This window comes from Callithrix jacchus, chromosome 5 (assembly GCF_049354715.1).
Source record: "Callithrix jacchus isolate 240 chromosome 5, calJac240_pri, whole genome shotgun sequence".
Classification (NCBI taxonomy): domain Eukaryota; kingdom Metazoa; phylum Chordata; class Mammalia; order Primates; family Cebidae; genus Callithrix; species Callithrix jacchus.
The window spans coordinates 124,261,878-124,332,082 of record NC_133506.1 but is presented as its reverse complement, the minus strand read 5'-3'; the positions used below and the strand labels follow the sequence as shown (position 1 = coordinate 124,332,082).

The 70,205-nt window shown below is 41.9% G+C and overlaps 1 protein-coding gene across 4 annotated transcripts; it reads right to left on the bottom strand.

Annotated features, from left to right (window-relative positions):
- Positions 1-16,286: 16,286 nt before the first annotated feature.
- On the bottom strand, positions 16,287-63,897 carry GNA13 (G protein subunit alpha 13). 4 transcript variants are annotated; one of them, XM_078374497.1, is made up of 5 exons: positions 62,937-63,161; positions 61,971-62,083; positions 60,750-60,976; positions 28,171-28,221; positions 16,287-21,917 (listed from the first exon to the last, which is right to left on the bottom strand). In XM_078374497.1, the coding sequence occupies exons 2-5, from the start codon at positions 62,011-62,013 to the stop codon at positions 21,345-21,347; spliced, it is 894 nt and encodes a 297-aa protein (XP_078230623.1). In that variant the 5' UTR covers positions 62,014-62,083; positions 62,937-63,161; the 3' UTR covers positions 16,287-21,344. The 4 variants fall into 4 exon arrangements, with proteins under 4 accessions (XP_078230623.1, XP_002748702.3, XP_035157514.2 ...); XM_002748656.7 differs by lacking the exons at positions 61,971-62,083; positions 62,937-63,161 and adding an exon at positions 63,463-63,897; XM_035301623.3 differs by lacking the exon at positions 61,971-62,083.
- Positions 63,898-70,205: the final 6,308 nt, after the last annotated feature.

Genomic DNA, 70,205 nt, shown 5'->3' with positions numbered 1-70,205 from the left:
TGGGAGGCCAAAGCAGGTAGATCACTTGAACCCAGGCATTCAAGACCAGCCTGGACAACATAGGGAAAACCCCTCTCTACTTAAAAAAAAAAAAAAAAAATTAGCCAGGCGTGGTGGCTCATTCCTGTAGTACCAGCTACTCAGGAGGCTGAGGTGGGAGAATCACTTGAGTCCAGGAGGTCCAGGCTGCAGTGAGCCATGATCGTGCTACTGCACTCCAGCCTGGACAACAAAGTGAGACCCAGTCTCAAAAAAATAAATACATAAACATTAAATTAAACTTAAAAAACAAAAATGTTAAAAATACCGCTGGGTGAAGTGGCTCACGCCTGTAATCCCAGCCAAGGCAGGCGGATCACCTGAGATGGGGAGTTTGAGAACAGCCTGCCCAAGAGGGAGAAGCCTGTCTCTATTAAAAACACAAAAATTAGGCCGGGCGTGGTGGCTCAAGCCTGTAATCCCAGCACTTTGGGAGGCGGAGGCGGGTGGATCACAAGGTCAAGAGATCGAGACCATCCTGGTCAACATGGTGAAACCCCGTCTCTACTAAAAATACAAAAAATTAGCTGGGCATGGTGGCGCATGCCTGTAATTCCAGCTACTCAGGAGGCTGAGGCAAGAGAATTGCTTGAACCCAGGAGGCGGAGGTTGCAGTGAGCTGAGATCTCACCATTGCACTCCAACCTGGGTAACAAGAGCGAAACTCCATTTCAAAATAAATAAATAAATAAATACAAATACAAATACAAAAATTAGCCAGGTGTGACGGCAGGCACCTATAATCCCAACCACTTCAGAGGCTGGGGAGAATCACTTGAATCCAGGAGACAGAGTTTGTGTTGAGCTGAGATAGAGCCATTGCACTCCAGCCTGGGCAACAAGAGAGAAACTCTGTCTAAAAAAAGAAAGAAAGAAAGAAAAAGAAATGTGAATGCCAGGCCAAGGCAGCATAGGCTGGGCCTGTGCCTGGTTCAGCTTGGACTCCTCCGCCACTAGCATATAATAATAGATGCTCAGTAAATGCTTGCCAACAGATGGACTTTGCTTCTGGGTCACTGGGAAACACTGAAGCTATCTCACAGGGATGACCCAAATGAAAGCAGTGAAAGGAATGCTGGAGTGGGCAGAGAGGCTGACTGGAGAAGGTCCACGAGGCTTCTGCAGCCTTCTGAGGAGGGTAGGCGAGAGCAGGACTGAGGAAGGGACGGAAGTATGGAGAGAGCCTCGTCCTCAGGAAGCATTTTGTTGATGGGCTGTCAGGATAGGAGTGGATCCCAGGGGCCTGGCTGTGGTCTCCAGCCTCACCATGAAGTCACCATGTGACCCCAGGCAAGTCATCCCCTCTCTCTAGGGCTCAGCTCCGTGTCTGTGCATCAGAGGAGTCAGATGAGAAGTTTCCCTTTCACTCAGACTGTGGTGCTGAGATTTGGTGACTGATGTAAAGCGTGGGTAGGGTGGCGTCAGGAAAGGGAAGGAGTGTCTAGGGTCAAGATAGTTCTGAGGAGGGTGGGGAGAAGATGACAATGCTGTGGGCAGAAGTAGGAAGTCTCAGGACAGGGAGCTGAACCTGGGCTGGGAAGGTGATGCGTGGGCAGCTAGGGGAGCTTGGAGGAGAAGAGGGCACAATGCCACAGCAAACAGGCAGTGGGGGCAAAAATAACAGCCAGCTGGGAAGTGCCCTCTGCAGCTGGGTGTGAAAGGCTGAAAATGTCTCCGTCCCCAAAATATACCCACATCCTGATCTCCAGAACTTGTGAATACAAGGGTCTTTGCAGATGTGATTAAGTAAGGGTCTTGACATAGAAGATTATTCTGTATTACATGGGTGGGCCCTGAATACCGTTCTCTTGTTTTTATCTTGTAGAGATGGGGGTCTTACTATGTTGCCCAGGATGATCTTGAATTCCTGGCCCCAAGTGATCCTCCCACTTCAGCCTTTCAAAGCACTGGGATTACTGAGCCGCTGCATCTGGCCAGTGCAGGTATCTCTGTAAGAGGGAGGCAGCGGGCCATTAGACACACCGAGGAGAAGGCTGTGTGAAGATGGAGCAGAGAGAGATTTGAAGATGCTGGCCTCAAAGACTGGAGTGATGCAGCCACAAGCCAAGGAATGCTGGTGGCCACCAGAAGCTGGGAGAGTCCAGGAACTGATTCTCCCCTGGAGCCTGCAGCAAGTGCACAGCTGAGCAATATGGAGTTTAGACTTCTGGCCTCCAGAACTGTGAGAGAGTAGATTTCTGTTGTGTTAGGCTACCAAGAGTTTGTGGTAATGCCAGCAGCCATTGGAAATGCATACACTGGGCCATCTCACAAATCCCTGGCTCTGAACTAACAGGCAGGTCCCTCCTCAGGCTCCAGTTTAAGTGCTTTGCTTGTGTTGCCTTTTACTCCTCCAGTGAGCCAGAGCGGGAGGACCTACTAGTATACCCACTTCTTAGAGGAGGAAAATGAGGTATTGAGAAATCAGATCGTCTTCCCAAGGTCACGGAGTGGGTCTGTGATTCTCACTGATGTGGGTGTAATGCCAGGGGGAACACTTTTCACCATTCTGCCACTCCGTCCTCCAGCTATGAACATAGATTTCTAAAAACGTTATATACACCAGGGTTCAAGTTCTGGTAAAGGAATCAGGGCCTCCCTCTCTCAGTGCCCCAAGTCATAAAAGTTATTATGTATAACAACAGCATTTCACAATCCCAACTCAGTCACAAGATGATGGCACATTAGTTTGCGCTCCTCCCTCCTAACCCTGCTGTGCCACAGGGGAGCAAACTGGGACCCTAAGAAGTGGCAGCTTGCTCAAAGTCATGAGGCTCGTCCCCTGATAGTAGAGCCAGAATCAGAAGCCAGTTCAGAATTTCCCCACTCAGCACACAGAGTACATTTTAGGAGTAAATTAGGCAGCTAAAATGTGAAAAGTAATGGGGGCTTAGTCACATGATCCTTGCTATTGAAGACAGTCCCAAGACCACTGCCCAGAATTAAACTATAAAATCAAATGTATTTTCCAAACACATGCAAGATGCCTGCCCTCCTCCAGAGGTGAAAGGTGGCCAGGTAAGCCAGACTGGGCACCTCCTAGGGCACTCAAGATCAGGGGAGGACATGTGCCAGAACAAGTCCATTGGCTGATGGGTGGCCCATGAGGACTTCCTCCAGTGGGGCAAAGTATTGAATCCATCAGACTGGCTTCCTGCAGTGGGCTGGACAATTTGTAGAGGACTGGACAACAGAGAAAGAGACACAGGGCTGGGGTAGGGGGCAGGAGAGAAGACCCTGTCCCCAGAGCAGCCTTGGGTCCTGGCAGCTTTCCCTCCTCACTCTTCATCCTGAAGGAAGCCTCTCTGGATTCTCCATTCTCACCATGGAAGAGTGAGCCTCTCATGTAGCCCTTAGGGCACAAAACAGAGTCAAATGTACACAATAGGCAGGTCTACTCCCAATCCTTTTGCTTGGCGTCTCTGCGTTCAGATTCCTGCATTGTTTATTCCTTTGTGAAGTGATACACTTACCAATGCCTTACTGAATTAACTGTGCTGCCTGTCACTCTAGCAAATCCACTCTGGCCAGTGGGGTTTGCCACAGTTCTCCTTACGGGTCCAGGAGGGCTCCCTGCTGAGCCAGCTTCAGACGGAGACCACAGCGTGTCCTCCTTTTCATTCTCCAAAAGCCAAAAGACAATGGGGTTGAGACCAGCCTGGCCAGCATGGTGAAACCTTGTCTCTACTAAAAATACAAAAAATTAGCAGGGCATGGTGGTGTGTGCCTGTAATTCCAGCTACTCGGAATCTGAGGCAAGAGAACTGCTTCAACCTGGGAGGTGGAAGTTGCAGTGAGCTGAGATCGATCCACTGCACTCCAGCCTGGGTGATAAGAGTGAGACTCCGTCTCAAAAAAAAAGAAGATGGGGTTGGGGCCAGGCAATCTGGGACACCATTTTCTTTCTATTAATCTCGCCTGAATTAGTGTTGAAAGATGAATGTTAAGGCTTGGATGCTGTGGCTCATGCCGTAATCCCAGCACTTTGGGAGGCCAAGGTGGGTGGATCACTTGAGGCCAGGAGTTCGAGACCAGCCTGGCCAACATGGCAAAATCTTCTCTCTACTAAAAAATACAAAAATTAGCTGGGCTTGGTAGCAGGCACCTGTAATCCCAGCTACTCAGGAGGCTGAGGCTTGGACCTGGGAGGCAGAAGTTGCAGTGAGCCGAGATCACATCACTGCACTCCAGCCTGTGCAACAGAGTGAGAATCTCTCAAAAAAGAAGAAAAGAGAGGGGATGGGAGGGGAGGGTTAAAACCGTCATAGTTGAGGAATGTTTATTATCTGCCTGAACACAATGCTATCTTTAAAAAATAGCTATTTCTCTTTACTTGAGTCACAGAGGGAAAAAAAATTGAAAAAAACAGCTATTGTGTGTTTTCCTATAGTAAAAATAGAGGAGAACTGAATTCTGTTGGGCATGGAGTTAATAATAATTTATATCTGTGGTGCTCAGCCAACCATGTGGTTTGGGTGCTTGTGAATCTTACTGACAGATCCTATTAATATAGGGCTGAACTTCATTTCCACCCTCCCTCTTCAATCATCATCAACACAGCTCCTCTCTTGGGGGACTTTTAGCTCAACTATCACTGCAGGGTAGCAAAGGTGATGCTCCAGCTGAGAATTTCACACACTGGTTTCTGGTTTCTTTCTTTTTTGCTTTTTGAGACAGGGTGTCACCCTGTCACCCAGACTGGAGTACAGTGGCTCCATCCTGGCTCATTGCAACCTCCGCCTCCCAAGTTCAAGCAATTCTCTTGCCTCAGCCTCCCTACTAGACAGGATTACAGGTGTACACCTGCTAATCCCAAGTAGCAGGAATTACAGGTCACACAGTTTAGTAAACACAGAAGCCTGGATGAATCCAAGTCCCTCTTATGCTAAAGCCCATGTTCGTGTTTACCAATTATAGAAGCACCCTTTGGGTGATAAGAAAATAATCACCCAAATTTACCAATTAGAGAAGAAAATTTACCAATTATAGAAGCACTCATTCCTTAAGGAATCTTACAAAAAAAAAAAAAAAAAGAAAAGAGAAAAAAAAAAGCAGCACAGCGATTCTCTAGACAATCCATTAGTGGACACAGTGGCTCACCCCTGTAATCCCAGCACTTTGGGAGGCTGAGGTGGGCAGATCACCTGAGTTCAGGAATTTGAGACCAGCCTGGCCAACAGGCAAAGTCCCATCTCTGCTAAAAATACAGAAATTACCAGCCTGGCCAACAAGGTTCAGCCTGGTCAACATAGTGAAACTACATTGATACTAAAAGTACAAAAATTAGCTGGGCATGGTGGCACACCACTGTAATCTCAGTTACTTGGGAGGCTGAGGCAGAAGAATCACTTGAACCCAGAAGTTGCAGTGAGCTGAGATCACACCACTGCACTCCAGCCCTGGTGACAGAGCAAGACTCCATCTCAAAAAAAAAAAAAAAGAAAAAAAAATTAGCCAGCTGTGGTGGCTGGCACTTATAATCCCAGCTACTTGGGAGGCCGAGGCAGGAGGATCACTTGAACCCAAGAGGCAGAGGTTACAGTGAGCTGAGATCCTGCCATTGCACTCCAGCTTGGGCGACAAGAGAGAAACTCTGCCTCAAAGAAAAAAAGAAAAGAAAAAGAAAGTCCATTAATTAGAGTTGAAAGCTTGAGTGAAAAAAATGTAGTGAGTTATATCCTATGCTGGAATCAGCAGTTTGGATCTCTTTTATTGTTGAGCAAAAAGGCTGTTAAAGAAATGGAGCACAGTAAGGCTGGCAGGAAAGCGCTGGCCCGCAGGGCTTCATTATAATGAGGCCACGAGGGGCTTCTGGCTGAGATGAAAGCTCTTGATGTCATGGAGCCGCGTAACTCAGTCCTTCATGCCTTCTGGTGTGGACCCTACTCAAGTCCAGGCTTTGAAACTGACTATGCTTACAACCTTTCTCCAATGAGGGCATGATCTCTTTATTCTTTCTGACTCTTTCATGATGAAAAGCTTCAAACTTACACAAAATTTGAAAGAAGAGAATCATTAACACCTAAGAATAGAATAACGAACAATTAATATCTTGTCACTTGCTTTATCTCTCTGTCTGTCTGTCTTTCTTCCTCGACTTCCTTCTTGGCTTCCTTGATACCCCTCCCTCCCTCTGAGAGCACCTGCCTCTCTGCTGCTCCTACTTGGACAGTTCTCCGTCCTACTCTTGAAGCCAAGGTTTCCTGCTAGCCCACTTCTCTCCTGACTCTAGGCTGTCAGTCCCCTAGGATAGGGATCCCCAACCTCTGGGCCACAGATCAGTATTAGTCCATGGTTTGTTAGGAACCGGGCCACACAGCAGAAGGTGAGCAGTGGATGAGAGAGGGAAGCTTCATCTGAATGTACAGCCACTCCCCATTTCTCACATTACCATGAGCTCCACCTCCTGTCTGATCAGCGGTGGCATTAGATTCTCAGAGCAGTGCAAGCCCTATTATGAACTGTGCATTTGAGGGATCTAGGTTGCGCACTCCTTATTAGAATCTAATGCCAGATGATCTGTTGCTGTCTCCCATCAACCCCAGATGGGACAGAAACCATTGTTGCAGGAAAACAAGCTCAGGGCTTCCACTGATTATACATGATGGCAAGTTATATAATTATTTCATTATATATTACAATGTAATAACAATAGAAATAAAGTGCACAATGAATGTATTGTGCTTTAATCATCCCAAATCCACCACCCCCACTTGGTCCAATATTTCCAAGACATGGAAATATTGTCTTCCATGAAACTGGTTCCTGGTGCCAAAAAGGTTGGGGACCACTGCCCTAGGACAATCTCCCTCCAACCCACGACTTCAGCCACTGTGCATGTGGCTTACATTCTGTGCTTTTATTTATCAAACCTCTCCACTGAGCTTGAGACTTGTAGATCCAGCTGCATCTGGATACCCCAAAAGGACCTCAGACTCAGCATTTCCCTCAGAGTCTACCTGGCCCACCCAAAGCTGTTTCTCCCCCCAGAAGTCATATTTCAGGAATGGCTCCACCCAGTTGCTCCCCCAGAAACCTGGGGAGCCTGCTAGGTTTCATTCCTTCCACCTGCTGCTTCCAAGTGCTCCGTCCAGTTTTTTTTTTTTTTTTTTTTTTTTTTAGGCGGAGTTTCGCTCTTGTTACCCAGGCTGGAGTGCAATGGCGCGACTTCGGCTCACCGCAACCTCCACCTCCTGGGCTCAGGCAATTCTCCTGCCTCAGCCTCCTGAGCAGCTGGGACTACAGGCACGCGCCACTGTGCCCAGCTAATTTTTTGTATTTTCAGTAGAGATGGGGTTTCACCGTGTTGACCAGGATGGTCTCGATCTCTTGACCTCGTGATCCACCCGCCTCGGCCTCCCAAAGTGCTGGGATTACAGGCGTGAGCCACCGCGCCCGGCCCCGTACAGTTTTCTTTCTGAAGTATCCTTTACATTCACCTCCTTCTAATTCCATTGCTAATGTATAAGCTCAGGCATCTTGCTTTTCCTGTATCTCAGCAGCCCTAAATTTGGTTCTTGCCTCCAGCCAGTTGTCACCCTCACTGGGATTACTGTAACATCACTGAGGTCATGTCATTCTGCTTCTTCTCTTTTTTTTGAGATAGCGTCTCCCTGTTACCCAGTCTGGAGTGCAGTGGTGCAATCTCAGCTCATTGCAACCTCTGCTCTGCCTCCCAGGTTCAAATGATTCTCCTGCCTCTGTCTCCCAAGTAGCTGGGATCACAGGAGTGTGCCATGCGTGGCTAATTTTTTTTTTTTAGACAGAGTCTTGCTCTGTCATCCAGGCTGGAGTGCAATGGTGTGATCTCGGCTCACTGCAACCTCCACCTCCCAGGTTCAAGCGATCTTCTCACCTCAGCCTTCCAAGTAGCTGGGATTACAGGCAACCACCATCACACCCGGCTAGTTTTTGTATGTTTCAGCGTGTTGACTAGGCTGGTTTTGAACTTCTGGCCTCAAGTGATCTTCCTGCCTTGGCCTCCCAAAGTGCTGGGATTACAGGCGTGAGCCACTGTGCCCAGCCTCATTCCACTTCTAGCAATGCTTACTGGCTTTTTATGCCCATGGGATAAAAGCCACGGGCATTGATCTGGCACGTGAGGACCTCCATGGCATGTCCCCTGACATTTCCTGGCATTACCTCTTGCTACTCATCCACCACCTTTCTATCTTCCAGCTGATTGGGGTTCTTGCTGCCACCCAACTTGTAAGCCCACACGCCTCAGTGCTTTTGCAAGTGTGATACCCTCTGTCTAGGATTCCCTTCCATACCTGTGTCTGACTCCTCTTGTATCACAGTCTCCCATATTTTTGTTTCCCTTACTAAACCGTGACCTTTTGGCAGGTGGGGATCAGGGGACTGTTTTTCCTCCTTACCCTCATCACCTTACTATTCAGGCCGGGCATGGTGGCTCATGCCTGTAATCCCAGAACTTTGGGAGGTCAAGGCGGGCGGATCACAAGGTTAGACATTCAAGACCAGCCTGGCCAACATGGTGAAACCCCGTCTCTACTAAAAATACAAAAAAATTAGCTGAGCATGGTGGTGTGTGCCTGTAATTCCAGCTACTTGGGAGGCTGAGGCAGGAGACTCACTTGAACCTGGGAGGTGGAGGTTGCCATGAGCCGAGATTGCACCACTGCACTCTAGCCTGGGTGACAGAGTGAGACGCCATCTCAAAAAAAAAAAAAAAAAAAAGAAGAAGAAGAAGGCGATTCAATGAAAGGTGCTTGATCAAAGCTAGATAAATGAAAGAACTCCTAGCTTTCTTACTGACGCAATGTTCCACCATCTGGCATGTAGCCTTTCCTGCGTCTTAGATCTAGGTAAATTTAACACATCTTTAAAGCCCCAGCCCAAACACCTTCTCTTCCACAAAAGTATCTCTGCCAGCCTTGGGAACACAGCAAGACCCTGACTCTCCAAAAAAAAAAGAAGTTGGGTGTGGTGGCATGCACCTAGGGTACCAGCTACTTGGGAGTCTGAGGCAGGAGGATCACTTGAGCCCAGGAGGTTGAGGCTGCAATGAACTGTGATCCCACTTTTGCATTCCACCCTGGGTGACAGAGTGAGACCCTGTCTCAAAAAAGAAAAAAAAAAGGCCAAGTGCAGTGGCTCACACCTGTAATCCTAGCACTTTGGGAGGCCGAGGCTGGAGGACCATCTGACGTCAGGAGTTTGAGACTACCCTGGTCAACATGGCAAAATCCCATCTCTATTAAAAATACAAAAATTAGCCAGATGTGATGGCAGGTACCTGTAATCCCAGCTACTTGGGAGCCTGAGGCAGGAGAATTGCTTGAACCCGGGAGGCGGAGGTTGCAGTGAGCTGAGATCATGCCACTTCATTCCAGCCTGGGAAACAGTGAAACTCCATCTCAAAAAAAAAAAAAAAAAAAAAAGAGGCTGGGTGCGTTGGCTCACGCCTGTAATCCCAGCACTGTGGGAGGCCAAAGTAGGTGGATCATAAGGTCAAGAGATTGAGACCATTGTGGTCAACATGGTGAAACCCCGTCTCTACTAAAAATACAAAACTTAGCTGGGCGTGGTGGCATGCGCCTGTGGTCCCAGCTACTTGGGAGGCTGAGGCAGGAGAATCGTTTGAACCCAGAAGGTGGAGGTTTCGGTGAGCCGAGATCTCAATCATGCCATTGCACTCCAGCCTGGGCAACAAAGAGCGAAACTCCGTCTCAAAAAAAAGAAAAAGAAAAAAAAGCGTCTCTGATTCCACCTAGTTGGGAGAAATTGCCTTTCTCTGAAGGCTGGGAGCATTTTATCTAATCCTCTCAAATGGTATCTTGGCTTAAGTATTTATGCACCTATATTTTCTCCCCGTTGGACTGTAAGCATCTTAATTCAACTCCATATGTGGATTGTTTTCTTATCACCCAAAGTGCCCAGCAGTTGGGTGATGCAGTAGACTGGCAAATTCAGTTAAATTCTGCAGACACTTTTTGAATACTTATATATATCCGTCGAGCTACTAGACTGAGGATTCAGAGGTGAGTGAGACAAATAGAGTGATCTCTGACTTCCGGGAGCTTACAATCTAATCTAGAAGTCAGGCTGGAAAACAGTTACACATGTGATGACTGAAATCAGTGCAGCAGGTGAGCTCCTGTAAAGCCAGCAAGGAGAGGCATACTCTTCTCTGGTCAAACGCAGGGTTAACCTTTGGCTTCTAAATGTTTATTAAGATTTTTCTTCATAGAAAAGTAACCAATGCTCTTTGCAGAAAATTTAGAAAACAGAAAAGTGTAAAGAAGACAAAATACTTTGTGATTCCTATCACTCAGAAAAGCAAACATTTTGCCATATTTACTTTTAGTCTCTTTGCTAACTTTGTGGAGTTACTGAAGTCTCAAATTCTTATATATATATATATATATATTTAGACAGAGTTTCCTCTGTCACCAGGCTGGAATGCAGTGTCGTGATCTCGGCTCACTGCAACCTCCGACTCCCGGGTTCAAGCAATTCTTCTGCCTCAGCCTCCAGAGTAGCTGGGATTACAGGCACACACCATCATGCCCAGATAATTTTTGTATTTTTAGTAGAGACAGGGTTTCACCATGTTGGCCATGCTGGTCTTGATCTCCTGACCTCGTGATCCACCTGCCTCGGCCTCCCAAAGTGCTGGGATTACAGGTGTGAGCCACCGCGCCCGGCCTGAAGTTTCAAATTCTTTTAACAGCCTTATCGAGATATAATTCATATACTATAAAACTGGAGAACCAGACTCCATACTGGTAGGATGGCATTCTCTCCACTCCTCCACAGCCAGCCTCTCTTCACAATTTGATTGGGAATTGAATTAGATGAGTCTGATGGGCCCTCAAAGAGCTTAACAGGAGCATCTGTGTAGCAATGTGGAGTTCACAGCACAGTGGAGCAAAGGAGCTAAGAATCTATGAACAGTAATAGCTTCAAAATAAGGTAGAAAGGCCAGGCGAGGTGGCTCACGCCTATACTCTCAACACTTTGGGAGGCAGAGGTGGGCAGATTGCTTAAGCTCAGGAGTTAGAGACCAGCCTGGGTAATGAAGTAAGATTTCATCGCTCCAAAAAAAAAAAAAAAAAAATCCACCAGGTGTGGTGGTGCATGCCTGTGGTACCAGCTACTTCTTGAGAGGCTGAAGTGGGAGGATCATTTAAACCTGGGAGGTTGAGATGGAAGTGGGTATGATTGCACCACTGCACTCTAGCCTGGGTGGCAGAGTGAGACCCTATCTCAATATATAATAATAATAATGTAGAGTGATTTAAGTGCCCTGAAAAAACAATAACATGGGATAAGCACTCAGCGAAAGAACTGCTTCTAGCCTGGGATGGGTAGCAATTGGGACATCCTTTGAACTCGGCCTTGAAGGATGAGTAGGATTTGCCATGTGGCCGACAGAACCAGAGAGAAGAGGTGTGGGGCAAAGGAGCCATCTAGTTTAGCTGGTGTGGAGGAAGCTGGAGGGGAAGGCTGGTTAGAAAGAGGTTGATGCAGCCAGGCAGGAGAGCTCACCCCTGTAATCCCAGCACTTTTCGAGGCTAAGCAGGTGGGTCAGGGGTCAGGGGTTTGAAACTAGCTTGACCAACATGGTGAAACCCTGTCTCTACTAAAAATACCAAACTTGTCTGGGTGTGGTGGTGAATACCTGTAATTCCAGCTACTGGGGAGGCTGAGGTGAGAGAATCACTTGAACCTGGGAGACGGAGGTTGCAGTGAGCTGAGACCGTGCCACTGTACTCCAGCCTGGGTGACAGAGAAAGGCTCAAAAAAAAAAGAAAGGGAGGGAGGGAGACGAGGGGGTGGGAGTGAGGGAAGGGCAGGAAGGGAGGGAAGGGAGGGAAGAGAGAAAAGGAAGGAAGGGAAAGAAGGGAAAGAAGGAAGGAAGGGAAAGAAAGAAGGAAAGAAAAAAGGGAGGGAGGGAGAGAGGGAGAGAAGAAGGAAGGAAGGAAAAAGAAAGAAAGAGAAAAAAGGAAGGAAAAAGAAAGGAAGGAAGGAGAAAGGAAGGAAGGAAGAAGAAAGAAAGAAGGAAAGAAAGGAAGGAAGGAAGAAAAAAAGGAAGGAAGAAAGGAAGGATGGATGCTGGATTCTGAATGGCATGGATGCCATACAGGGGGTCTGAACACCCTTCTGTCACATGCATTACAGAAAGGAATAATATCCGATATTCCTGTGTTAGATTCATGCTTCTCATTTCCATTAAGTTGGGCATCAGCTCTTCATCTAGATTGTATTCCCCTTTTATATCAATGTATGGCATCCTCCCCCAAACTATAACCTGCTACAAATGCAAGGATTGCCTGCAGAAAATTAGCTTTAATCTGTAATTTCATTAATAGAGCCAAGTTTGCTTTTTCTTTTTCTTTTCTTTTCTTTGAGTTGGAGTCTTACTCTGTTGCCCAGGCTGAAGTGCAATGGTGATCTCGGCTCACTGCAACCTCCGCCTCCCAGGCTCAAGCGATTCTCCTGCCTCAGCTTCCCGAGTAGATGGGACTACAGGCATGTGCCACCATGCCTAATTTTTGTATTTTTAGTAGAGACAGTTCTAATTTTTGTATTTTTAGTAGAGACAGAGTTTCACCATGTTGGCCAGGCTGGTCTTGAACTCCTGACCTCAGGTGATCCACCTGCCTTGGCCTCCCAAAATGCAGGGATTAGAGGTGTGAGCCACCAGCACCCAGCGAGGTTCATTTATTCAGAATAAAGTTTCAGTTAAGTCTGATGGTGAAATCGGCTAGTTAAATCCCACAAAGGTTACAAGAACTGGGGATTTTCCATGTAGAATAATAGGAAAGTAAAATGAAACGACAATTTTTTTCTCTCCAAGGTCAGCAGGCTTGGCCATTTCATGTTCCCGCTCCCCTTCACCAGCTGGCAGGGGCAGAAAATCAAGCGTGTCTAAGCTGCAGTGTAGGCCATTATGGAAGAATAATTGACTTTTAAAAAGACTTGATAGCTTCTGTTTTTCTACCACGAACCTTCATGGGGAAAAGAAAAATCAACATACTCCTCCACTAAGTATAAATGTCAATTCCGGACACAACATCCCTCAGTATTCTTGTGGCAGAGAACCCTAACACAGTCTCATTGAATGGCTAATTTGTATCACATACTTGTTTGAGGCTTTTGTTTCCTTGGTGTACTTCACAGGAAAAGGAACACTTGGAAAATATTCTCGAAGCAGCATTTTCATGGACAGCCCTTACTCCAATCACAGTAACGTATTTCAGAGGCCCCACTAATTTCTGAGGAAAAATTATAGCATGCACTTTGTTTATTTTGAGATGGAGTCTCACTCTGTTGCCCAGGCTGGAGTGCAGAGGCACGATCTTGGCTCACTGCAACTTCCCCCACCTGGGTTCAAACGATTCTCCTGCCTCAGCCTCCTGAGTTGCTGGGACTACAGGTGCATGCCACCACACCTGACTAATTTTTGTATTTTTAGCAGAGACAGGGTTTCACTGTGTTAGCCAAGCTGGTCTTGAACTCCTGATGTCAGGTGATCTGCCTGCCTCGACCTCCCAAAGTGCTGGAATTACAGATGTGAGCCACCATGCCCGGCCTTTATTTTTATTTTTAATTTTTTTCGAGATGGAGTCTTGCTCTGTCGCCCAGGCTGGAGTGAAGTGGTGTGATCTTGGCCTACTGCTTACAACCTCTGCTTCCCAGGTTCAAGCGATTCTCCTGCCTCAGCCTCCCAAGTTGCTGGGATTACAGGTGTCTGCCACAGGTCGGGCTAATTTTTGTATTTTTAGTAGAGATGTGGTTTTACCATGTTGGCTAGGCTGGTCTTGAACTGCTGACCTCAAGTGACCCACCTTACCCTTCCAAAGTGCTGGGATTACAGGTGTGAACCACCATGTGAGGCCTACAGTACGTATTTTAAAATACTGCCCTGGGTCATCCATTGAGGATTTGCCAAATTTTCCAAGTCACCAAAACAGACGTCTGGTTTAACCTGTAGATCTTGAGTTTCCTACATTCTTAGGACCGAAAAGTCTGCCTTTCCTAGAATATTGAGGGAAGCTGTGTCCAGAATTGACATTTATACTGAGTGGAGGAGTATGTTGATTTTTCTTCCCCAGGAAGATTCGTGATAGGAAAATAGAAGCTATCAAGTCTTTTTTAAAGTCGATGGTTCTTCCATAATGACCTACACTGCAGCTTTAGACACGCTTCATTTTCTGCTCCTGCCAGCTGGTGAAGGGGAGAGGAAACATGAACAGAAGGGAGTGAAACAGGTCATTTTGGGAAGGCATCCTGTACCAACGTGACATTCTATGGTGCCAATTAACCAGGATTGTGCCAAAACACTTTGCTACAAATAGTTGTGTTCTGTTTCTTTTTATACAGAGAAATATTCCCTTGTTCCAACAACAGCATAAGAAAGGGTGTTTTTGTTTTTTAAATGACCTCTCAGTTTGGGGATTCAAATACTCAAGTGAGTCTAGTTTCAATTTTTAAAGATCTTAAATCTCTCCCAGAATTTAATGACCATTTTCCAAAGTCACAGATTTTTAGATATTAATATTTAGACTCCAAGTCCAAATTTTCTATCCCAGTTTTTCTTGACATGTTAGAGGTGAGGCCCTGGAAAAGAATTTTGGTTTGCAGGAGAGGTTGGAGCCAAACCAGCCCAGTAGTACAACCATTATCTCCAGACATTTCCCAACGCCTGCTTTGCAATACCAAGAGAAAGCCCTTCGTTCTGTTTAGGGGATGAAAAGTACAAGCACAGCTTTATCTCTGTCTACTTATTTATTTAGAGACAAGGTCTGGATCCACCACCCAGGCTGGAGTGCAGTGGTGCCATCTTGGCTCACTGCAATCTCCACATCCTCCCAAGTAGCTGGGACTACAGGCACACGCCACTACGCCTGCCTAATTTTTGTAAAGACGGGATTTCACCATATTGCCCAGGCTGGTCTCAAACTCATGAGCTCAAGTAACCCGCCGGCCTTGGCCTCCCAAAGTGCTGAGGTACTGCATGCAGCCGTAGGTTTCTATATATGCTAGTTAAGAAAAGGCGTAAACATGCCAAAAGTGATTTGAGACTAGCAGAAAGTGTAAAGGGAAAAGCTGAGTAGTAACCACACAAGGTGCACCTGATATGATTTGATGACAATCATGCTTTATCTCTGTGGTTCCCAAACCCATAATCCAGTCTACCATGAGAAAAACACCAAATTTCAACAGACGGATATTCTACAAAATACCTGACTAATACTCCTCAAAACTGCCAAAGTCCTCAAGCCTGTAATCGCAGCACTTTGGGAGGCCGAGGCAGGCAAATCACTTGAGCTCAGGAGTTTGAGACCAGCCTCGGCAATATGGAGAAACTCCATCTCAACTAAAAATACAAAAGGTAGCCATGTGTGGTGGCATGCGGCTGTAATCCTAGCTACTTGGGTGGCTGAGGCAGGAGAATCACTTGAACCTGGGAGGCAGAGGCTACAGTGAGCCGAGATCGGGCCGCTATACTCTTAGCCTGGGCAAGAGGGGAGACCCTGCCCCCCCAAAACAACAACAACAACAACAAACAAAAAACAAAACACCTGCCAATGTCATCAAAAACAGAAAATCTGAGAGACAGGGAGTCTGTTAATTTACCAAGAGGAGCTGAAGGAGACATGACAAGTAAATGTAATGTAGGGGAAAACTAAGGAAATAGGAACTAAGTATGGGCTTTAGTTAATAACGTTATCAGTATTGGTTCATTAATTATGTCAAATGTACCAAACTAATGCAAGATGTTAATTATGGGAACTATTATAAGGGCTGTGGAGTATAGGGGAACTCTGTACTGTCTGGACATTCTTCTGTAAATAATATAAAATTTTTTTTAAAACGATGAGTGGTAAACATTGGTTTGTCTTCAAACATTAATTACAACAGACATAACAGAATTATTAATACTGTCTCAGCTGGATGAACTGAGCTCAGGTATACCCTAATACAGTTTCAGCGACCTTAAGAGGAAAAGAGAAAAACAAGCGGTTTCTCTTTCCCAATTCCCATGTCAAAATATATTAAGTGTCTGAGAACTTCTTTGGAAGAAGTCCACATCTCCATTTCTAGTAAGAAATTTCTAGACTAATATTTAAGCCAAGTGTTGTTGGGGATTCTGCTGATGTAGATTTCTGTCTTAAGTCAGTCCCTCGATGAAACTTTTGCTTTCAGACTTTCAGCATCTGCTTTACACTTTACAGTTAGCAAACTGTTAGTTTAAATAACATTGTAGTATTGAATCATTTACAAATGTTTATTAAATGTCAGTAAATTTTACAAAGCAAATATTAATAGCAAGAGGCAAATGTTTTGCAAAATATGTACAAAAGGAAAAAGCTGTAATGAACTAGCAACTCATTTTATAAAATCAAACCATTCTTTCCACTTTTAGACCTCCTTTAGAAATAATTTATTGCCCATCCTGAACTAAAGCACTGACAAAATTTACAATTATCAGATAATGTGCTTAGTTCCTGGAAAGTTATAAAAAGATATATGTTAAAAAAAAAAACAAACCCCTAAGCCACAAAAATATTTTATACAGAGCTAATAATACAAATCATGTTTGTTAGGTACAGTATTTATGAGGTTGTTACAAAATATATTTTATAAGGCTTCTTGTGGTAAATGAGCTCTCACCAGAGCGGAGTAGTACAGAAAAGCCATTTCAAACGTTTTGCAATTCTGCCTTAAATAAGAGGTAAAATGTAAATGGCATAGTTTGTTCCACTGTTGCATATACTTTGCAAGAATTAATCTCTACCCTTTTCTTTCCTAGTACCATCAAATAGGCATGATTAAGGACAAATGTATCACTATGGCAAGACATACTATAAACACACTTTCTTAATACAAACCAAAATCACATACCAAGTACTAGATGACTTTCAGTGATACTCACTGATTGAAAATTTGTGCATAGTGAGTTCCAGCATACTCTGATCCATCTGTAAACTTTCATTAACAGATTTGTATAGGTCACAAAAATCTCATCAACCCATGAAATATTGCCATTATCATTCATGCTTTTAAAACAATGTTTCACATAAGCTCTCGCATTTGAAACCAGATGGTTAGACCTGACTGCCACAAGAGTGAACATAACTTAAATGCTAACTATACATTCAAGTACAGACATAAGAATGCTAGTAATACAAACACTGTACTTCAAATAATGTCGTTAATCACCTACCAGCCTAAGGCTAACATCTACTTGATGGAACTTGCAAAAGCCATAATGTCCAACTTGTTTAAAATGTTCAGGCTTAGACTTATACTTCAAGCTCTAGTGTACATTTATTAAGCCCTAATCTCGTACCATCAAAAAATGGGCATGTGCTATATTTGGGACATGCAGACACACCCACACCTACCCATAATCTCTCCCCTCCTGTTTACTAGACTGAAAAGCCACCCTGTATCCTATCATTAAAAAAAAAAAAAAAAAAAAATCAGTGCTTTTAGTCAAGCAGCATAACACAAGGACAGATCATCTGTGACTAACAGAAGTGAACACCTTAAAATGATGGGAGACAGACAGAGTAACTAGATCCTAAGTCAGATTTCCAAGTGAAAAAGACATGAGCAAAACTTCTGGATTTGATTCCTCAAATAAAACTAAAATAAATGAAATGGTAACAGAGTGACTTTCTCTAAATTTATTAGGGAGTTTGTTACAAATGTTTGGGCTTTACAGGCATGATTTCATGGATTCAAACAAGAAATTAACACTGATAGCCTTCTCATGACATACACAGAAATAACATTGCTACAAACTGCAACAGAGAATCTTGCTTCAAATGGCTTGGTTTGGGGTTTTGCCTAAATGTATCATTATATAATGAAAGCACCAATTTGAGGGTTTCTCAAATAGTGATTTGAATTTCAGGACATAACAGCGTAACATGGTAACTTTATTCTTCATATATAAATAAGGCATAACCGGATGTGTATTAATGTGGAAAATACATTTTATCAAAAGCATAAATACAAGTATTTGGGTACACACTGAAAGTTAAGATTTATGTATTTCTTCTTACAAAAAATGATAAGGACATATATCTGTTGAATCTAAATCAGTACTTCTAATCATTTCTAGTATTAAGGTCATATTATTTCCTTCTACTTTAAACCAACTGCCACCAACTTAGTAAGGATTTCCCTAAACAGCCTCAATTTGAGAGATTAACCAGAGGACCTTCTCTATGTAAAGCACATGCCAATACTGCCCTTTCTTTAAAGAAAATAAGACAAAATGAATCATCTCTTTCATTCCACATTGCTTTCTTTGGTTGCAGCGCACGCCAGTGCCCTTTCCAGACAATAAAACTAAAATGAAGATTTCAATTTAGTATTTGGCAGACAGCAACAATGCAGGTTATTAAAAATATTAAAATGGCAGAGGCACACTTTGAATTATTCAGATTTTCAGAAAACATTTGACAAAACCCTTTCTCTATAAAAGTTATAGTCTAAATTTATGTTGTTGTTCTGTAAGGCAACTGTGTAAATGATACATTTCTTCAAGGTCAATGAAGACACTTGTGTGGTATTTCTTCAGAATTAAATGAGAAGGCATTCATATTTAAGAACAGAATGTAATACAGGATTAGGCACATTTTATTCCAAATCATAATCATAAAGATTTAGAAAACCAAATACATCAAAGAACTTTAAATTACTTTTTTAGAGACCGGGGTAAGTTGGCATAGTGAAAATTATGAGCACCTTTTCAATTCTGTTCACTAAATTTCATCTCTCTTCATAAAGTGGTATTTCAAAAGGATTCAGTTTTCATGATACAGTTATAAGACTCCTTTCAAATGGTTTTAAAATACAACACATTAAAAAAAATGTGGACTGAAGCCTTTAGATTGAACTTAAAGTTCTACTGAATGTCAAAACAAGCTTAAGTTGAATGTAAGTAATTCATTGACTCAAAATTGATTCTAAAATTTAAAAGAATGTTGATTCTGAGACATCACATGCAGCAGGGAAGAAAATTGCAAATGCCCAAAATAACACGCTATTTGGTGTTTTAACACTTCCTAGTGGTAAGTCAAAATGGGGAAACTTGGTGATTTCTGCTTTGTCAGGCAATATCTACAGTTCATATCACAGATCTTAACTATTACTTAAATAACATGAAGTGTCCTCTTTCCATAGAGATCTAGCTTGAGTCGTCATTGGAGTTCAATGTTTTTGGCCATTCAGTAAAACTGTTTGCAAAATGTATGGCTAAATTCTCCACCGAATAGGCCAAATGTTACTGTGCACATTCATATATTCATTAGCACTGCCATTACGCTAACTTTGTGAATTTAAACAATATATTCTTTTTGGCAAGAGGCACTAGATCTAAGTAGAACTAATCAAACATGCATGAATGATATCATGAACACCTGCGTCACGGTGCCGGGCTACGTGGCATGAAAACGCTGGAAGTTACATGAATTTAAGGACAGTAGAAGTTCCAACATGAGAAAAGTCAGGTATGTTGGCCAGGCATGGTGGCTCATGCCTGTAATCCCAGCACTTTGGGAGGCTGAGGCAGATGGATGGCTTGAGGTCAAGAGTTCAAGACCAGCCTGGCTAACATGGTGAAACCACGCCTCTACTAAAAAAAATACGAAAAGTCAGGTATGTCAAGAACAATCCCTGGTTAGTTCACAGAAAAGCCCCACTCTTGTATCAGACAGCAAGACAGAACGACAGCCACTGACTTGGAAAGACTGGGTGATCCGCAATGACCAGTCCTTCAAGGACCAATAAAATACCTGAGTGCACAGCCAGCTATACAGCAACATGACAGATATCACAGTCTTAGAATTTTAAGAAAAAGAAGAAAAGCTGTCAGACTTTTCTAACTGTCACCAGCCTTGGACTTTTGTTTCTCTGATTTAATTTTAACACTACATAAAGCCTATAAGATAGTATTTCAGTACTGCAAATCAGCCATTCTGATGAGTTCACTATGAATGCATCTGCAATCACAAAGCTACTTCATGGACACAGTTTAATTTGGTAAGCAGTGGGGGGAGGTCAATGTAATCATCTTTAGGTGCGAACTAAAAAATACTACTACTTATCCTTAGAAGCATCCTTAAAACATTTAAAATATACCTCAGAAAAGCTGGACTTTCATAGAACACAATTATACAAATGTATACATACTGTATCTTTTAGAGACACACCAAGAATGAACAGGAATCTCAAATAATGCCTTCTTGAATAGTCTGACAGAACAATACTGCCCTTGGCAAGCTCCAAACAAACAACAGTCCCATAAATGCCACAGTTTGTAGTTGGTGGGAATGGAGAGGACAGCAAAAGATAGATGTTTGTGATGTTACAACAATGATTTCCTACAGTAAGGACTGGTCTTTACCGACCAACCGAGATAGGGCTTAAAAGTGAAATACACGACATTCTGGAACAGGTTAAGTTTATTTAGAAAGTTCTGTTATCAAGTCGCTTGCAGTTTTTAGTTGCTGCTATGGCCACAATGTTTCACATATGGTACATTAAACTACATGATAATTAAACACGATTAAGGCAAATTCTGTTTCACTCCTTCTGTTTCACCAAAACGCCATAAATAGCATTTGCTTGCCTTTTGCTCTCCCGCCGTACCACCTGTGAACTCTTCATCAGCATCAGACCAAAGATCCTTATGTAAACTTGAAAACACTAAGAGCATTACCTTCAGAAACACAGACATTTAAAAGCAAAACAGCTGCTGTGTATACAAGCAATTAAAATATGAAGGCTAAACCTTCTATAAATCTACAGAATGCCATTTCTTGGATCAAACTTTTTTTCTAACAGCCCTTTCAAAATAGGTCACCATTAAGCTAGGCAGCAAGTGTCACTGCTACGTGTAAGGCAGACAGAAGATATCTTACTTGTTTTGGAACCCAGTATTCCTAACCTCATCCTTACAAGTATTTAAAGACACCTTCTCTACTTGGCACTGCAGGAGAATTCAGTTGGAAAAGCAGAATTTAAAGCTTGAAATATGCCTAGTCTGAGGTCGGCTGGGAAGTTTTAGCTGGACTTGAATAGAAGCCATAGTGAAACAGATCAAAGCCTGCATTACAGCAAATCTTGGCAATGTGTCACTCAACAGCTTTCAGCCACAAACCCAAGGCTGCAGAAAAAGTACTAAGATTTTCAAGAAGTTAAACACAGAATCAAGATTGTTCTAATTCTGGTTGTAAACTGCTATTTAAAAAACAAAACACACAGAAAACAATCAAAAACACAGAAAAATATTAAAACAACAAGTCTTTTGTACATCACTGTAGCATAAGCTGCTTGAGGTTGTCATGCAGAATAGTATCCTTCACGTCACGGAAAACAAGGCGGATGTTCTCTGTGTTGATAGCAGTGGTGAAGTGGTGGTATAGGGGCTTCTGCTGCTGGTCCCGGCGTTTGTTCCGGAAACATTCCACTAGGAATTTTTGGACGTCTCTTAAGCAGTGGGGATCCCCTTCAAACTCTAGGAAATAGTCTTTGATGCTCACAATTTGCACCTTCTCCTCAAGCAAGTCTGTCTTGTTTAAGAACAGAATTATGGAGACATTGCTGAAAACCCGGTTATTGACAATTGTTTCAAAAATGTTCAGAGACTCTGTAAGGCGATTGGTCAGTCGATCTTCCATAAGCACCTGGTCAAATTCACTTGAGGAAACAAGGAAAAGTATTGATGTCACACTGTCGAAACATTCAAACCAACGCTTCCTTTCTGATCTCTGACCACCTACATCAACCATTTTGAAAGGAACATTTTTTATTTCAAAGTCATACTCATGAATGCCTTTGGTGGGTCTTCTGGCAAGCAGAATATCTTGTTGTGATGGAATATAATCCTGGAAAGGAAATAAATGGTTTTATACTTAGTAATTCAGAAGTAATTAGAATTTTCAATGGACTACTAACTGGACTAGTGAATAGATATGCAAACAAAATGATCTTTTAAATTACATTTTCAGATATATTATTCTTATTATAAAATGCCAAGACTGGTCAGACATGGTGCCTCACGCCTATAATCCCAGCACTTTGGGAGGCTGAGGCAGGAGGACTGCTAGAAGCCAGGAGTCTGAGAGTATCCTGGGAAACAGAGCAAGACCCCATTTCTGCTCCCCGCAAAAAAGCCAAGATACATTAAAATGTTAGCAGGACAGGTTCAAAATGTACTACAAATGGCCAGAATCTACTTGTTTTCATTCCTGCAACACTACTCAAAATTTAGGCTGAAATCTTATCAATTGTTCTCACCCACCTTCATTGCTATATATCCACCTGCAATCTTACTTCCCACTATCAGCCGCTCTTTGTTCTAGCCAGAGTGATCTTCCTGTCTGCATATCTACCTTCTCCACACTGCTCCTTGCTCCTCTATTAAAAGCAATGGGATGTGAAGGATCACTTCCCAGTTCCAAGTTCTGCCCACCTCTCTCTAACCTACTCTAAATGTTCTTTTACTGTGCTACCCCACTCATGACTTAGAATGTCTATGTTTTCATTGCTGCTATATTATATGTGTGAAAAACACAGTCTCTACTATAATTATGTTCCAGCTTTCTTCCTTATTGACCCAAAAACTCAAACTAGTCACTTACTGTGAGTGTCAGCATCTCTGTGAAATGGAGGTGATTACATTGGCCTGTCTACCTGAGAGGGAGGGCTGTTGCAAGGATCAAGTGAGCTCTTCTCTGCACTCTTGGTCAGTGAACTACAAGACCCTGAACAAACAGAAGCTCTGGTCGCACAAGTCACTAGCTATTCTATGATGGCACACTTTCTTGTGCAATGCAACTGGTTCTTCCTTCTCAGTCTCGCATTTCTTCCAAAACTACAATACAGTTTCCTGGTAATACATGAACAGAACAGCTAATATAGATCAAGGTAAAAATATCTTAAAAATCAAGGTAGAATTTAAAACTGCTGTTATTCACAATGCTGCATTTTATGCCTTTCTGAATAGTGTAATGATACTGAAATTTCATTACAAGAATACTCATTGTCTCAAAATGGTATAATAGAAGAATACATACGTGTGTGTGTGTGTGTGTGTGTATTGGTGCATGCCACCACACCTGTGTGTACACACACACACACACACACACACAATTTTTGAGATGCAGTCTTGCTCTGTTGCCCAGGCTCAAGTGCAGTGGCACAATCACTTAGGTTCAAGTGATTCTCCTGCCTCAGCATCCCGAGTAGCTAGGACTATGGGAATGCACCACCACACCTGGTTAATTTTTTGTATTTTTAGTAGAGACGGGGTTTTGCCATGTTGGTCAGGCTGGTCTCTGATCTCAAGTGATCCACCTGCCTTGGCTTCCCAAAGTGCTGGGATTACAGGCACGAGCCACTGCACCCAGCTGGAATTAAGAATTTTAAAAAAGTAAGCAGGTTCTTAGTTACTGGCAACCAACAGCCAGTCATTAAATAACTCTAGGGCTCAAGTGTTAGCTTTTTCATGTTTTCTTCTAGCTTTTGTTCACACACATGCCTACTTTACTTATAATCAGCATATGGACACAATATTCAGCCTACCTCTATGTTTTTGCTTAATGTTTTATTGTGAACTGTTCCATATGCTGATACAGTCATGCCTCATTTTAAAAGATAATAAAATATACCCAGTGCATTAATGTGCTATACTTTATATTAACATTCCCCTACTAGCGGTCATTAAAGTTGTTTCCAACTTTTTGCCATTAATTAACTGAAATACTGCAATTAAAATTCTTGTGCACATATTTTTTTTTTCTTTTGGACTATTTCCCAAGATTAAAATAATCAAGGATAAGATTATGAGGTTAAAGGTTACAAACATCTTAATGACTGTGGATACTTAACATCCAACTGCTTTCTAGAAGGCAATACCAATTTACAGCATACACCTATGCCAGCCCCTTTAGAAACATGCCAGCCCTGAGCCTTTAAAAAATGTAATTCCAGGGCTGGGCACAGTGGCTCATGCCTGTAATCCCAGTACTTTGGGAGGCAGAGGTACCAGCCTGGCTGATATGGTGAAACCCCATCTCTACTAAAAACACAAAAATTAGCTGGGTGTGATGGCATGCACCTGTAGTCCCAGCTACTCAGGAGGCTGAAGCAGAAGAATCACTTTAACTCGGGAGGCGGAGACTGCAGTGAGCTGAGATTGTGCCACTGCACTCCAGCCTGGGTGACAGAGCAAGATTCCTTCTCAAAAAAAAAAAAAAAAAGAAAGAAAGAAAGAAAAAAGTAATTTCATAAAAATAAGAAGTTCTCTATCTGTTATTGTCTCTATTAAAGCTAACAATCTAGGTAGGAATCTAAAGCTCTAAAGATTGCTTCACGTGAAGCACAGAGCTTCAGGTAATTAAGTGTTAAATAGTCTCACAGAGTAGAGTATGTTGATGAGGACACACATACTAGCTGGGTGACACTGGGCAAGTCATTTAACCTCTCTGTATTATAATTTCCTCATTTGTAAAGCAGAGATAACATTCATAGGGTTGCTGTGACGACTAAATGAGAAATGTTTAAAAGGCCAGGCACAGTGGCTCATGCCTGTGATCCCAATATTTTGGGAGGCCGAGGTGAGTGGATCACCTGAGCTCAGGAGTTTGAGACCAGCCTAGGCGACATGGTGAAACCCCATCTCTATAAAAAATACAAAAATTAGCCAGGTGCAGTGGCGTCCACTTATAGTCCCAGCTACTCAGGAGGCTGAGACAGGTGAATCACTTGAGCCTGGAAGGCAGAGGTTGCAGTGAGCCAAGACTGTGCCACTGCACTCCAACCTGGGTGAGAGAGCAAGATCTTATCCCAGAAAAAAAAAAGTGTTTGAGTGAAGTACATAAGAGCAGTGTTTGGCACACACACAGGTGATGTGTCAGCTCTTAAGATGTCTACCGTGACCACTGTTGGCCAACACTGCCACTGCCGGGGCGGGGGCGGCAATCAAAAAGGCTAAAACAGCCAGATACACTTCCATTCCAAACTCTCATTCGTAAATGCTCTCCAGTTATTTGCACCTGACAGTCTATTCAAAATCAAACAAAACAAACTCAGTAAGAAAACTCATCTTTTTCCCTACTGGCTCCTCTACTCCAGGTCTCCTAGTGCACGCTCCTTTCTATTTTCTGCACCCAACAGTCCCAGCTTCTTAGTCTCCCTTCACCATGGCCTCTTCTCTACCATCTGTTTTGTACCAAATCCTGTTGCTCTTTCTTTGAATATTTTTGACATGTTCTCTTTCCTCCTATTCCCACTGCTCCCACTTTCTTCTCATCTCAGGCATGGCTGCCATCTCCTCACCAGTTTTCTGACCTTGAATGTCTCACACCTCAAGTCCATGTCTAAGCCACTATATGTTTCTGTAGAACAACCATCCTGCATCAGGACTCCAGAACTCACAGTGGGCTGACACTGTGCCACCACACTCCAGCCTGGTGAGGGGTCCCTCACTGCATCAAGTCCAAACTGCTGACTGGCCTTCAGGGCCCTCCTTACACCTTGTTGTTTGGAATTAGCGGGCTCTGCTTTGTGCTGTTCTAGCTCATCAGAGTGCCTACCAAAATCTGCAGAAAGCTTCACATCTGAACACCATCACATGTTCGTTCATTTGCACAACAGTGCAGATACAATAAACAATGCCTAAGAACCCAAGCTACTGCCTTCTAAAAGTCTGTTTTTACAAGTCAGAGCTAAAAATTTTGCATACCCTTCCATCAGAGAGATGTGCCTCCTAGAACCAAGCACATCCAGCTGTCTCCCATATTGGTGGGCCACATCATGTCTTTATGTATCTAAAAGCAACCCATCCTTCAGGCAGTTCAGGTTCACTTACTCTTACAGCCTAGCTCCAACTTTTTCAGCCAATACATCTCTCTCCAGTCCATAAACTAAGTTTATCTTTGTGATCAGTATCATTTCACTGTCCTCTACTTGTTTTACATATGTTAGTTCTGTCTCTCTGAGTAGATAGGGCTCCTTAAATGTAGAGATCAAAAAACGCTAACATTGAGCATTTACTATATTCCTACACCTTCAGGGTTTATTTTATGTAACTGTCCCATAACACTGGGAGCTCAGTTCTCTTACTCTGCTATTATGCCCAGTTATGAACGAAAACTACAGTTTAGAGATGACTGACGTCATAAAGAGCCAGTCCATGATGGAGCTGGGATGGGAAGCCAGGCAGTCTGGCTGCAGAGCCCATGTCCTTGACCTTTGTGCTGTTCCACCTACCGGAGAGACACAGGGCTCAGCACAGCAGGGTATCGATGGCCCTAGTACTTCAGTAAGAAATAAACCAGCAAGCAGAATTCTGTGACCTGTTCCATATGCACAAAATGGCTGACAAAAATGCAGTGCCGCTCAGGTTTAGTCTCCCTGCTCCTTTACCACTATATGCTGAACACAGCACTTTTTCTTCTTATTCCAGATGTGGCCTCAAAATTGTTCTCAACGTAAGATCCTAAGCAGCTACAACAAATTGAATGGAGTTGGCCCAGAGTCATTCATTCACCTATTTGTTGAGTGCTTACTTCACGCCAGGCATTGTCACTGGGCATCAGGAACCCTCAACTCTTCATAATCCAGAGATGAGGTCCTTGTACTTACGGAAACAGATGGGTGAAAACAAAGATAAAATAATTATCAAAAGCCACGTGCGACAGAGGAGAAAAGCAGGAGCTGATACTGAGGAGCGAAACACTTTGGTGTGTTCAGGAAGGCCTGCCTGAAAGGTAACCTGAGAGGAGCAGGTCAAGTCAGCATTGTCTGAATTAGAAAACAAGAAATAACGCTTATAAAATTAGTTTACTTACTAAGGTGCCTTTCTACTTGACCTATACCTAACTTTTTTAAGGTTTACAATCTGGCCAGATGGAAAAATGTTAGTAAAATAGATCTTAATACAAAGTTTCACTGATGTAGACTGAATTAGTAAAAACAAACTATGGAGATTCTGTCAACATGTGGGGGTCACCTGTCTAGGAAACAGGCAGGATAAATATACTGGATTGAAGGCAGACAAATGCAATTCAGAAAAACACTGGGAAAATGTAAAAATTACTCTGCTAGGGTAAAAAGGAGGCACCTTTTCACGTGTCCTGGATACATTAGGATGGTATTTTCCTACTTGCAACAGGTTCATTTTGTGCTTTCCTTCAGTTATATTTTTAAAGATAAAAACCTCAAAGTACCCATACGGCCTCATTACAATTTGTAACAGAAATTTGCTTTTACATAAGCAGAAAACGAAAGAAAGAAAGAAAGAGAGAAAGAGAGAGAGAGAAGAGAAGAGAAGAGAAGAGAGAAGAGAAGAGAAGAAAAGAAAGAGAAGAAAAAGAAAAGTTTGCCTTATGAGGAGGCAGACAAAGATGCACTACATTTAGAGAGTAACAAACGACTCTAAGGCAGTGGCTTTCAAAATTTTCCTAAGCAGCAGAAACCTTTCTCCCAGTAAACTCTTCTGTGTCCGTCCAATACAGAGGTCAAACAAGCGGAGCTGCTCTGCCTGCAGTGGGCCCCGCTGGCCACAGCGCCAGCTTAGAGCTGCTGGCTCCAAGGAATACCTACAGGAAAATAATAAACTCTCTTTTCAAGGGCAATTCCTTGTAACTCAACACAAAGGGGGCATGAACTCAAAAATGTTGTTTGTCAAAAGATTTGGAAATCAATCAACCCACTGTGTCCTATTTCCGGTTACAAACAAAACCCCCCAAAGACACTAAAGTATAATAGAAAACGCACAATATCATTTTCAAACATAAACTTTCTCTAAACAGTTTTATTTCCAAGAAATAGCAGATAAAACATTCCTTGAGAAAATGGTAAAGATCTGGACAGTTAGAGGGAGAAAAAAAGAAGTGTCATGATTAAACAATAAAAATATTATTTTCTTTTTGAAAAAATAAAAATCATTCAATAAATTTTTAGCTACCAATCACTCTAAATAAAGCAAGAAAGAATCAGAATGACACCACTAAAAAAAAAAAAAAAAAAGAAGCAAATAGCTTAATATATCATTTTTCTCAATTTCCTATTGTTGATATTCTGACTTCTGCTTTTAAATGGCACTAAACATAAACATTCAGTTTAAACACTTACTGGTTCTCCAAGTTTATCCAAGTTATCCAGGAAATATTTTACAGATTCACCCTAAAAACAAGGAGAAAGCGAGTAATTATTAGGGCTCAGAAATGGAAGATCTTGTTACAACAGTTTGTATTATACTGTCTGGTTGTACACTTAACACGAACTTTGTACACTTAACCTAACTTTGTTTAGTCACCAATTTCAGACAGCTAACCTTCCTAAAAACATATAAAACGTCTGCTCTGTCACAATGCTCATCTGCAAAGGAGGTTGATTTCACAAATGCTTTACAGAATCAACATCCCAAGTGCTCATCTATTTGGACTAAAGGATTACATGCGTGCTTTCTGCTATAACTATGCATCCATAGCAAAGACATAATTAGAAGATGAAAACTGTTTTTGAGATAAAACATAAATCTACAACTAAAATTTAAGTGACAGTCTTTTTGCCTACCTTTTCTAGCTTGAGTTAATAGTGATGGTAGTTATCTTCAGAAACAAACCAAACCAGAGATGAGGTGAGACTACTGTACAAAATCCCCCAGTAACAGGCATGAACCTGGACAGACGTGCCTTGCTCAGCAAGATCCTGGACAGTGCCGCAGGCTTCACATCTCCAATAGGTCCTTTCCCAAGTGGCCTATCCTTTCTGAGCTGAGATTTCTCTACTAAACCTCCAAGCAATTTCAAACATCTAAACTGTATGAGAATACATTCCTAAGGTGAAAACGCTTGACCAGAGGACACACAGAAGAGAGGAACTATTTTGGGAAAGAAGGGCTCTGTGTCTGAGTCTTCCAGTCCTCCCTCCCAGTGTTTCACTTTCCCTCGGGATTCCACAGCTGCAGCACTGCTCCTGACTGAAGCTTCTTTCAAGTGTTCCTGAAAGCAGCACCTCATCTAGTATACAAGGGAATCATGTGAAGACGTCCTTACACTGCAGGCTCCAGTTTAGTAGGTCTGGGTGGGACCCTGGTCTCTGCAATTCAAGGAGTGCCTGGGACCACACTTTGAGTCACAAAGCTGGAAAACAGCAGTTCTGTAATTTTTTGGTCTCAAGATCCCTTTATATGTCTTAAGATTCTTGAGGATCCTACCATATGCTCCAGCAATTGCACTGCTAGGTATATGCCCAAAAGAAAGGAAATCAGTACATTAAGGAGAGAGATATCTGCACTCCCATGTTTACTGCAGCACTATTCACAACAGCCAAGATTTGGAAGCAATCCAACTGTCCATCCAAAGATGAATGGATAAAGAAAATGTGGTACATATACACAATGGAGTACTATACAGCTATAAAAAAGAGATTCAATAATTTGCAACAACATGCATGGAACTGTAGGTCATTATGTTAAGTGACGTAAGACAGGCATGGAAAGACAAACATTGCATGTTCCCACTTATTTGTGGGAGCTAAAAATAAAAACAATTGGGCTGGGTGTGGTGGCTTACGCCTGTAATCCCAGCATTTTGGGAGGCCAAGGTGGGTGGATCACCTGAGGTCAAGGGTTAGAGAGTAGAAGGATGGTTACCAAAGGGTGAGAAGGGCAGCAGGGGTTGGGGTGGCAGGAGGTGGGGGCGGCTAATCGGAACAAAAGATAGTTAAAGTGAATGAATATGGCCCAGTATTTGATAGCACAAGAGGGTGACTATAGTCACTAATAATTTAAGTGTACATTGAGAAATAACTAAAAGAGTGTAACTGGATTGTCTGTAACACAAAAGATAAATGCTTGAAGGGACAGATACCCTATCTTCCATGATGTGATTATTAGGTGTTGCAAGCCTGTATCAAAAGAGCTCATGGGTGCCAGAAATATATGAAACTATTATGTATCCGCAAAAATTTAAAATAGAAAATTTTTTTCTTAAATGGAGGACATGAAAACAAATAATGATGGACTCAGTAAACTCAACAGCTTCTGTTCACTTCTTTTTATTGTGTTTTGGGTCCTCATTCAAATTTTATACAAAGCTCAGTACTAGACAACTGGTACTCCTCTTATCTTACCTAACTCTCCTCTTACCTTACAAAAGTGTCTGGTAGATGAAATATGAATTACTGGAAGAAAGTTACTCTTCAATATTTTTTTCCTAAAAATTTCAGAAGTGATCAAAGTCTTTTCTCTTTCTCTTTTTTTTTTTTAAAGACGGAGTCTCATGCTGTCGCCTTGGGCTGGGGTGCAGCAGTGCAACCTCCTGAGTAGCTGGGACTACAAGTGCATGCCACCATGCCCAGCTAATTTTTTGTATTTTTAGTAGAGACAGGGTTTCATCATGTTGGCCAGGCTGGTCTCGAACTCCTGACCTTATGATCTGCCTGCCCCGGCTTCCCAAAGTGCTGGGATTACAGGTGTGAGCGATTGCGCCTTCCCAGTCTTCTTGTTTTCTATTAGTGTTAATGAAAAGATGTGAATTTCAGCCCTTTCTCTAACTAGGAGTGATCTGGCCAAGTCTCTAAATTCCTCCAGGCCTCGATTTCCCCCCGAGTTACATGAAGAAGTTCAGTGGTTCAATGGATAACCAACCACCCAAGTTCTGACCTATGCAACTGTTTTAGTTAGTTCAACTGACTTAAAGTTAACCTCTTCTCTCTTCATATGTCATGTGTCTATCAATCCTAAATCTGCTTTTGTTGTGACTCATTCAAGCTGTGCTGTTTCCACGTTCCTGGCTAGTAAGTAAAGGATTTAATATACTGGGCAAAAATATTAAAGGTTTAAGATACACTTTTTGTTAGTTATAACTTGAGACTCTCATAACTTTTCCCAATTCATTTTACGTTACTAAGGAGGATTTTTTTTTTTTTTTTTTCTTTTGAGACAGGTCTTACTCTGTCACCCAGGCTGGAGTGCCGTGAAGTGATCTCAGCTCATACAATCTCTGCCTCTTGGGTTCAAGAGATTCTCCAGCCTCAGCCTCTGGAATAGCTGGGATTACAGGTGCGCTCTACCACACCTGGCAAATTTTTGTATTTTTAGTAGAGATGGGGTTTCACCATGTTGGCCAGGCGGGTCTCAAACTCCTGACTTCAGGTGATCCACCCACCTTCGCCTCCCAAACTGCTGGGATTACAGGTGTGAGCCACCACGCCTGGCCTGGGAATTTTTTTTTTTTTTGAGATGAAGTCTCACTCTGTCACCCAGGCTGGAGCACAGTGGTGCAATCTCGGCTCACTGCAACCTCCTTCTCCCAGGTTCCAGCGATTCTTCTGCCTCAGCCTCCTGTGTAGCTGGTACTGCAGGTGCATGCCACCACACCCAGCTAATTTTTTTTATTTTTAGTAGAGACAGGTTTTACTGTGTTAGCAGGATTGTCTCAGTCTCTTGACCTTGTGATCCGCCTGCCTTGACCTCTCAAAGGGAATTTTTAAAATAAAATTTCAAAGAAAATTCATTTCACAGTTAATACTTTTAAAACTTAAGATGTTTTATTCAGCCCTTAGATTTTTTTTTTTTTTTTTTTCTGTTTAGAACATTACAGGTAGCTTTATAGGTTATTGTAGTAAAGCTGAAAAGTATTAAGTAGCATGGCACTCTGAAAAGTGTTCCAATATTTCTTTAGCCTTGTGGGTATTTCAGCTCCATTTAAATGGTATAGCAGCCAGTGGACTTGGATTTTAGCCACAAGACAGGCTTTATTATTATCAGTTATTATTATTCCTTGAGATGGAGTCTCATTCTGTCACCAGGTTGGAGTGCAGTGGTGCAATCTAGGCTCACTGCAACCTCCGCTTCCCAAGTTCAAGCAACTCTCCTGCCTCAGCCTCTGGAGTAGCTGGGACTACAGGCACACATACCACCATGCCCATCTACTTTTTGAATTTTTAGTAGAGACAGGGTTTCACCATGTTGGCCGGGATGGTCTCGATCTCTTGACCTTATGATCCGTCTGAGTATTAAAAGTCTATGAGGTTACATGAACCATATTTCATATGAGTTTTACAAAGTGGTGTCTACGCTGAGAATGGCCTCTATGTTGCCTCACTTCACAAGAATAATCTGTTATAAACATTCTTTGCTTGTAAAGACAAAATGGATAAGGAGTCCTAAGCTTAAAGGTAACAGAAAAGCTAAGAACCCAAATTAGAAAATAATTTCTATGGAACAAATTCATAGTCACAGAGAGACTTAGCAGTTTATTTGCCCAGTTACTGAACAAGTGACATTTTTATATTCAATGCTCTCTTCTGCACAACTAAAAGATATAAAGGAAAGGATTTAGAATGCACTTCTTTAAAAGGATATGGAATTTAAGCTGGATAGCCAAAGAATACACAATAAGAACTGATCTGCTGTTTTAGAACATACTCAAAAATACCAGTGGCTTTATATCAGTTAGAAAAGGGCAACTCTGCTTCTAGAAAATAAGTAAAGAGTACAGTTTTTTTTTAACTCAGTCTAATCTGTGCCTGAAGAATATAACACAATATAGATTTTTTTAATAAAAAGAAGGTAAGCATATTCTAGAAAGCAATTTGGCAATATGTATTAAGATCTTTCAAATGATCCTCAACACAGTACCACAGAAAAAGTATACACAACTACAACAGTGCTAGTGAATTACCATTATGGCAAAAGGAAGAGGTGGTTGAGAACAAATGGATTGCTCCCTGTATTTATCCAGATTCTGGCTAAGGGTCTGTCCTCAAACTATAGCTGAAAGGCCAAATCCAGCCCACTGCCTGTTTTTGTATGGCTCATTTTTAACTGGATAGGGAAAAAAATTAAAAGACTATTTCATGACATGTAAAAATGATATGAAATTCAAATTTCAATATCCATAAATAAAAATGTATTGGAACACAGCCATGCTTGCTTTTTACATATCTATGGGAATTCCAGGCTAAAACAGCAGAGGTGAGGAGTGGAGACTGAGGCACTTTGCACCACTGCTTGGTGCACCACAAACTGCAGTGACACAGTTATAACCTGAAAATGTTGCAAGGGTCACCAATATTGCCATACCATGACAATAAGAAAAAAACACCTAGTAAATACACATCCATCCAAATAAAAAGAAGGCCCTGAATATTATACTTTTATGGTAAAGTGGGATGTAAATAATTTTGCTATCAAATTCCATGGTAAAGTATTGTTTATTATGCAAAACACTATAGCTATGCTAAAAGAAGGCAATGCACGCCAACATTTACAGACTAAGCTTTCTTCAGTCTTTCCGCCCACAGAAAAGCAACAGTCAGAAAACAGAAACAAAAAACACAAAATTTTAAAATGGAATAGCTTATCAATGCAGAATTTCTTCACTAAAACAAAAAATGAAACAAGACTGCAACCAAAGTGTTTTCAAAGTAAGTTTTTGTTAGACATGCAAGGAATGCCATTTGCCAAGTGAGTTAATAGCTCATGTTTGATTGTAACAGCTGAAGAAATACGGCCAGAGAAAATAACCTTGTTTAGGACTATGAGCCTTTCAGTGAGAGCAGTTGCTGAGTTGAGGACACTGGGAACAACTATCAACGTCAATTAAGAAACGAGGCAAATTATTTCAGTGGTTCTCCTTGGCTCTTGCTGAGTTTATTACCACAGTGCTCAGTTGTTGTCTACTTGGGGAATCGATGCCAACTTTGAAGTGACTGGAGAACCAACCAGTATGAAGAGTCCATGTGGAAGAGCTACATGTGAGAATTATTTTCAGAGAAGTTGAGAAAACACTAAATGAGTACAACCTAAACTGGAATATGCGAGGGTGTGTTACAACTGATGGTGGTAAAAACGTGCACGGAATAGAAAAGAGGTCAAACATACACAACCTGCCTGTGTAAGGGTTACTCACTGCATTACTCATGAACATGTACCTTGTGGGAAAAACATGAATCCATCGGGTATTCCTGAAAGAGTAGTGTCAATGATGTAACATGCTCCTGTGTACTTGACCATCATCAGGTCATGAATTTTTATCAGAAATAGAAAGTGAAAACTCTGACACAGTTTGATGTCTTAACAGTGCTAAAGTTTTACCAACATTTTTTTGAGCTAGGGATGGAAATGATTTCTTTTCCTAAACAAGAACTACCTTTAACCACTATTGTTGCACGCTGAATGGTTTCAGAAATTAGCCGTAGGACAGACTTGATTTGACTTCTGAATGAATTCAACCTAAAATTACAAGGCAAACCCCAGCATTTTTGGTGAAACTCATACTCTGGTAAAGTCATTTCAACAGCTAGCATCATTTTAACCAAAACAGTGTCAAACTGCTTTATATATTTCCTTTGCTGTCAAAAGTTAAAACAAGTGAGACCTCCATTCCCATACAAATTTCCAGTGGACATATTTGTAAACTCTAATTACAGTTCCAACAGCATCTTTCAGACCCCTATGTAAGTGCAAAGGAAATTTCCATATTTCAAAATCCATTTGCCTGTGCAAATGAAGAGCTTCCACCTAACCTTCAAGTGGTTGATCTGCAAGGTAATGACATGCTAAGAGGCAAACACTGAGAAGAATCTAACATAATTCTTTTTTTTTTTTTTGAGACAGTCTCTCTCTCTCACCAGGCACCAGGCTGGAGTGCAGTGCTGCGATCTCAGCTCACTGCAGCTTCCACCTCCCGGGTTCAAGCAATGCTGCTGCCTCAGCCTCCCAAGTAGCTAGGACTACAGGTGAGCACCACCATGCCTAGCTAATTTTTGTATTTTTAGTAGAGATGGGGTTTCACCATGTTGGCCAGGATGGTCTTGATATCTTGACCTCGTGATCCGCCTGCCTTGGCCTTCCAAAGTGCTGGGATTACAGGTGTGAGCCACCACGCCCAGCCTTTTTTTTTTTTTTTTAAATATGTTTGTTTGTTTGTTTATTTATTTATTTTGAGATGGAATCTTGCTCTGTCACCCAGGCTGGAGTGCAGTGGCTTGATCTTGGCTCTGTCTCCCAGTTTCAAGTGATTCTCCTGCTTCAGCCTCCTGAGTAGCTGGGACTACAGGTGCCCGACACCAGGCCCAACACCAGGCCCAACACCAGGCCCGGCTAAATTTCATATTTTTAGTAGAGACGGGATTTCACCATGTTGGCCTGGCTGGTCTCAAACTCCTAGCCTCAGGTGATCCGCCCGCCTTGGCCTCCCAGAGTGTTGCGATTACAGGCATGAGCCACAGAATTCTATAAGCATCTCTCAAGCAATGACTATATGTCAATAAAAATCATATGCTATGACTGGGCACAGTGGCTCACACCTGTAATCCCAGCTCATTGAGAGGAGGCCAAGGTGGGAGGATTGTTTGAGTCCAGGAGTTTGAAACCCACCTAGGCAACACGCTGAGACCTCATCTCTACAAAAAGTTAAAAAATTAGCTGGGTATGGTGGCATGTGCCATCACGGTCTCAGCTACTAGGGAGGCTGAGGTAGGAGGATCACCTGAGCCCAGGGAATTGAGGCTGCAATGAGCTGCGATCATTCCACTGTACTCCAGCCTGGGTGACAGAGCAAGACCTTCTCAAAAAAAATAAACAACAAAAAAAAAAATATGCTTATTTGGTAGTATTTGTGTGAAAAGGTATTTTCAAGGATGAAATGTGCAAAATCTCATTACAGATCAGAATTAATGGAGGAATAAATGTAACTGATTTTGACCAAAAAAGAAAAACACTAAAATGTTGAATCCCAATAAGCAAAATGTTATCCCTGCAAAAAATTCAATTTTTTCTCATTTGTAGCAACAAAAACCTGTACACAAGTTTATGATATTTTAAATTTCATCAATAAAAATTTTGTGGAAATTTGTGTTCTCTCTTTATATATATATATATATACACACACACACACACACACACACACACACCTACATAATGCCCTTGATTACCTCTCTCGGCATGCAATGCCTGAAGTATTATACTATCTGACCCTTTACACAGTTTTCTGACTGCTATTTCTAGACCAGTGATTCTTAATCCTGATAGTATATCAGAATAATCTAAAGTACTTATTAAAAATACAGATTACCAGGTCTACAAACAAATCTACCCAATCAAAATCTTAGTAAGCTCCAAAAGAAGTTATTCTGATATAGCCAGCCCTAGCATTACTTCAAATCTGGATATATACTTTACTCAAAACTGGATTCTATAATTTCACCTTTTAGGATCAATTACACAAAATCTGTTTTTAGAGTCTTCTAAAAATGCCAAAATATTAGGTAGATAAGAAATGTAATTTAGTTTTATCTTATTGTAAAAGTGGGTTTTGTTTTTTTTTTGAGACAGGGTCTCACTCTGGTTGTCCAGGTTGAAGTACAGTGGCACAATCTCTGCTCAATATAGCCTCAATCTCTTGGGCTCAGGTGATTCTGCCACCTCAGCCTCCAGCATAGCTAGGATTACAGGCAAGCACTACCATGCCTGGCTAGTTGTTTGTAATTTTAGTAGAGACAAGACTTCACTATGTTGCCCAGGCTGGTCTCGAATTCCTGGATTTGGGCATTGGATCGGCCTCCCGGAGTGCTGGGATTACAGGCATGAGCCACCACACCCAGCCATGGAAGTGGATCTCAAGCAGTATTTGCATTCCTCATAATTCAGAAAGTCTCACAAGAACAACATCAGGCTTCCTTTGGGATATCTGAATCATAAACAATAAAATTAAGTCTACATATAGCTTCCTCTTTTAAAAAGCTTATTTGACAACTCTGAGAAACTTTATTTCCTACTTTGCTACAGTCTAACTGCCTACCTCTCTATACTCCTAGAGCCTATTTACAAATGTTCACCATAGTTGATAGCTTTCAAGCCAACTCAGATTTTGTGGTTAAAAATTAATGAACCTGATACTCCAGATGTAACATTACTGTTAACCTGCTAAAAAGCATGAGAAAAGTTCTAAGTGCTAATTATATTTTAGCAATAGGACCCTAAGGAACGGCAGGTGTGGTGAGTGACAGGGGCTGTAGTCTCAGCTACTTGGGAGGCTGAAGCAGGAGAATTGCTTGAACCCCTGAAGCAGAGGTTGCAGTGAGTTGAGATCACACCACTGCACTCCAGCCTGGGCGACCCAAAAAAGAAAAAAAAAAAAAAAAAAGAAAGAAGACCACATACCATATAAGGAAGAAAAGTGGGAAAAAAAACCCCACTTCACAGGTGATTCTTAAGGTTGCTCATCATCTGTTTGCAAAAACCACTGTAATTATAATTTTCCTAAATTGTAGCAGTTGTCTCTTGCAGTAATGAGCTCACTGGTACTTAGGGTATTTCATAAAATACTTGAGCCTAAAAGACGACTATTTCATATATAATGAGAGGTATGACTCTAGATCACTTGTCTTGGCCTCAACACTAGGATGATAGTGCCACAACCTTAAAAGCAACTTTCAGGTCACCAAGGAAGATGACAGTCAAGGAATACGGATCAAACTATCTCTAATTCCTGCGTCCCTACCAGCTTCACACCACCTTCGTCTTCCCATCTGCATCCCTCACTTCCCCCCACAGACACACCTTCCAGAGAGCTACAGCCTCTACATGCAGTCTCTATAATCTAGCCTTCCCCAACTGGGTGACAGTTTCCTTAAAGAGGAATACTACAGATTTTGTTTCTTAAAAAAGGAGGTAAAAACAAAAAACAAAAAGAAAGAAAAAGAAAAAAAAGGAGGCAGAGTTACTGATGTAATACTGAGAAGATCGCCTGAAGGAGAAACGTTAAGAAAGTCGGGAAAAACATGGTCAACACTGAAGGAACAAGGATACTACTCGGTTGTGCTGCTGAGTCAAAAAGTATTTACCAAGAACTACCTAAGATAGGAGAAAGATGATAGCACCTGATAAAATGCTGAATTTGTCGTGCAGTTAGCATCTCCTGTTTGAATTCTCCAGCTAGTCCCTACTGACTATCTCCGACATTATCTCCTACTTTTCCCTATGAAACAAGCTCCATGCTCATCTCCCCATGCTTCTGGAAAATTTTGTGCATATTCCTACCTCCTCTACCTAACACGATTTCCCTCACACACCTGTCTCCTCCTTCTCTTCTGGGGTTCTTACTATTACACAGGGAACAAAGATTTTAAGTTGGAAGAAGCTTGCAGAACAACTAAGCTTATGCTCCATTTTACAGATGAGAAGCCTAAAGGTCATCTGTAGGGAAGTTAGGTGGCTTAGCTAACAAAACTGTTTTAGTGGCAGAACCAAGAATTTAATGTATCCTGATTCTTACTTTTCCCCTACCACCCCTGCAACTTCCCAACTCTCAGTAATCATACTCACTCAGTATCCTTTGCACTTATGGTTTATATCACGCATAGTACTTCTTGATTTTTATATATAGTCCTACATGACAAATTTAGACTCCAAATCTCTTTGCTACACCTCCCTGTATCCTAGGATAGGAATTTTACCCTGTATATAGCAATAGCTACATAAACATAGTTGAATTTTTTGTATTAACTTCCCCTTTATGCCAACCTGTTTCCATCTTATTATTTCTGCAAATGTCAGAGTTATTACAAGCCTAATACACTGAGTGGGACGGTTCTTTTAAAAGGCAACTTTCTACCACTAAATTCTATTTGTTTATAAACATAAATGCTAAAGACAGAAAAAGAGATCAACTCAAATGCACATGGCATAGATCTTCAGTGGTATAAAGTGCATGAATCTTTTCCCTAAGTCTGAATGCTTTGAAGAGCATTGGAGGCAGTGGTACAGGAAGATGCTAAGACAAAATGGGAAGCTCTTACTCCATGTAAGTAACCATTCAGTGTTACTTACATCGATCAAAAAGACATCCCATGAAAGTGAAAAAGTATCCTGGTAGTTCAAAGAATAATATTCACATAGAATTTGGAAGGGGCAAAGATGATGACAAATCATCATAACTGCTTTTTCTCTGAGCAGATTTAGAAACTTTCAGAATATTTCTAATTCTTTAGTTTCAGCAGATCCAAATTCAAAGTAATGACCAAGCAGGGCTATTAACTACTCCAGGACAAGATCTCCAGATGCTGGTGAAGAATCGCAGATTATGCATAATTTGAAAGGTTTTGTCTTTGTCATAGACAGTATATGTTCTAATGATTAACACTGGGAATGTGACAAAGGTCAAATTCTGACAAGGACAATGTTAGGTAATATGCATCACACATATAATTAACTTTATTTTACTGGATTTTATAGACTATAATGAAGGTCAGAAGACTATCACACTGAAGTAGGCTATTCAAGTTTGTTTGCTTCTAAAATTAAACATCATTGCTTAATCTTGTAAAATGTCTAGAATTTCACTGCAGGCCAATTAAGTATGTATGTAAATGGCAGAAATTTCATTTTGAAAAAAACAAACCAATTATAAAGAACAAAATAAAGTGAATTAAAAGTACCCAATTTAGGTTGGGCTTGGTGGCTCGTGCCTAGAATCTCAGCACTTTGGGAGGCGGAGGTGGGAGGACTATTTGAGCCCAGGAGTTCAAGACCAGCCCAAGCAACAGAGTGAGACCCCATCTCAATGAAAAAAAAAAAAGTATTAAATTTTTCTGTGTTGAGATCTCTTTAGTTATGAGGCTAACATCACCTAAAAGTGTCTTTAATTAAGTAGAGTGAGTTTCTTCTGAAACCTAAGCATACATGTGATTCCAAAAATGAAAATATAATTCAAAGTTAATATCCAGTTTTTCTTTATAGAGAACCAACCCAATGCTATAGAGAACAGAACATCTTAATGAAGTACTAGAATACATAGCCTACTACATACGTAGGCTATATGGTATGGCCTATTGCTTCTAGGCTACAAACCTGTAAAACATGTTACTGTACTGTAACACAATGGTAAGTATTCATGTATCTAAACATAGAAAAGGTGCAGAAAGATACAGTACAAAAGATTTTTTAAATGCTACACCTGTATAGGGCAGTTCCCTTATAGTCTCATGGGACCCCATCTTACATGCAGTCATTGACCAAAACATCTTCTTGGCACATGACTGTAAATGTCTGTGTTCTAAAATAGCTAAGCCCAATGGTTTAAAATGGTTTCCACACTTCCCATGCATATATAAGCCCTTCGTTTTGCAAGTTTGGAACATTTCAAAGAGGAAAAAGAATCAAGTGATATGAGAGAAAACTGTGAATTACCTTTAATAGTGCAAAGTTTTTATATACCTATAATATGGCTTTAATTTCCATCAGTGTTACAATCCCAAAACAAATCCAGGTCAAAATGTTTCCTAAATACTCATTAGGCAGGACTCATTAAGCATATGCCTGGGGAAATCTATTAAACAGCAAATTTATTAACTTGCTTTTAAAGGAGACCTCAGAGTTAGGCATGGTGGTACATGCCTGTAATTCCAGCTACTCAGGAGGCTGAGGCGTGGGGCAACATAGAGAGTGTATGATTGAGTGTGTGGCGGGGGGCGGGGGGCGCAGGGGGCAACACAGTGAGTGTGTGTGTGTATGTGTGTGTTGAGCCCAGGAGTTCAACGCCAACCTAGGCAACATGGACCATGTGTGTGCGTGCGCGTGTGTGTGTGTGTGTGTGTAAAATAGACCTAGAAATAGTCTTTTATCAATAATTCACATACATATACATTAATAATTTCAGTCCTGAAAACATCTTGACGAAGTCATATCTAAATAAGGGGCTGTTACATTATAAGAGCCGACTTATAATGAAGTCTATTCAGAAGCCTTTCCATCAAGTATGTACTTACATAAAGTTTTTAGCAAAAGTTAAATGCCAGACATAAATAAATACAAAATGGAAAACTCTGGGGTTAAGGTTGGTTAATCAACCAAGATTTTTCAATTCAACCCAAGGAAATGGCTAGTAAAAAGACAGAAGGTAATATCTGTTACTATCTACACTCAGTTTCCCATTCTGTCTATCCTTTCTCTTCTGTCTCTCCACATAGTCACATCAAAGTATGAAATACATGACGATATTGTTCTGCCTAAACTATTTATCTGAAATCTACTGCATGTGATTCCTTAAAGAGAGTAAATACAAAACCAGGCCTGATTATATTTTAAGTACATTCACAGCTTTGTTAAAGTTTAAAAAGTCCTGAAACCATCCTATTTCAAATATTTGAAATATACTACCTCTATCCCAGGTCTTTCTCCCCTTATTATTTATTTCAAATTAAGTATGATAAAGAATGACTCGAGAAGGTCTTACCAGTCCAGAGGCTGGCTTTACATACAGCTTACAAAACGCTCCTCCTGGTTCTCAGAGCTTACCATGGACCAGTTTCACTTCTTTTATTTACGCCTTTCCAACATTCTCATTTTGCCTGGTTGTCACAAAGGACCTATTCTACTGTTATCTTTGATACTGCCTTTTCTGTCCCATGACTTTCTTTGTAACTTCATTTTTCTCTGGAAAAAACCACAGTATTAGGCTGGGTAGAGTGGCTCATGTCTATAATCCCAGCACTTTGGGAAGCCAAGGCAGGTGGATCACCTGAAGTCAGGAGTTCAAAACCAGCCTGGCCAACTTAGTGAAACCCTGTCTGTAATCAAAGTATAAAAATTAGCTGGGTGTGGTGGCGGGTGCCTGTAATTCCAGCTACTCGGGAGACTGAGAATCGTTTGAACCCAGGAGGCAGAGCCAAGATCGCACCACTGTACTCCAGCCTGCGAAACAGAGTGAGACTCCACCTCGGGGGGGGGAAACACACACACACACACACACACACACACACACACACAAAACCCCCACAGTATTTGATGTGATGCATAGCACTATGTTTTCAACCAGGGTAATGTTGTCATTATTATCATTAGAGCATAGTTAGGCTGGGCACAGTGGCTGACACCTGTAATCCCAATACTTTAGGAGGTTGAGGTGGGAGGATCACTTGACCCCAGGAGTTTGAGACCAGCCTGGGCAACACAGTGAGATGCCATCTCTAAAAAAAAAGAAGAAATAAGCTGGATGCAGGTGTGTGATAGACCTGTAGTCCAGCTACTAGGAGGCTGAACAGAAGGACTGCTTGAGCCCAGGATTGCAAGGCCACTGTGAGCTATCATTGTACCACTGCACTCCATCCTGGGTGACAAAGTGAGACCCTGACTTAAAAAAATAAAATAAAATAAAGCATATTTAAAGTACTACCAGTCATGCCTTTTTGTTTAGTCCATGAGGAACAAAATGTTTGGTTCATGAGGAACAAAACTTACAGCCACCAAGCCATTTTCCTTTGCCGTGTAGATACATAAAAATTAAGTAGACTCCAAGTGACTATACCGTTCCAAATTTCTTGCCACCAAGAAATTTCCAAATTTCAGAATTTTCCATGTGCATCAGTTAAAATGTCCAAAAGAGCCAAATTAGTCAGTTACATCATAGACCATCTCAGTATTTGAAAACTTCTTTTTCAAATTAAGTATCTTTCCAGGCCAATGTAAGACAATCTATAACAGCATAAGTAGAATACTACCTTTAGCTCTTCAATTTTTTCTAGCATGTAAGCTATAAAAACAAACTAGTGCACATGAAATAAGAGATATTTGGAAAGAAGTTACTACTTTATTCTAGAAATTACCTTTTTCTTGTTGCTGCTCACAAATTAATAAATTCCTCTTTATATCAAGTTTTTCTGTTGGCTTTACCACCAAAATAACTTAAGGCTAGTAATATTAATGATCCAATGTTCTAAGAGTATTTCCACAGTCCTATCAAATTGCAATTTACATGTTAACCCAAAAAAGTTTAGTAATTCTACTACATCTACAGCCATACCACCCTGAACACGCCCGAAAAAAGAAAAACAAAAAGCAATTCTACTACAGCAGTCACAAAAAAAGGACCTTATTAAAATGCTTCACCCTGGAGAAACAGAAAGATGTTTTAGCCATATCTTTAGTATTTATAAATACACATGTATCTTATACATATTTACAAGATACTCGATTCATTATTATCTTAAGAAGGTAAAAATTAAGGCCAGGCGCAGCGGCTCACGCCTGTAATCCCAGCATTTTGGGAGGTGGAAGTGGGCAGATCACTTGATGTCAGAAGTTTGAGACCAGCCTGAATAACATGGTGAAACCGCATCTCTACTAAAAATACAAAAATCAAGGCAGGCATGGTGGCTCACACCTGTAATCCTAGCACTCTGGGAGGTTGAGGCAGTTGAATCACTTGAGATCAGGAATTAGAGACCAGCCTGGACAACATGGTGAAACCTTGTCTTTACTAAAAATACAAAAATTAGCCGGGCATGGTGGTGCATGCCTGTAATCCCAGCTACTCGGAAGTCTGAGGCAGGAAAATTGCTTGAACCTAGGAGGCAGAAGTTGCAGTGAGCCAAGATTGTGCCACTGCACTCCAGCCTGGGCCATAGAATGAGACTCCATTTAAAAAAAAGGCGGAGGTTGCGGTGAGCCGAGATCACGCCATTGCACTCCAGCCTCGGTAACAAGAGCGAAACTCCATCTCAAAAAAAAAAAAAAAAAAAATTAAGCACAAATTTTAAATGTGAGCAAGGAGTTTAATACTGCAGAAATGGGTCAGCTCTGACATCATATATAATATATATTGCTGGTCAATCAGGCAGCAACATGGTAATATTTACCCCACATTTATTCTGTTACCATTTAGCACCATTATTTTGTTGGCTAAAAAAAATACATATGTGCAGGGAAGAATTTTCCATTTAAATAAAAAATACACATCTATTTCTAAAAAATGCCTTGCTGTTCCTCTGAGAAAATCACCTCCTCCAGAAAATGCTAATATTGCAACATTAAATGAACAAGATATAAAGTTGTACAGAAAGTACAAAAAGTTTATCTCAACATCCAATATTGTATTCAAATACTGGAAGAAAATACACCCAAATGTCAGCAGAGATGTCCTGAGGTGGCAGGATAGTAGCTAACTGGATGATATTTTACTATGAACCATGTATGTTTTAAAATTTTAAACTTAAAAAAAATTGCTAATTTAGGTTCTGGAGCCTGTAAGTCATTCCCTCAAAACAAACAGACAAAGCACTTTCCTACTCTTCAGTTTTCACATAATGGTAACAACAGAAAGCTTAGAGGAGTTCTGAGCCTTGAAAAATCCCTCAAGGTTACAATACCTTTTGAAATGGGCCAATCACATATAATCCCATCAGCATATCAAGAAATATTTAGCTTTGTCAGAAATAGAACCCTTAGGTTGTAAATCTTTTTTTGGATTCCCAAAAAGAAATTACTTTTAACTGTTAAAAAGGAAAAAAGAATATGCTGTTCTCCAACACAGGACATACTTCCCAAATACAGTTTCAATTCCCCTACTATCTAAACAGAGGGGCCCATAAGAGCACTTCATAATACCCTGAAGTCCTCATGAATGTACTCTAGATGGAAAATTCTGCTCTGTGACGATATGCTATAAAATACCCTGTAACTCAAACATTACACAATAATCAATACTAATGAATAAAGTAATTCTGTACCTATGATCATAAAACAAGTGGAAGGAAAACCCAGATGACATTATTCCCAGTTTAGAGTTCAATCATCATCCCAAACTCTCTCTCCAGCAGAAAATTTCCACATAGTCTATCAGGAGCACTAACTACTTTCCCATCCTTATCCTCCAAACAACCAGTCAGGTGGCAAAGCAGGGGAATTGGTAAATATTTTCAAATGCTGATGAATGTGAAAATTAGCTCAAAATGTATACTGGCACATCAGCTCCTGTTTCCAAGTTACTATTTGGTTAATTTTGTTACTAAGGAAAGCAATAAAGCAAGGCAGTGGAGTGTCAGACTTGGGCTATGGAATCCTAAAACCCAGAGTCTGAATCTTGGCTCTATCACTAAAACTAAAACTAGCTAGGCCAGGGGCGGTGGCTCACGCCTGCAATCCCAGTTCTTTAGGAGACCAAGCGGGGGTGGATTGCTTGAGGCCAGGTGTTCGAGACCACTCTGGCCAACATGGCAAAACCCTGTCTCTATTAAAACTACAAAAATTAACTGGGGATATTGCGGTGCATGCCTGTAGTCCAGCTACTCGGGAAGCTGAGGCATGAGAATCACTTGAATCTGGGAGACAGAGACTGCAGTTAGCTTACATCGTGCCACTGCACTCCAGCCTGGGCAAAAGAATGAGACACTGTCATAGATAGATAGATAGATAGATAGATAGATAGATAGATAGATAGATAGATTAGATAGACAGACAGATAGATAGATAGATAGATAAAACTAGCTGTGACCTTAACCTCTATGTGTCCTTGACCTCTGTGGCCCTATATATTATTTGCAAAATGAAGTGAACTGGACTACATGCTCTCTTAGGTCTTTTCTAGGTTAATAAAGAGTGATTCTGTACACTCTTGGCAGAATAGCTATAAGTGCAGTATATAATAGCATTGATCATTTCATTTGCCAATACTGTTGACTTACCTGCCTCTCTCCTCATAAGTCCTTCTAGGCTGGCCTCTCCCTCACCAGAGCACCTGCTGCCATAGTCAGCACATGCAACTTTCCGGTGCCAAAATCAATGCACATGTCATTCTTTCTAGACCTCTCACTGGCACAGGACACCGCTGACCCCTTTTTTCTTCTTGAAACACTTTCCTGGCTTCCACGACATGACATGTTCCTAAATTTCTCCTACTTTTCTGGCCATTTCTAAGGAAATGGTTCTCCTCCTCTGAACATTCTCAAAAGATGTGTTGGTTTCTCAAGACTCTACTGTGAGACTGGGCACAGTGGCTGAAGCCTGTAATCCCACACTTTGGAAGGCCAAGACACGCAGATTGCTTGAGACCAGCCTGGGCAACATGGCCAGACCCTGCCTCTACAAAAATGCGGGGGGGGGGAGCCTGTACCGTGAGCCCTCATCTCTTCTTTCTATACCCTTTCCCTGAGTAATCATATCAGAGAAATTACACTCAGTAATCATTTCAAAGACTTTAAATATCACCTAGTTACAAACATCTTCTGAATTTCTATCTCTAGCCCCAAACTGTTCTGAATTCAAGACTCTTGTATCAAGCTGTCTACTTGGTATCTCTACCGGTACGTCTCACAGATATCTCAACCTTACGTACTTAAGCTTGCTGACTTCTGATGAGGTTATGTTCCAACAAACCCATCGGTTAAGATGAAAATAATGTAAGTCAAAAACACACTCATGGTCGGGCGCGGTGGCTCACGCCTGTAAACCCGGCACTCTGGGAGGCCGAGGCGGGGTGGATCATGAGGTCAGGAGTTCAAGACCAGCCTGGCCAACATAGTGAAATCTTGTCTCTACTAAAAATAGAAAAATTATCCAGGCACGGTGGTGTGTGCCTATAATCTTAGTTACTCGGCAGGCTGAGGCAGCAGAATCGCTTGAACCTGGAAGGCAGAGGTTGCAGTTAGCCAAGATTGCGCCACTGCACTTCAGCCTGGGTGACAGAGTGAGACTCCATCTCAAAAACAGAAACAAGAAAAAACACATTTATTTTTAGAAACAGGGTCTTGCTTTGTCACCAACGCTGCAGTGGCATAATCACAGCTCACTGCAGCCTCAAACCCCTGGGCTCAAGAGATCCTTCCACCTCAGCTCTGCATAGCTGGGACCACAGGCATACACTACCCCATGCCCAACTATTTTTTTGTATTTTTAGTAGAGACGGGGCAGGGGGTGGGGAGGTCTCACCACGTTGGTGAGGCTGGTCTCGAACTCCTGAGTTCAAGCAACCCGCCCACCTCAGCCTCCCAAAGTTTTGGGATTACAAGCATGACACCATGCATGGTCTAAAAACACACTTAATACATCTAACCCACCAAGCATCACAGCTTAGCCCAGCCTCCCTTAAATATGCTCAGAACACTTACATCAGTCGATAGTTGGGCAAAATCACCTAGCATAAAGCTTATTTTACAATAAAGTGTTGACTATCTCAAAGTTTACTGAATACTATACTGAAAGTGAAAAACATAATGGTTGTATGGGTACCTAAAGTACAGTTCCTACTAAACGTGTGTCCCATTTGCACCACTGTAAAGTAAAAAAATCAAAAGTCAAACCACTGTAAATCACGATCGAAAGTCAAACCACGGCAAATCACGAACTGTCTGAATGCTCAAACTAACTTTTAATCTTCCCCCTCAAATATCATTCTCCCACGTTCTGCCATTTGAGTAAATAGCACCAATATCCACCTAGTTGATAAAGCTAGAAACTTGAGTCACTATTAATATATACCTTTCTCCCCTGCCCCACATCCAATCTATCAGATCCCAGTGATTTTCCCTACAAAGTATATCCTGAATCCATTTTCTTCTCTTATTTCTATGGTCACCACCTAACAACAAGTTGCTTGCTCTGCAATCTTCTCCTAACTCTGGAACTGGTTAGGACCAAGAATGGTACCTGGTGCAAAGGCTCTGCCTCACTGCCCCTAATTTCCACACAGCAGCCTGAGTGATCTTGCTTATAATCCTTTGGTGGCTTCCCAAAACAGTCAGAGAAACCCCAAACTCCTCAACATGGGCTACAAGGCCTGGCAGTCACAGGCTGCTGCCTACCTCCTCCACCTCAGTTCTCCCTCACTCGCTCCTCCCTCCTGGCCTGAATCACATTTTCTGACCAGTAGCAAATTTTTTCCAACTTTGTACATGGCGCTCATTCTGCCTGGAGCATTATTCCCCCTCCTTGTCCAGAGGACTTTCTCATCCATGGGGTCTTTACCTAAATGTCACCTCCTCAGACTATCCTCTTGGTATCTCATTGTTTCTTTTTCTTCAGAGCATTTACCACATGTGTAACATATTTGTTTGTGTATTTCATGTAGGTTACTCTGACTAGCATCTAAGATTAACACAGATTACTTTCGTTTGGTTCACCAGCAAACACCCAGCCCCAAAAAAGTTAACTGACTCATTAACAGACGTTCAGTAACACGTGACTGCATGGCTGCTGAAAAGTGAACTGTTACCAGACCAGTTTCAGAATAACACATTTCCTATTTCCTGTAATCCATTACCGAGGGCTTTCTTGTTCTAATCACTTTCTACATTCGCTATTTACTTTTCATATAGAATAAAATACAATTACATACAAAAATATCACATGAACATACATATTCTTATCAAAAAAAGTATTTCTATGGAATGAAGCTTTTTAATAAAATACTCTTCTTTTTCAGAAGAAAGATATAGTAAGGCCAAAATACTGTACAACAAGGGAAACCTTGGTTCTCTTACTAAACTATTAAACTGTAACACCAACTTTAAAATTGGTTGCAACATTTAGTCATAACATATCATAACTGAAAAAGTCAAGAAAAAACGGAAGCAAGTATAATTCTCCTTGTTCTAGCCAAGAGTTGAAATATATATAATCTTTATGGTAACAAAGTCCCTAACATGTTTGAAGCTGTAACAAATAGTTTAACAGTAAATGTGGCAAGCTGATAACAGTTAAAAATACCAAATCATTTGAATTACAGTATTTTTAACTGAACTGAATAAATCACATTTTCTTTTTAAAATTTTCAATTAGTATAAATAGTATTTGCAGCTTTGGAAACATACCGTGGTCAATTATTTAGGGTTTTGTTTTGTTTTGTTTTTGAGGCGGAGTCTCACTCTGTTGCCAGGCTGGGGTGCAATGGCACCATCTCAGCTCACTGCAACCTCCAACTCCCTGTTCAAGCGATTCTCCTGCCTCTCAAGTAGCTGAGATTACAGACACGTGCCACCATGCCCAGCTAATTTTTGTATTTTTAGTAGAGACAGAGTCTTACCATGTTGGCCAGGATGGTCTTGATCTCCTGACCTGTGATCCACTCAATGTGGCCTCCCAAAGTGCTGGGATTACAGGCATGAGCCACCGCGTCCAGCCAGTTATTTAGGTTTTTTAAAACCCATTAAAATTTTAGAGTCATCTTATAGTTGAATAGACAATTTTATCTATCTAAAGTATACTCTCATACATTTTCTTATGTGTTAGGCTTACTACAGCAGAGTTGGCCAGGCAATAACTTGTGAGCAACTCTCTAGCAATACGGAAATTCTTTCATATTCTATACGAAAGTTGCTCATTGCTAGTAACTTCCATAAATGTTTCTTTTATTTAATATCAGTGAATAAATACAACCACATTTCACATCATGAAGCTTAAATAAAAATCATATGACATAACAGATTTTTTATATAACTTCTGAGTCAATTCATCCTATTTAGCAGAAAAATAATCTTTTAAAAAGTTACCCAGAGACTAGGAAAAAAGTAACCAAGATATTGAAAAGGAAAATAAAAGTCTCTCATCACCGCAATTATTCACATTCTAGCTCTTTTTCTTTAACCTTTTCAGAATAGTTAAAAGAGAAAAGAAATGTCCCATTTATAAGATAAATATAGCAGCCTTGGCTCAAAGAACCCAAAGACATTGTTCTATGTTTTCTAGGGAGAGGGGGTGGTATAGAAGAGTTTTGTTTTTAAATGTTAAGATCAACACTTTTATTTGAGGGGAGCAAATTTGAAATTTGCTAATTTTGCTCCATGAGAAAAAGTAGATATTCTCTAACTTTTTAATTGGTTTTTATACAAAATAGTCAGAAGTTCTAAGATCTCACAAAAAAATGGAATCTTAAAAAAAAGTTCCGTATTTTGTGAACACATGAAAATGTTTTAACTTGGAAAGGAGGCTCAAACACCCTCTTTAACCTAAGTACTCTCAACACCTCTGCCAAGTCACAGGCTAGAGAAACGGCAAAAAGGCAAAGAGTATGTCTGTGTGTGGAAGGGGTGTGGCGAGTGCCTCAGAGACAAAGGTGAAGGAAGAGGAGAAGAAAGCAGCACAGTCAGTTCAGTGGGAGTGGTGAGCACTCTGCACCTGAACCAGAGGTGATCTCCCCCTGCCTCCAGCAGGAAGATACATGACTTGGCTTGCTCCGATACATCTGAGGCATTTCAGCAACACATTCTCCAAACAATTAAATAATTCTGGCTACAAGTCTCATTGTGATAATGAGAAGGATCAATATTGGTTAGTTTCACCACACATCTATATAACATTCTTATTTTTAAATGACATTTGATTCTTTAGAGTTGTATGTTTTCACAAAGGCACACAAGGACTAGCCATAAAAATACAGACCCATCGTTTGTAAAATGTTTTCACTTGTTTAAAAAGGTACTGTGAAAAAATGAAGAACTGGCCAGGAGCAGTGGCTCACGCCTGTAATCCCAACACTTTGGGGGGCCAAGGCAGACGTATCACCTGAGGTCAGGAGTTCAAGACCAGCCTGACCAACAGGGAAAAATCCCGTCTCTACTAAAAATACAAAACTAGCCAGGTGTGGTGGCACATGCCTGTAATCCCAGCTACTCCCAGCTACATGGTGGCACATGCCTGTAATCCCAGCTACTCCCAGCTACATGGTGGCACATGCCTGTAATCCCAGCTACTCCCAGCTACATGGTGGCACATGCCTGTAATCCCAGCTACTCCCAGCTACATGGTGGCACATGCCTGTAATCCCAGCTACAGGTGGCATATGTCTGTAATCCCAGCTACTGCTTCTCCTGAAGCAGGAGATCACTTGAACCCAGAAGATGGAGGATGCGGTAACAGGTAACTCCAGCCTGGGCAACAGGCTGGAGTGCAGTGGTGCGATCTAGGCTTACCGCAACCTCCATCTCAAAAGAAAGAAAAAAAACAAAGAAAAGAAAAAGGAGAAAAAAAAACACAAAAATTAACAAAGAATTCTACTAAAGTATTCTGCATCTACTGCAGAGTAGACCGGGATAAAAAAGTTTACCCACTGCATGGATTTAAAAATCTTTTCGAGGCTGGGCCCAGTGGCTCATGCCTGAAATCCCAGCACTTCAGGATGTCAAGATGGGAGGATCATTCGAGGCCAGGAGTTCAAGGCCAGCCTGGGCAACATAGTGAGACATCATTTCTGAAAATAATTAAAAAAAAAAACTACTTGGTGTAGTAGTGCATGCTGTTAATCTCAACTACTCAGGAGACTGAGGTAGGAAGATTGCTTAAGCTAGGAAGGTCAAGGCTACAGTACACAGTGACTGTGCCACTGCACTCCAACCGAGGCAACACAGCAAGACCCTCTCAAAAAGTAAAAAAATAAAAAACACTTTCAATTCATTTTGCCAAAAGAAGAGTGATTAAATTTGGAAGATTAAGATAAATAGCTACCATCACTGCAACAGATTGGTATCTGGCCAAGTGCACTTAAGCTCAGTTCTCAAAACAAAACTATTTTCTTGATCCATATCAGCTCATTCTAATACTGCTCTGCTAATGTAGCTATAACAAGTTATTTTGAGAGAAAAGCATCTTGTAAACAAGGTAGGTTCACAATATAGACATACGTGAATAGTATATAACTAGGGAAAAACAAAATACTTTCAAGCAAGGGAATAAAAATTTTTAGAAATACACACTTTAAAAAAAAATTAGGTCACTTGTAACTGGAACAAAAATTTGTAAAAAGCCAGGCAAGGTGGTGGCTCATGCCTGTAGTCCCAGCACTTTGGGAGGCCCAGGTGGGAGAATTAATGGAATCTACAAATTTAAGACCAGCCTGGGTAACCTGGCAAAACCCCATCTCTTTAAAAAAAAAAAAAGAAAAGAAAAAAAGAAGGAAAAACTTTGTGACACACTGCAATCTTGGGTGATAAGCATTGCCTATGAAGGCAGTATGAAAACTGTTACATGATTACATGAGAAGCATTTCAAATACTAGGCCACATGTGGTGGCTCACGCCTGTAATCCTGACACTGTGGGAGGACGCAGCAGGCAGATCACTTGAGGTCGTGAATTTGAGAGCAGCCTGGCCAACACAGTGAAACCCCATCTCTACTAAAAATGCAAAAATAAGCCAGGCATGGTGGCCCATATCTGTAATCTCAGCTACTCAGGAGGCTGAGGCAAGAGAATTGCTTGAGCCTGGGAGGTGGAGGTTGCAGTAAGCCAAGATTATGCCACTGCACTCCAGCCAGGGCAATGGAGTGACCCCATCTCAAAAAAAAAAAAAAAAAAAGTGTTCTGGTGTCCCCATCTCCAAAACAAAAGCAAATCTGATCAATTACATACAAGAGAGGCACTAATTTCCAAATGACACTTTCCTAGAAAAATGTTTGCAATCTCTTTCAGCTAACTGGTTGCCATTAGTCTTCTATTTTTCAGAATACATTAAAAACTGTTCAGCCAGGCAGGGTGACTCACGCCTGTAATCTCAGCACTTTGGGAGGCTGAGACATGCAGATCACCTGAGGTCAGAAGTTCAAGACCAGCCTGGCCAACATGGTGAAACCCCATCTCTACTAAAAACACAAAACTTAGCTGGGCATGGTGGTGCACACCTGTAGTCCCAGCTACTTTAGAGGCTTGAAACGGGAAGCAGAAGACGCAGTGAGCCAAGATTAAGACACTGCACTCCAGCCTGGGCAACAGCAAGACTCTGTCACCAAAAAGGAAAATAAAAAAAAAAAACCTGTGTCCACTGATGAAACAGCAGTTGATAATCACTGTTACAGTTAGTTTACAAGGAGGCAAACATTAAAAGTGAACCTTTACCAAGTTGAATAGTGGTTTTTTTTTTTTTGAGACGGACTTTCACTGTTACCCAGGCTGGAGTGCAATGACACAATCTCGGCTCACCGCAACCTCTGCCTTCTGGGTTCAAGCAATTCTCCTGCCTCAGCCTCCCGAGTAGCTGGGACTACAGGCGCGCACCACCATGCCCAACTAATTTTGTATTTTTAGTAGAGACGGGGTTTCACCTTGTAGACCAGGATGGTCTTGATCTCTTGACCTCGTGATCCACCCGCCTTGGCCTCCCAAAGTGCTGGGATTATAGGCGTGAGCCACCACGCCTGGCCTGAATAGTGATTATGATAAAATGGTTAGAAAGTCAAACATTCTTAACAAAACCTTATGTGCACTTAAAACGTGCTAGAGCTTAATAGCGGAGTATTAATTATTTCTGCGTATAGATGGTGGTCAGAAGTTGTTGGGAATGAAAGAGAAGAAGAATGCTCCACAGATGCCATGTTTAAGTGCTTATAAAATGGTTTGGTGACCAGAGCTGTGGACTAGGAGTCAGCAGATTGAGGTTGCAGTAGCTATTCTTCTATTCTATTGTTATTTACTAGGTCTGTGAATTGAAGCATCTCAAGGAACCTTTCTGAGTCTCCATTTTTTAATGTGGAATGGGGATATCAGTGTATCTTGTTTCGCTCTTTTTTGGGGGGACACAACAATTCAGGACTGTTTCTCCTTTTTAAATATAGGATTCTATGATCATGTATGTGAGGGCTTTGAAAAGTGCAAAGCGAATGTTATAAAACATAAGGTATTAAACAATTATTATAATCATCAGTTCTATAAATTAACTTTAAATTTATTTTTGAGACAGGATCTCACTCTGCTGGCAACCAGGCTGGAATGCAGTGGTGCAATCATAGCTCACTGCAACCTTGAACTCCTGGGCTCAAGTAATCTCCTTCTCTCAGCCTCCCAAGCAGCTAGGACTGCAGGCATGTGCCACTGCATCTGGCTAATTTTTAAAAATTTTTTGTAGAGACAGGGTCTTGCTACGTTGGCCAGGCTGTTCTAGAACTCTTGGCCTCAAGCAATCCTCGCAATCTGAATTTTCTGAAGAAAGAAACTGGCACCTGTTTTGGGCTAATAGGACTGGATACCCCAACTTGGTTAGCTGCTGCATATCTGTGAATCCAGGCAGTGCTTGGCTATTATGCTTTTTTTAAATGTAAGCTCACAAACCTTTTTCCTGGGTTAGGTCCCAGGAAAACTCTAGGTAAACAGTTCTGAAACTAAAGTCTGTACTTTGTAACAAAACTATTTGCTTGTTCCATCTCTTAGTTGTTTAATAAACATTTTCAGAGAATCATAAATTATTATACCACTAGCTTTGTTTAGCAATAAAAGGTAATATAGAAGGCAGCACACTGCTGAGCGCTGTGACTCACGCCTGTAATCTCAGCACTTTGGGAGGCCGAGGCAGACAGATTACCCGAGGTCCAGAGTTTGAAACCAGCCTGACCAACATGGAGAAAGCCTGTCTCTATTAAAAATACAAAATTAGCCGGGTATGGCAGCGCGTGCCTGTAATCCCAGCTACTTAGGAGGCTGAGGCAGGAGAATCGCTTGTGAACTGAGATCCTGTCATTGCACTCCAGCCTGGGCAACAAGAGCAAAACTGCCTCAAAAAAAAAAAAAAAAAAAAAAAAAAAAGCAGCATGGTATTTTCCATTTCTGCTTCAGCACCAGAGAGACATCCCACAGCCAGTCAAGTTTTCACCCAAAAAAAATACAAACATGAAAATTTTAACATAATAGAATATATCAAGTGATACCACCTATGGGTGCATGCCAAACCTCACAAAGTTGTATGAAAACTGTAAATGTAAACTTAAAAGAACTGACAGAAATTTTAAAAAAGAAATTAATTAAAAAGAAAAAACCTGTAAGTGTATATTAAAATACCCTTTTTGTTTTTAAAGTAAATAAATTTCAGGGTTTACAAGATTTGTATAAAATGTAACCACTCTGACATCTGATCAATTTCATCAAAAAGAAACTAAACTCAACTTTAAAATCTCTGCTATCTCTGGCTGGGTGAGATGGCTCACTATAGCAATCCCAGTACTTTTAGGAGGCTGAAGCGGGAGGATTACTTGGAACCTAGGAGTTCAAAGGTTACACTGAGCTATGATCACACCACTGCACTCCAGCCTGGGTAACAGAGTGAGACTCTGTTGCTAATGTTATACATAATCTTTATTTTAAACGGAATGAAATATTTTACCCTAACCCTAGAATCAAAAGACACTCAATAGGTTTTTAGAAACTCAAGGTCCTTGCTTGATTATACTTATAGAGAAAATGGACCAATCATCCAATAGAAACAGTATTTTACAACTGAAAGTAGCAATTGTTTACTACTTAAAGCAAATCCAAATTAATGTTAATGAATAAATAAATGACTTTTTTTTTTTTTTTTAAGTTCAAGTTGGACTTGAACTCTTGAGCTCAAGCAATCCTCCTAACTCCCCAGTAGCTGGGACTACAGGAACTTCAAATGACTCTTGATTGTATTACATTTCAAGTACATGCTGCAGTACAAATAAAAAAATTTTTAGCGGAAACTGAAGTTTCTAGTATTACTTAGGGACCTCAGCTTTTTACAGGCCAATGTGGAGCTAAATGGTTATTTTGTTACACAGACTGAGGGTGTGAATCTCTGTCTTAATGAATAAACTACCTTATCAGCTTCAAGAAGAGTAACATCAGGCACAAAAAGAAAAGAATTAAGTCCAACTGAAGGTACCATAATTAGCAATAACCGTTTTGGTTTCAGGAATTGCAAAGACAGACTGGCCATTACAGGAAGTTGTATTAATGCTGACAATGTTAAATTGTTTACAGAAAGTAGGAAGCTGTGGGATGTTCCTCCCACTGTCACACACACTGTCCTGTCCTACATAACCAGTGTTGCTTATACTTCTTAATAAGTGAATATAAACAAAAAAATTAGTTGGAAATGACTCCTAGCCATTTTGTTCTTTTTCATCCATATCTCCAATTTTTTCATCCAGTCAACCCCTGACTGCCATATTTTTATTCATCTGAGTTAGCAAATTATCTAGCTGTTGTCACATGAGGTTTTCTAAAGACAGGGTAACTCATAAGTGCAGTGGCAGGCTATGTTGAACGTACAGCCAAAGTAAAGTATTTTAGATATTTAATTCAGTACTAAAAGAGGCCACTTCTTAAAATATATTATCCTCAATTTGCTAATTTTAATAACTAGAAAGGTATGTGAATCTTAGATTTTTCTTTTCCACAGTAAGCTATTTAGCTGACCCATAATGGAACTAACCAGAAAAGGAAATGTTTGCCTTTGGGAACTTAGAAAGAAAAACATTCATGTTTACACCCAAAGTTATTACTAACAAATGAGTAGCCGGCTAAAAACCTAAGCTGTGTTATCAACACCCTATCCCTTGTCCCCAAAATTGATTAAAGGGGAGCTGTTCATCTTAAGCAAAATGTTAAGTCATGTAGACCCTTAAAAACTGTTTATTTTAATTTGCATTAAATACGTTTAATAATCAAATCATTAGTTGAAACAAAAAGGCTAATTTTAAATACTTTATCTGCTAACCCCTTCTACTAACTCCGATGTTTACCCTTTCTTTTCTTTCCTTTCTTTTTCTTTCTTTTTTTTTTTGGAGACAGAGTCTCACCCTGTCACCCAGGCTGGAGTGCAATGGCATGATCTGGGCTCACTGCAACCCCCGACTCCTTAGTCCAAGCAATTCTCCTGCCTCAACCTCCCAAGTAGCTAGGATTACAGGCACGCAACACCACGTCTGACTAATTTTTTTGTATGTTTAGGAGAGACAAGGTTTCACCATGTTGGCCAGGCTGGTCTCAAACTCCTGACCTCCTGATCTGCCCACTTTGAACAGGTTGAACTCTGTACTGGAGGCAATGGCGAGCCACCAAAGCTTTCTGAGCAAATCCGAGCTGTGTTTGAACAAGACTGCCTTTGAGTCCAACCAAGAGGTAGCAGGACAATAACATAGAGGAAAGGAGGGAATGAATGCACAAGACATTACAGAGGTAGAAACAACAGAACTTGGGGAGCTGCTGCTTGGAGATGAAGCAGATGGAACTGATGATGACTCTGAGGAAAATTTTAAGTAAGCCAAGTGCTTTCTCAGTGCCTGACACTATGCCAAGCACCACAGCACATCCAAGAATTTAAGAGTCATTCAGTCAACATAATAATGGAGCATCTATATGTGCCAAGTGCTATAACAATCCTGAAGCCAGGCACAGTGGCTCACACCTATAATCCCAACATTTTGGGAAGCCAAGGCAGGAGGACTGCTTGAGATCAGGAGGCTAAGACCAGCAAGTGGCAAAATAGTGAGATCCCACCTCTACAAAAATTTTTTTAAAAATTAGCTGGGTGTGGTAGCACACAGCTGTAGTCCTAGCTACTTGGGAGACTGAGGCTGGAGAATCACTTGAGCCTAGGAGTTGAGGCTACAGTGAGCTACAATCACAGCAGTGCACTCCAGCCCGGGCAACAGAGTAAGACCTTGTCTCTTGCACAGACTCAGGAAAAAAGAATCTCTGTCCTCCAGAAGTTTAAAATTAGATCTTGCTCTGTTCCTCTTTTCTTGTCTCTACTTTTCATGATGGAAAAAAGTATTTCTGGAACTTATCTCTCCTCACCTTTGAGGACTTCTTTGCTCCTTAAGCATCAGCTGGCTCAAGTGAGCAACAAGCAGGTCCTCATCCTGAGTTCCTATCTGTTCTTAACCACAAAGATAGACTTAGGCATGCTTTCTCAATGATGATGACATGACAGTCCCAATGTGAGATGGTTAGATGTGAATTTCCAAATTAAAAAGCTGTCCATGAAACCCAACTTTAATTAAACGGACTTAGGGCAAATATGCAACTTCCCAACAGAGAACTTTCAGGTATACAGTTCTTCGTTTATTTATTTAATCCATATGCATGGAATGCTTATTACAGATGAATGTTTCTTCTCTGACCTGGAAGGATGAATAGAGCCTGAGAAAACTGAGTTGAAAGTGTGTGGTTTATTGAGAAAATGAAGGAAGGAGAATAAGCAGCACTTAAAAACAGGAGGTAGATGGCCAGGCCTGGTGGCTCACACCCATGATCCCAGCACTTTGGGAGGCTGAGGCAGGCAGATCACCTGAGGTTGGGACTTCAAGACCAGCCTGACCCACATGGAGAAGCCCCATCTCTACTAAAAATACAAAATTAGCTGGGTGTGGTGGTACATGCCTGTAATCTAAGCAGCTCGGGAGGCTGAGGCAGGAGAATCGCTTGAACCCGGGAGGCGGAGGTTGTGGGTGAGCCAAGATCATGCCATCGTGCTCCAGCCTGGGCAACAAGAGCGAAACTCCACCTCAAAAACAACAACAAAAAACAGGAGGCATGGTGATGGGCAATGGGAAGGGGTATACGGAAGAACTCATGCAAGCAAATCTACCAGAAATAAAGTAACAAACACTGATCGAAGGACAAAAACTAACCAGAAATATGGGAATTGGATAGAGGTCATTTGTCAAGTTAAATTCATAATTTTCAACATGTAACACTGCCAGCTACTCAATTCTAACAATAACGTGAGACAGTCTCTGCCTTTCAGAAATAAACTTATTACTTGAAAAGACAAAATACAAACATGATAGAGGAGAACTATACAAGACAGTAAATAATCAAACGCTAGTTGAAAACAGAAGCCATAATTCAGACATAGTAAAGATTAAGGTGTCAGTTTTATAAAAAGCTATCATGAACACGTTCCTGGAACTTTTAAAAGGCAAGACTGCTTCTGAGTACAAACAATAACAGCAAGGACTGCTGGTTGTACATCATTTTGTAACCACACCTATTAATGTGGATTACTATTGGTGATATCATCAAATACTTTCCGAACAGTTTTACTCTTAATGGTCATTTCATTTTAATCATATTAGAGTAAAACACTTCAGATCGGAACTACCTCCAAATTGCACATAGTCTAGATTTCTATCACTGCTGGAATCTTTCTGGTCTTTGGCAAATAAAATCCAATACAATCACAGCATTCACAGTTAAATTACAAAATACTTGATTAAAAATATGCTTCAACTGTTATTTCAGTACTTTTAACATAGATTAGATACTTTTTTTTTCCAAACCTGTCTTCAATGCTGTGTAACAGCTACAAAGTGGGGTTTTTTTTGTTTGTTTTTGAGAGGGAGTCTTGCTCTGTAGCTAGGCTGGAGCACAGTGGCACTATCTTGGCTCACTGCAACCTCCACCTCCTGGGTTCAAGCGATTCTTCCACCTCAGCCTCCCAAGTAGCTGGAACTACAGGTACGTGCCACCAAGCCCAGCTAATTTTTGTATTTTTAGTAGAGATAGGGTTTCACCATGTTGGCCAGGACGGTCTCAATCTCTTGACCTCATGATTGGCCTGCCTCAGCCTCCCAAAGTGCTGAGATTACAGGCGTGAGCCACCGTGCCCAGCCAGCTACTAAGTATTTTATGGGTAGCCTTGTTTAAGAAAAAAGGGGGAAAATGCCTGGCTGGGTGGCTCAGGCCTATAATCCCAGCACTTTGGGAGGCAGAGGAAGGCGGATCAGCTGAGGTTAGGAGTTTGAGACCAGCCTGGCCAACATGGCAAAACCTTCCATCTCTACTAAAACTACAAAAATCAGCGGGGTGTGGTCACACATGCTTGTAGTCCCAGCTAATCAGGAGATTGAGGCAGGAGAACTGCTTGAACCTGGCAGGAGGAGGTTGTAGTGAGCTGAGATGGCACCACTGCACTCCAGCCTGGGTGACAGAGTGAGACTCCATCTCAAAAAAAGGAAAAAGAGAAAAAAAAAATGTAAAATAAATTCTGGGTGCTTCCCATGGGAAACAAAGATACAAAAAGTAAGATTATTATATTTTTTTTTTAAGGAGGAACATTTAATAAAATGGGCTTCGTTGCCTTAAACACACACACACACACACACACACACACAGATGCCAATACACAAAAAGGACATTACTATGCTTTTTTAATATACATTAAGAATTTTAATCTTTGCATATTAAATTAACCTGTATCACAAAATGAATGTCTCTAAAGTCTAAATAGCATATTTGAACAACTATGTTCAGTTACTGAACTCTTACTCCAGAGTAAAAGGTTGGTTTTTTTAGAAGGATAAATACAGATGCTATAACTGGGAGGAAAATATTTTCAAAAAGAGAACCAAATTAGAAGAAAGTACTTAGGGAAATCATTATGACCTTACTTTCAAAAAGGAAAGGTGACCAATTAAATATAGTAAATAAATACAATCCAAATCTACGGAGTTTACCTTATTTTTATCTCGTTTAGTAAAAAGCTCATCTACATAGCAATCCAAACTTCTGAGGCTACAAGCCAGATGCAGTGGCTCACAACTGTAATGCCAGCACTTTCGGAGGCTAAGGTGGGCATATCACCTGAGGTCAGGAATTTGAGACCAGCCTGGCCTACATGGCAAAAACTGCCTCACTTGAACCCAAGAGGCGGAGGCTGCAACAAGTCAAGATCACACCACTACACTCCAGCCTGGGAAAAAGAATGAGACTCCATCTCATCTCCCTAAAAAATGAAACCAAAAAATCAAATTTCTGAGGCTACAATTTTGGATAGATACATTATATTATGGAATTTAGTGAAAAAAGTGTGCTAAAATCAGATACAGGTTGAGTATCCCTTATCCAAATGCCCGGGACCAGCAGTGTTTTAAATTTTGAATTTCTTTAGATTTTTGAAATATTTGCACACACATAATGAGGTATGTTGGGAGGGAGACCCAAGTCTAAACCAGAAATTCATTTATGTTTCATATATACCTTAAGACAAGTAGGATGAAGGTAACTGTATAAACCATTTTTACACGTAGTTATTACAGACTAGGACACATTAGGGTTTCCCTTAGCCTCTCAGTCTGTTCTTCCATCTCATATACTTTTTGATTTGGGAGCATTTCGAATTTTCAGATTAGGGATGTGCAACCTGTATTACTAAATGTTGTTAAAATAAAACCACACATTTTAAAAGAGCAAATCTCTTACCAGTTGAAATTCTCGACGCCGGTCATAGGCATTCTGTATGCCACTGTCTGCCCATAACGCTCTTATAGCAGGAAGATATTGTAAGAAAACCCTTGTTTCCACCATTCCTTGGGCTGCCATGGGGGCCCGGGTATCAAATGACATCATCTTGTCTCCATGGAGTTGGTTTGTGTTATCTCCCCAGGGAATATGAAGCTTTTCTCGAGCATCTACCAGCACCCTCATACCTTTGTTTAAAAAGAAGAAAATGTATGGGAAGAAGTCATTAGATATTATCATAAGCTTTTATTCCAGTATTATTTCCTTAGACTTCTGAATCAATCCAGACATACCTTCTCCCAAAATGGAGACCAACATCAAAAACTTCTCAGAGCTTAAAAAAATAACAGCCACTCACTGTCTTAAAAGTAGAGCCTTGGAAAACAAATACTATTAGCACAATTGCTCTTTCTGAAGGACTTTCAACATGTTCCAATTTATAAAATAACTTCTGGGGTAGAAGGCAGTCAAAAAAGAACCAAACTCAAGAAGGAAAAGAACTTATGCTGCATAGACCGCTGTCCAAGCATGGAAGAAAATAGATACAACCAAGATTTCATGAACTTAAAAGATGTTCACTTATGAAACACTAAGAACCAAGTATTCTAGCTCTGTGTTCTGTTATCTCCTTCGGCACCCTAACCCAACGTTGAGTCTTCTAGGAACATTCAAAATTTAAAAACTTCTACCAGCCCATGCTTCAGTTCAGTTTAACTCACAGGACAGCCTTCAATTTCCCTAAAAGCAAGATCAACTGCAAAATAATATAAAATTGAACTCCAGCTCACAGAGGTTAGTTCAAGCTTGCTTTTTCTATCACTGATCTATTGTTTTTATTACCTTTGATCCATCTGAACAGTCACTTGGCTAGTAGGAAGTCATTTGTTTGAATAACTGAAAAACTGGTGTTTTTTAGTTTTTTGTTTTTTAATAGGGATGAGGTCTGGCTATGTTGCCCAGGCTGGTCTGGAACTCCTGGGCTCAAGCCATCCTCCCACTCTGGCCTCCGTGCTGGGACTGCAGGAGTGAACCACCACACCCAGCCTGAAAAAGCTGTTTTATTGTCAATTTTCATGTCAACTAAAAAACACTAGATTCCTGATAACTTACTTCATCTCATAATCAATGCTCAAAGTAGATCACACTTAACAACTCAGTGTACATTAAGAACGAGGTGTTTACCTGGCTCACAATCAGTTAACAAGTTGATGCTATTCATTAACATAATTCCTTAAGTTCAGCTGCATCAGGATACAAAGGTACCTTCGATTAAGGACTAAGGCAGAGTCTGCAGCCTTGAAAGAGACCTTAATTAGTTTTGTGCTAAACATTACAGCAGGGTAAATACAACTGTTCTTTATAGTTTAACTGCAGAGGTACTAGGTCTTCTAGGCTGTGGTCTGTGAGCTGCTGGCCTAGAGATTCTCTAGTCATTACTCCACAATGCCTGCCTCTTCAGGCAGTTTTCCTTTACCCAAACGCTGGGAGGGGAGGAGTGGGAGTGACATGAAAAAAACCTGCAATCTGTAGCAAGCTCCTGAACTGCTCCCTAGATAAAATAAAATCCAGATGCACGTGAAGTATCAGGCTCTGCACCTGAATTCTGCCAAAATGCCTTTTCTATAGAACATACATGACACACAGAAAAATGAGTATCTTTCAAATGACAAAATAAAAACCATCTTTTCGATTCTTTTGAATGCCCAGAAATAAACAACTTGTTTATTTTTCCACTTAAAAACAAAATTTAATTTTAAAACTACTGTCAATAAAGAGCAGGGCCAATTATCTAACTCAACACTCATTCATTGTCTTCATCTGTACAGGATCCACATGACTTTTAAGCCAGTCTTCTTACAACTACAACATTTCATCTAAATAGAAGTAGTGGCACTCCCTTCCCGCCAGCCCTCAGCTACTTGGCGAAAAGGAGAGTGGAGCGTGCTGCACAGCGATTATATGCAAACATCCTACCTGACAGTGACAGTGGGGCGAAAAAGGGCAGATGCTACTTTTTTAGACTAACCGTATGGGTCTACTCTCTCCTGATTCCAGTACAGTCAACCTGACACTCTCAAGTTTCATACCCTTGCCCAAAAGGAGGCTGCCACCCTACGCCCTTGACAAGAAGGCAAAAAGTTCCCTTACTGCGACGGTTCCAGAACTTGGAGGCGGTCAAGGAAGCAGGGAGTTGGGAGCGCATGCGACCCCATGTGACTCGGGTCACTCAGCCGGGATAGCGAGGTTCGGCCCACATCGCCCGAGCCGGGAATGGGGGTGCAGGGGCTGAGGCTGCTCTAGGGTCTTCCTGCCTCATCCGCAGCGGGGAGGACGAGAGAGGTCTCCCATACCCCGAGACACCCAGTTCGCCTCACTTCCCTCTCGCAGGGGGCGAGACCAGGGGCGCGGTGGGGGGTGAGGGAATGGCCGTGACGCCCACCGAGGAGACAAGGGGGAGAACAGGGCGCCCCCGAGCATCCTCTCGCCTGGGGGACGAGGGCACCCCGGGCGGGCAGGGCCAGTGCCCGGGGCGCGCCCCCTTCCCGCCAGCACGCCCGCCAAGCCCGGTCCTCCGCCAGCGACGGAGCGGACGAGGGCGGTGCCCGGCCCCGCGCCCGCCGCCGCCCCAGTCCCCCGGCCCCCACAGCCGGGGCCCCCGTTCCCGGCCCGGCACCTTTGATCACGTTGCTGTAGATGGTGGGGCGGAACTCCTCCCGCGCGCGCTGGTCGAAGTCCTGCCCGTGGATGATCCGCATCTGCTTTAGGAAGGTGGACTTGCCGCTCTCGCCCGCGCCCAGCAGCAGGATCTTCACCAGCCGCTTCACGTAGGTCTTCTCCCGGGACAGGCATTTGTCGATCTCCTTGGACTTGCGTTGCTGCTCGGCCTCACTGCTAGTCAGCAGGCAGCCGGGGAAGCACACGGACAGCACCGACCGCGACGGCAGGAAGTCCGCCATCTTGCCGCCGCCGCCGCCGCCTCGGCGGGCCCCTCCGGCTCCCTCCACCTCCTCCTCGGGCGGCGGGCGGCTCTGGCACCACGGCTCGAGGGCGGGGAGCGCAGCGGCGGCCCGAGCGCGCCCAGGGAGGGAGGGAACCAGCGAACTGACTCGCAGGGCGGGCCGGGCAGGGCGGGCCAGGAGAGCGGGGGAGGGAGGGAAGGAGGGCGGACCCGGCCCGGGAGGGGCGGTGGCCCCGGCGCGTGCGCGCTCCCGCCGCTTCCCGGGGCGCGCTCGCACGCCGCGGCAGCTCCCTCGCCTCCCGCCCTGGGCGGCGAGTCACGCGCTTGCTGTCTCGCTCCGGTGCCCGCACTCGCTGCCGCCGCCGGGAGCGCGCTGAGAGGGCTGGGGAGCCGCGGTCACGTGGGCGGGGCGGGGGAGTCTAACTTTCTGTTTCCCTTTCGTGGTCTGCGCCCACTTGTGGGCAGAACGGCTCCTTCCCCTGGGCTTGGAGGCCGGAGACCAGGTACCGGACGCGGCTCCTTGGGCTCCCACTTAGCCGCCCTTTCTCCCGCGTGCGCCTGCTGCCCACTGCCACCGCCCACCGGACCCTTTTCGAGGCCACGGACTCGAAAGTTATTTGAACAGAACAGCCGGCGTGAGCCTGGCATGCCTTCGGTGCATTTTCTTTATTTCATTTTTTAATTTATTTTTTATTTTTTTTGAGGTGAAGTCTCTCTGTCACCCTGGCTGGAGTGCAGTGGCGCTATCTTGGCTCATTCCACCTCCCAGGTTCGGCCTCCCGAGTAGCTGGGATCACAGGGATTACAAGAGTGTGCCATCATGCCCTGCTAATTTTTTGTATTTATTTTTAGATACGGGGTCTCCCCCTATGTTTCCCAGGGTGGTCTTGAACTCCAGAGCTGAAGTGATCCTCCAGTCTCACCTCCCACAGTGTAGGGATTCCAGACGGAGCCACTGCTCCCTGGCCTGGTGTGTTTTCATAAGGTGACTCCCTTGACCTTCTACTCTCCGAATCCCAGAACAGTAACCAGACATCATCCGCCCACACTTGCAGTTCTTTCTGGCATTTTCAGACCCTGCCAGCCCCGCCCCCCTTACCAGGGGAAAGAACTGGAGTTGATGTTCACCGGAGACGTGCTACTAGGGGCTCTTAATGGCTCAGTCATGTGCATTCCACCTGGGCTGTGATGTGGCTTCGGGGACGCTTGGCCAGGCTGGAATCAGTGAGTGGCAGCAGGAGGGTGAGGTCATGGTGAAAATCCCCTACACCGGACACTGTGATGCAGGCTATTCCCAACAAGGAAGCAGATACACAAACACCAGGAGGAATGGGAGCATGCAAATTTTAGGTTTCCTGCCAGATTACAGAGGATGTGACCCGTCAGGGGACTTTTTTTCTGTCTTAGCAGCGGATTCAGGCCAGGACACCTGAAAGGCCAGGAGACAAGCCACAAGTGACAGCTGTGGGTTGGCAGAGAAACTGCTTAACCCGCACCTTTCAAAGCCAACCTCTTCATTCTTAGTATTTAGTTTCAAGTTGAAAAAGCCACTTTGGTCTGTCCCTGTTTTGGCACTGCAACATAGCTTTGGGCTCCTGTAGCTCAGAAACTTCCTAGGTGTCAGGGAGTTGAGGTAAGAGGTCAGCATTCCAAGAAACTCTCAAACAGGTTTAAATTTTAAAATTGGTGCCAATCAGTTACTGTCTGGGGTTGGGTTAATGACAGAGAAGCCTAGACTCAGTAGATTGACTGCAGTAAACAATGCCTATAGTAGGATTATCTCCTGTGGCTATGGCAAGCCCATAGGGTGGACAACCTACAATATACAGGTAGGGAAGGCCCACCTCCAATATCTGTGGATTGATAAGAGTCAGAATCACTGAACAGTGCTGTCAGGCAAAAGAGATGGTAAAAGTCTGCCCTGGATGGAGAATTTCTCCATCATCTCATCTAGTGTTTGGGAGGCTCTGTTCTCTGACTATGCAAGGACTCACCTCTCCCAGGATTGGGGCATAAAACAGGCCCTCAAGGATGGTTTCTGCATTGACCCCAGGTGCTAACTTGAACTCCAACAAAGACAGAGGAGAGAAACTTGTAAGTTAGGTAGTTAACATCTTTTTTCAGAAGTGTGTGTAACATAATGGAAAACCAAGAATGCCCAGGAGGCAGGAAGGTATTCCTGCCGAGCCAGTTCATGTCATGACATGTAGAGAAGCAGAGAAAGCTGTTCAAAGCCCTGCCTAGAAACAGAGTTGGCTCACATTGAGCCTGGCCATTCTACTCAGTATAGTTTTTAAAAAGAGAGGTTTTTGACCTGAAAGGCAATTGAAGGAAAAGAAAAAGAGAAGAAGAAAGAAAGAAAAAGAGGGCCGGGTGTGGTAGCTCATGCCTATATTCCTGACACTTTGGGAGGCTGAGGTGGATGGATCACTTGAGATCAGGAGTTTGACACCAGACTGGCCAACTTGGTGAAACCCTGTCTCCACTAAAAACATAAAAATTAGCTGAGTGTGATGGCATGAGCCTGAAATCCCAGCTACTCAGGAGGCTGAGGCAAGAGAATCACTTGAACCTGGGAGGTGGAGGTTACAGTGCACGGAGATCATGCCATTGCACTCCAGCCTGGGGCCTGGGTGACAGAGACTGTCTTAAAAAAAAAAAAAAAAAAAAAAAAAAAAAAAAGAAGAAGAAGAAGAAGAAAGGAAGGAAGGAAGGGAAAGAAGAGAAGAAAGGAGAAAGAGAGGGAGGGAGGGGGGAGGGAGGGAAGGAAGGAAGGAAAAGAGAAAGAAAGAGAGAGAGAGAGGAAAAGGAAAGAAAAGAAAGACCTCTCTGGGTCCAACCTGGGTTTGGCAGCAGCTGTCCAGCTTTTTCTAACTGGTGATCAAGACACCTTGTAAATTGTAAGCATAAAAATGAGTTAGAGATTTGGTGGTTTCTCAAAGAGTTGAAGATAGAATTGCCATATGACCCAGTAATCCTGGGTATAACCCCCCAAATACTAAAAAGAACTGAAAACAGTGTTCAAACAAAAACTTGTAAACCCCGTTCATAGCAGCACCATTTATAGTAGCCAAGAGATTAGCTGGCCACAGTGGTTCATGCCTATAATCCAAACAGTTTAAGCCAGGAGTTTGAGAGCAGCCTGGCCAGCATGGTGAAAACATATCTCTACTAAAAATACTAAAATTTAGCTGGACGTGGTGGCAGACACCTGTAATCCCAGCTACTCAGGAGGCTGAGCAGGAAAATCTCTTGAATCCAGGAGGTGGGGGTTGCAGTGAGCTGAGATTGCACTGTTGCACTCCAGCCTGGGCAACAAGAGTGAAACTCCATCTCAAAACAAACAAACCAAAAACCTATTACATACTATACTTATTACCTGAATGACTAAATAATCTGTATGCCAAATACTCGAGACAGGCAATTTACGTGTATAACAAACCTGCGTATGTACCCCTAAACCTAAAATAAAAGTTTTTTTAAAAACCCACAACAACAAAAAAGGAATGACCATAAGGTGTCCAAATGTCCATTGATGAATGAATGGGTAAACACAATGTCGTATATCCATGTAATGCAATTATTCAGCCATAAAAGGAATGAGATGCTGACACATGCTGCAACATGGATACTCTTTGAAAATACTAGGCTAAGTGAAACAAAAGGCCACATATTATAAGGTTCCACTTACATGAAATGTCCAGAATAGGCAAATCCACAGAAACAAAAAGCAGATGGGGTGAGGGAAGACGGGGATAGACTGCTTAACGGGTAGTTTCCTTTTGGGATAACGAAAATGTTTTGGAAATAGATAGTGATGATGGGTTCAGAACATTGTGAATGCACTAAATGCCCATTAATTCAACACTATAAAATGGTCACATGATGAATTTTATGTTATGTGAATTTTGCTGCAATATAAAAATGAGTTGGGGGGAAAATATATATAGATAGATGTGTATCTACGTATATAAATATATATGTATCTACATCTATATCTATATATGTGTGTGTGTGTGTGTGTGTGTGTGTGTGTGTGTATCTCCTCCTCCCACCCACCAACAGAGCCTTGCTCTGTTGCCCAGGCTGGAGTGAAGTGGCACAATCTCAGCTCACTGCAACCTCTGCCTCCCAGGTTCAAGCAATTCTCCTGCCTCAGCTTCCTGAGTAGCTGGGATTACAGGCACAAACCACCATGCCTGGCTAATTTTTGTATTTTTAGTAGAGACCAGTTTTCACCATGTTGGCGAGTCTCGTTTCTAACTCCTGACCTCGTGATCCACCCTCCTTGGCCTCCCAAAGTTCTGGGATTACAGGCATGAGCCATCACGCCCTGCCGGAAAAATATTTTCTGTAAAAAATCATTGGGATCATTTAACATTGAAATGCTCACAGTGCGCAACATTCAAAGAATGAAAGTGCCCTTGTGTTTATTTCAAAATAATACTAATCATTGAAATGTGTTGCAACAGAAGGAAATCTAGCAGTTGCTTCAGGTTACATTGTAATCTTATTAGTGGTATTTTAATTTTCAGATACATTGTTTTGTAACTTTTAACTTTAAAATTCAGATACATTGTTTTGTAACTTAAAAAAAAAATCCAAACTTTTTAAGGGAGTATAAAGTCTACTAGTTAGAATTGAATCTGCTGGATGCTATATTTCCAACAGACCCACATGGTAATTCATTGGAAGCATCTGTATTGTTGCTAGCCAGTTAATCCATATGCAAGTAGATTCAGATGCCCTGTGGAGCTGTGATAAAATAATTGCAACAGTTGTTTAGTTGCGATGCTCATTTCTTTCTGGAAACTCAAAGTTTAGCATCAGTCTTGCAGGATAAAGGTGTGATTACAAACAAAATACATTTCCAAATAGCTTTTTTCTTCTTTTCACCTTAGAAAGAAACAAGGTCTTTCCAAAAATACTGCTAGTCTTGAAATCTATGCATAACTCTTCTCTTGGAACTGAAAGATAGGCGTCCTATAGTTAGAATATATTTTCTTTTTATTCTTTTACTATTATTATTATTATTTTATAAAGATGGGGTTTCACCATGTTGGTCAGGCTGGTCTTGAACTCCCGACCTCAGGTGATCCATCCATCTTGGCCTCCAAAGTGCTTGGATTCCAGGCATGAGCCACCATGCCCTGCCACAATTTTCAATTTAAAAACAAAAAACAAAAAAAAAAAAAAAAAAAAAAAAAAAAACAGAAAAAATGGGTCTTACTTAGCTTATTTGCCAGTCTTTGTGCCAGATAACTTTGGACTGTTTACAAAAAATCAAAATCATCCACAAAGAACAAAAAATGTGTCACCCTCAGATATATTCAAAAGAATGTGCCAAAGTCCCTAGGAAGAGTTCCAAAGAGGAGTTAAAATTTTTTTGGATGGGAAATATAATTTAAATAAGTGTTTCCCTTGCCAAGGTGACTACTCACTACTCAGGATGGGACAACGCCCATTTAAATATGTTTATTTAAAAATCAGTCACATTACTTGATGGTTAAACCTTGTGTTAATCCAGCCTTGTTATTACAACACTCTTTTGTCTCACCATCAGTACAAAATAAGTGGATTCTAGTCCTTCCTTACAGATAAAACAAGCGTAGGCTTTTCTTACCTTCCTAGGGAAAGGAAGGGAAGTCCCAAGCCCTCCCCAAATACACACCCCTTGCATTTGTGTCATGTTTTAAATGCCTCAAAGCATTTCGACCTACTTATCTCATTCTCTGCTGACAGTAGCCTGACTAGGAACATCCAATATTAACTTCACTCCCACTGGGCAAGTGACTCTCTCTGAAAGCCTCATTCACTGTGGCCAGTTGCAGAGCCTGAACTGGAAGCTGCTTATTTTGACTCTTAGTCTAGTGCTTTGCTTGTTTTCTTTTTTTCTTTCTTTCTTTGTAAGACACAAGATCTCCCTCCATTGCCCAGGCTGCAGTGCAGTGACCCTATCATAGCTCATTGCAGCCTCGATCCTCCCATCTCAGCCTCCTGAGTAACTAGGACCACAGGTGTGCCCTACCACACCTGGAAAATTTTTTAATTTGGGGTAGAGACAAGGTCTCTCTATGTTGCCCTGGCTGATTTTGAACTCTTAGGCTCAAGTGATCCTCCTGCCTTGGCCTCCCAAAGTGCTAGGATTACAAACATGAGTGACTGCACCCTGCCCCAGTGTTCTTGGGTTTTGTTGTTGTTGTTATTGTTGTTTGGTGTTTGGTTTTTTTCTTTTTAAGAGACAGGCTCTCACTATGTTGTTCAGGCTGGTCCTGAACTCCTGACCACAAGCAGTCCTTCCACTTCAGCCTCCCAAAATGCTGAGATTACAGACATGAGCCACTGTGCCTGGCCCCGCCCACCTCAAGTGCTCTTTTTGATATACAGAAATTCCCTTAGTGCCCAGCATGCCCAAGTGTATGAGTTTCGAACTCAAGATAGGACTTAACCTTCAGTCA

What these genes read in the sequence shown, in the direction of transcription:
- GNA13 (XM_002748656.7), bottom strand. Translation starts at nt 63,745, where the DNA reads ATGGCGGACTTCCTGCCGTCGCGGTCGGTGCTGTCCGTGTGCTTCCCC. An exon ending in GGCGTCGAGAATTTCAACTG is followed by an intron (nt 28,222 to 60,749) that starts GTAAGAGATTTG and finishes CCTTGTTTTTAG; the next exon opens with GGTGAATCTGTAAAATATTT. An exon ending in TGGATAAACTTGGAGAACCA is followed by an intron (nt 21,918 to 28,170) that starts GTAAGTGTTTAA and finishes TTTCCTTTCCAG; the next exon opens with GATTATATTCCATCACAACA.